At 37.9% G+C, this 52,103-nt stretch overlaps 1 protein-coding gene across 1 annotated transcript; it reads right to left on the minus strand.

Annotated features, from left to right (window-relative positions):
- Window positions 1–7,559: 7,559 nt before the first annotated feature.
- Window positions 7,560–51,059, minus strand: sh3gl2a (SH3 domain containing GRB2 like 2a, endophilin A1). Its single transcript, XM_056265151.1, has 9 exons — window positions 50,870–51,059; window positions 13,819–13,887; window positions 13,375–13,447; window positions 13,135–13,278; window positions 11,237–11,370; window positions 9,917–10,075; window positions 9,017–9,120; window positions 7,976–8,103; window positions 7,560–7,878 (listed from the first exon to the last, which is right to left on the minus strand). Exons 1-9 carry the CDS (start codon window positions 50,912–50,914, stop codon window positions 7,682–7,684), a joined length of 1,053 nt encoding a protein of 350 aa, XP_056121126.1. The 5' UTR covers window positions 50,915–51,059; the 3' UTR covers window positions 7,560–7,681.
- Window positions 51,060–52,103: the final 1,044 nt, after the last annotated feature.

Here is a 52,103-nt window from a genome sequence, read left to right on the forward strand (position 1 = left end):
GTGCAACAATGTGCATCACTTTCATGGCTTTGAGTTGGCTCCATGTGTCTGAGAGCATACAGTGAGATGTTGGCCACCAAAGTACTTTTCCAACATTTCTGCAGACACATCTAGACTTCTGTTGGCTCAAATACTCATTCTCTTTCCCCCTGCCTGCTTCTGAATGGGTTGCTCAATCCAGTTGTATTGTGAGCGTGAAGGTTCAATGTTCTCCATGGAATGTTCTCTCTCATTAGCGAAACTGGTTGTCTAGGAGGACAGATGCGACCACACCTCGCTGGGCCTCGAAGATGAAATGAAGTTCCACAGTCGTGGACCTTGAGATTTATTTCTTTTGTTTATTTGCCATTCATGGATATTGTTTCAAATGACAGAGTGGTGATTGAAATTGACTCCGTTCAACCGTTGGAAACCGACTGATTTTTTTAAGAATGTAATCCAGATATGTGTATGTGTGTATATCCCTTGCTTTATGAGTTCATGCATGATGTCAAAGTGTTCTGAACACCCAAAGCTCTACGTCTCTCATGAATGTCATTCAATGTCTAATCTTTCAACTCCAGCAGATTTAGTTAAGTGTTGGCAGGATTTTGGCTGTTTAACATGTTGAACCTTTTAATATAGCAAACATGGTTTTGAAATCTTAATAAAACATCTTGAGCTTAACAAAAAAAAAAATTAAGGAAGAGAACATGTCAGCAGAAGAATCCCGATCTTACTGCTGAAGAGGAATAGATCTATCTATCTATCTATCTATCTATCTATCTATCTATCTATCTATCTATCTATCTATCTATCTATCTATATATCTATCTATCTATCTATCTATCTATCTATCTATCTATCTATCTATCTATCTATCTATCTATCTATCTATCTATCTATCTATCTATCTATCTATCTATCTATCTGTCTATCTGTCTGTCTGTCTATCATCTATCTATCTATCTATCTATCTATCTATCTATCTATCTATCTATCTATCTATCTATCTATCTATCTATCTATCTATCTATCTATCTATCTATCTATCTATCTATCTATCTATCTATCTATCTATCTATCTATCTATCTATCATCAAATGAAAGAGAGAGAGGGAGATGGTTGGCATTCGGGGATGCCTGACAAAGACAAAGGGAGAATAAAATTGCATGGTATGCAGTTCTTTTCCAATGCCACCTGCATGTCTGTTACTGCAGGATTTGTATCTCCTCAATCACTGACACTAGTGGATTACCTGTTCTTAAAGCAAAGAGCCAACGCAAGCCACATCTTGTGCACAAGTATTCAAGCTCTCACACACTTGATTTTCTTTGCTTTGTGGGATGGATTTTCCCTATTATTACTGGCAGTAGTCTGATTATGATTTCATGATACAATTTCCTGCTCTTTAAACGCTGATCAACCACTCTCGAATGCTTGCCGTTCATTTTTCTGTTATTTAAAACTAAAACCTTGTTCTCCAGAAACCAGTTCTAGAAAATACGCACAGCAGCAAACAATAAAAGAACAAAAATGCCTTTTCTCCGTGGATCAGACCCAACTACGATTCACAACATTGGTCGACTTTTGGTTCAATGGTTGGGTGAAAAGGTGTGTTATTGTCCTAGAGAGACAGGCTCACCCTGGATAGGGAAGCACTTTGACAATCAGACTAATCTCTATCAATAAACAACTCCCATCGCCTTGGGTTACACTACAGCAGGTGCATTCTGGGGTTAGAATCGCATGCATGATCTGTCTACGGGACTTTCTTTGAACACAATTTTATATTGCAAACACTTATGAGTTACTTGCCAATTTTTACCAGACTACTCTTTATTTTCTATTTCCTTTAAAAAATGGTTGTTTTTTGATTATTTTGGTTTAAAATCATAATATAAAGGCAATATATCCATTAGCATTACCAAGCCATGACATGTCATTCCCATTCCCTCTTCGGTTTACAGAAATAATAGGAAAGTAAACACATATCACTTTGCAGTGTGATCGAAACATGTTATGTTTGATTGTAAAAAAAAAAAAAAAAAAAAAAAAAACATTGTGCATGCTTTTACCTGTAAATAAAGCAGTAAATTGGTCAATCTTTTTATTTTATTTGTTCTTATGCTTATTTGTGGCTGGCCCATGGCATGTCAAAGTATATGTGCATGTGGCTTCATTTGCATATACTAGTATATTTGCACAACAAATGGTGCCTTCACTGAGCTGTTTTGCATGGTGTGTGCCTGCATCTTTAGCTGACACTGAGGGTGAACGGCTGCTTTGTTTTTCTGAAGCTGCACCCAAATATGTGTCCACCTGTCACTCATCTCCCCACTGTATTTCTGTCAATCACATTCTGTGTGTTGTGTATGTATTAAATGTGAAATTAAGTTAAAGTGGTTTAGTGCCTGGAATATTTGGAGAATATTTTCAAGAGCATTGAAGCAATAAAGAGCAATAAAGGATAAATTATTTTGGTATATAGGCTATTCCATTTAAAAGTTGCCATGGGTAAGTAAGATTAATCAGTAAGAATTAATACTTTTATTCAGCATGCATTAAATTGACAAATATTTTGTAACAATGTAAAAGTTTTTACTATTTCAAATAACTGCTGTTTTTGATCTTTCTATTTATCAAAGAATCCTGAAAAAAGTATCATGATTCTTATGTTGTTTGTTACTTGAGCACCAAATCAGCATAATAAAATGATTTCTGAAGGATCATACCAAACCGAAGACTGCAATGATACTGAAACAGGAATTAATTACATTAGAACATTTAAAAAAGAAATGGAAAACAGTCCATAAAAATTTAATAATAATAATTTAAAAAATAAAATAAATATATATATATATATTGTTTGTTTAACACAACTTTGTTTTAAGAGTTCAAATAATTAAAAATTATTCTGTGGCATTTTTCTATATAATGCGTTGCATTATTTTTTATTAGGCCTATGTTTTAAGTAAAAAATACATATTAAAATATTTATGAATATTTGTTCATTTATGCCTTCAAAAAATAAATACAATTATATTTCTACATTATTGTAGTGGAATATTGGGGACGAATTCTGTCCACTGTTTGCGATCAGACCCTTATCTAAATTCCTGCAAAAATTGAGACACAACACAGGATTGGACATTAGTTCATAAAATAGGCTCCAGGCCCACTTTGAGAGCATTGGAGCAGACAGGTACGCTTTACCAGACACAATATTCAGCGAGGTTTCTCCGTCTTACACCCACACACATTCCTACTGCCACTTCTGGCCTTCACCCTTATCTCATGCTTTGTGTCTTCCAATTTAACTCTTACCTGGCACTCTGTGGGTTTTAAGATGAACATCTTTAGATTATTTATTCTTTGAGTAACTAGAGGACATTTTCATTCTGTCTTTTTGTTTTCAGGCATAGTTTAGGCCAGTTTTACTACAACAGAAATACTTCTGTTTAAAAAACAAACAAACAAAAAAACATCAGGCAATAAAATAAAATGTATAAAATAATAAAAACAGTGATTAAGTCATGGTTATTAAAATATTTATTTAGTAAGATTGTTTCCAACAAACTTTCGTCTAAACTACTATTGAATAGGCGCATTGGTGCACTGCCACTCTAACAGTCATGTTAGCACACCTGAGCTTGTTGCAGTCTGACCTGTCTTACCGCCTCATTTGTCATCTCCAATCACAAGCTCTTTTGAGGAGAGCTGAAAGACAAGGAATTAACAGCCCTTGCTTGGTGATGACAGCTCAGCCTGCTGTTCAAAAAGGAAAGTATGTGAGAACACCAGCAAGTTGAACATGTAAGAACACACTCTCCTCTGCCAGTCCCCTGCATCGTCCAAAGAGTGACTCACATTGTTTGCATCAAATATTTCTGACATTTAGGCAATGATTAGCGATGCAATGTGATGACATATTTTGAAGTCACAACACTGATTGGATGTCTTTGGCCATGTTCAGGAGAAATTTTAGATCATGATTACTAGACATTGTCATTATTACTAGATAATATATACACTTTGAGATCAGGTGAAATCTTTTGTGATTACAATTTTAGTGATTACAGCCTTTTGCGATTTGATAAGCACAAGTCATATCGCAATTTCAATTTTAGTTCAATTGACAGATGCTTTGTCAAAGCAATGGTGCAAAACGTTACATTAGAGACAAGTGTAAAATATTGGAAACACTTAACAATAAGGTTCCATTTGTTAACATTAAACTAACTTAACATGAAATAACTATAACAAATAATTCTTAATACTTCATATTTTAATACATTAATAAAATCAAAATTTGTTTCTGTTACTATATTTAACGGACCTGAGTTACAATGAATGAACAATAAACAGTTGTATTAATCTTTGTTTACATTTAATCATTTAGCAGACGTTTTTATCCAAAGCGGCTTACAAATGAGGAGAGCAATAGATGCAATTAAACTAACAATAGGGCAACAATATGCAAGTGTTGTGAGTGACCCTTCCCAGTTTACACGCAATTTTTGTTTTAATAGATATAGAATAGAAAAGAAAGTGTTAGTATTAATGGATCAAGTGTTGTCAAAAAATATGTGAAAGATTAACAAAGATGAATCAATACTGTAACAAATGGAACACATTATCTAATGAGATATTAGAAACACTTTACATTAAGGTTCATTAGTCAACTAATGTATTAGCCTAACATGAACTAACCATGAGCAATACATTTATTACCGTATTTGTTTATCTTTGTTAATGTTAGTTAATGAAAAATAAAGCTGTTCATTGATTGTTAATGTTAGTTCACAGTGTTAACACTATTTTAATAAAGTATTATTAAAAGGTTGCAATTAACATTAAAAAGATTAATAAAACCTGTATAAGTGCAGTTCATCATTAGTTAATGCTCACTAATGTAGTTAACTAATGTTAACTAATGAACCTTATTGTAAAGCGTTACCTAAATAACTTTTGGTTCATTATGAAACTGTGGCAGGACAGATTAGTCTGCTAACTAATGGGAAACACTGCTTCATACTAAAATGGATATCTTATAACTTAAATAATGTGATATATTGTATATATAAATATAAATAAATAAAATAGACAAATACATGGCATATTTATGTATTTAGCATTCAGACTAATGACCATTGAACAAAAGACCTTTTGTCTTAGAAAATCTATATTTCCTATTCAGGGTGATCCTTTGTTTCATGTTGGGGTCCTGATCATCCTGATTTTGTGAAAAAAAACAACCTTATAAACAATTTCAGACATAAATTTATAAATATGTACTTTCAGCCACAGTATGCACAACAAACTCTGTTAGCCTTTGGTGTGTTTGCCGACACGCAGTGAGTCTGGGAACAGGATAAATGTTTACATTGTGGCTGTGCAAGAGTGAAGCTTGCTGGATGGTTTGTGTTCATGGAGGGGTGGGGTGGAGCATAGGGTGGATGTGATATGCCTCACTGACTGTAAGTACAGTTGTAAGATGAAGTGACACATCCCTGGCATGCCAGTGTCTGGGCGGGACACATGGAGGTGGAAAATATTGGCGGGAGAGAAGCAGTTGAAAGTTTTTTTGTCAGAGCTATTAATATCTTAAGATCCCAGTAAATGGGTGCCAAAAATGGAAACTCATCAAAAATAACAATATGAAAATCACCACAATTTGTGACTTTTCTTTTTAGCAAAATACTAAAGTGTTATTAGTACTCCTTTTCTAAATCATTCTCAGTAAGAAATTACTAGTTCATTTTAACACAATTTCCACATGGTACATTTTACCAAAAAGATACAATTAGATGTAGATGGTGTCAAATAATAAACTGAAATATGTCATTTTAACCTCTGACCTCTATAGTTGGCACAGAAAGAAAAGTGTATTGTGAAAAATCACATTAGCGAAACTAGCAGAATATGGTGTCGTTAATTTGGACAGATGTTTGGCAAAAAATACTGTTGTGTAAAGTCTGTTGTGGCAGCATCATCTACTGGTTTTCAAACAAAATACACACACTCCAAGTGCACCCTTAATCTGTTGTATTTATTGTAGTTGCACAGTTGGGTTTTTTTTGTGCTCAATACAAGCCTATTCATTCAGATGAGTCATGAAAATTCATGCTAAAAAAGGAGTTGATATGTAGTGCTTTACGACTAAACACTCCACCAGCACTTCAATATATATCCAGTGTCTATTTTTTTATCTAATGGTAAATGCTTCAACACTGATCCAAAAGTAACACATGGTACTATAGTTACATGACTAGACACAAAAAGGAAATAAAACACAATAATGACTGTACATACCTCATTGAGGATAACAACACAATTGAAAAATATTGGTATTTCCCGACAATACAAACTACACTTGTTTTTTTTATATATATATATATATAAAGGGGATCTTAGATTTAATAATAATAATAAATAATACATTAACTAAACACCTAATATTTTTAGAACATACTTCTTCTGTTTGTGGAAACTTTTGACCAAATTATACATCATTTACAATCAGAAATTGCTTTATATCAGTCAAAATCAGCCTTTTTTGCGATGTTAAAATACTTTCTCTTATTCCAGTTTAATATGACGAGGTGCAACAACCATTTGTTGATCAATTCCCCCAAAGAGTGCAACCACTGTTGCTCTGTGGTACTTTTAAATTCAGATCAGTGGCATATGGGGGAGTACCTGTCATTTCTTCACAATTTCTTTACAATTCATTGCCATTACTAGCACAGAAAAAGAAAACGCACTTCGCCATCAAAAACATTAAAAGAAAAATATATATGAAAGAAAAGTTTAAATACAGTTTCATGGGTTCTGATAACATACACTCAGGCATATTTATAGTCATATATATGTACACAAGCACACATTACTTCATAAAACTATTTTTCGGTTGCCTTTTAGTGACCAGTTTAACATCTATGGAATGTGATATGGAAAGTTTGAAAAGGCCCACATGATTCATGGACCATACAGATTGTTAAATGACTGATGAATGACACTCTAACACAACAAATAAATTATTCTTTGTCTGTTTTTTTCTTTGTTGCTAAATATGAATCTATTTAAATAGTCAAATCTACCACCAGTTAAAGGCTAAAATTAGCTTTAGGACATTAAACAAACAGTGGAACATTTCACACTATGAATAGGAAAGATGTTACAGTATATTTGTTTTACAATTATTGCCATTTTAAAAAAAAGAAAAAAGAACGTAAATGTTTAATACTTCAATTCAACCATTATCCTTCAAATAATGTTTTATTAATACTTTATGCCAAGAACTTAATACCCAAATAATTTGTGTTGTCTTATTTTATTGGAAATATTTTATTTTTTAAAAGGGTGTGGATAAATGTTTTGTTGCAAATGGAAACAGGCAAAAAAGAAAAAGAAAAGAAAAGAAAAAAAAACGTCCAAACATACAGGAGGCATATAGCAGCAGGCAACGCAGAGGTCTGATCAACCTCAAGAAAGATAAAATAAATCAATATTACAATAAAGTGGTGGCATTCCAAGTCAGGGAATAATATTTACGAAAGGGCACTCGAAGTTTTCATTGCTTATTTCCTATGCGCAAATATCATAACCAAGCTTTTTGTGCTGTTTGTTTTGGTTATTTTCTCCTCTTGCAGAAGTGGTTTGATTGGTCAGATCATGATTAGGGTACATGCATAAGACTTAGTGGGGCAAAGCTACCAGGATATCTACGTAGTTGACAGGGAAGAAGCCAGAGTGATCATTGATCTTTCCTTCATACCAGTTGTCGTCAATCTTGCTGGTCAAGGTGATGATGTCACCTTCCTTGAAGCCTAGCTCACCCTCATTTTCAGCATCAAAATCATACAGTGCCCGACAGCAAGGATGGTCCATTGGAGCTGAAACAGGTAAAAAAAAAAAAGAAAAAAAAAAAATCTTTACAGCACAGACAATGAAATCCTGCATTTCATAGATTGAATTATTTTAGTGCCTTACCTGGTGACCTAGAAGGGCCACTGTGCCCAATATTCCCAATATTCCCATTGTGGTTCTCACTTAAATCCAGGGAGGTGCGAGGTTTGGGGACATACTCTCTTCTTGGCTTACAAGAAGCCTCTCTTATTCTGCCAAAATAAATGAATAAATCTGTAAATAAGTCTGTATAAGAAACTAGGCCTGATAATTTAGTATAATTTTATATAAAAGACAATGTGATAAAATGAAAAATAAACGGATTACCACAAAAGGAACATTTATTAACCAAAACGCATACTTAATTTTTTACACAATACATTTTCCTCCGAGCAAGCCTAAATGCAAAGCATGTTTTTGCGTATTTTGCAGACTTACCATCCCCAGTTGTTATTGATATTGATATTGAAATAAACTAAATATTCATTTATAAAGTTACTTTTTTCAGCTGCCATAATAATGTGACATTTTTAATTATCTTTATTTGCAGGCTTTTCTGAGCAAATACTGAAATGCCTATGTGCGATCAGTCATTATAGAAAATACAATTTAACATGACATGGTCATGGTTATGTTGTGTCTTTACATTTATTTATTTTTTTAAATCGCTTGCACTTTAAAAGTAATTCCTGTGTTAATGGTTCCACTGACGATTCACCATGTGAATAAAAGCCTAAATTAAACCTGTTCATCATATAAAGCGATCGGAAAACTTGGACTAAACCACTCGAATCATATGGATTTGTTTTACGATCTCTTTATTAACTTTTTGAAGCGTCAAAGTGGTAGTTGAGTGGACTGTCAATGGAGGGAGAGAAATCTCTCAGATATCATTAAAATATCTTCATTTGGGTTTCGAAGATGAATGAAAGTCTTATGGGTTTGGAACGACATGAGTGTGAGTAAATTATGACAGAATTTTCATTTTTGGGTGAACTATCCCTTTAAGAATAGATGCCTGTAATTGCATCGTTTTTTTTTTTGTGGGAAGAAGGGTTCCATTTAAATGTTTAGACTAGATTTACGAGGAGTCTTGTACTGTGTGGTTTGTTCTACAACACAAACCTGTCCTCTATCTTGGTGGAAAGCTGCTGAAGGATCTCTGCGGCCTGTCTGTGGTAGTTCACCTGAGCTTGGACCAAAGCAGAAAGCTGACTCACTTGTTCAATCTGCAGAAACATCAACAACTATTACATGTGAAATTCCTCAAAGATTGTATATGGCAGGTCAAGACTAGCAAACAATGGCTATATTTACATGCACCCTTATTAATGCAGTACTGTGAAGTACTGCGAGCTCATGTAAACAATACCGTGATTATGATTACTTTCATATTTAGAGTAACCATAAATCGCAGTAAAATATGTGGAGTGCTGCGGCTTTAATCTGACTATACGCTCATGCATGGGTTCGAAAACATGCTGGAACAGAAGAAGCCACACTTCTTGGCATCATGCACATTGATGCTTGGAAATGTGACAATTCTGACCATCAAAATCAATAAAACACATGATGTCCATGTTGTGTAAAGCTATAAGCATAAACTCCCCAGAAGTGTGGCTTCTGCAAAATGAGGGAGACCATGTACCCTAGAACTGGTGAACAGGTCCGTGAACGTTGGGAGGGCTTGAAGGCTGCCTATTTTAAAGCAAAAACATCACAACTCTTAGCAAATAATCTAAACATGTATCATGTAAACAGGATTGAAACTTTTTTGCGCATGTGATGTTAACATCTTAATTCTTACTTTGATTATTGGTAATAATCAGACTATAAACCATGTAAACATAGCCATTGTGTAAGATGCACTGATAAATGAAAACAAGTGAATCCAGTGACGTATTGCTTCAAAATAAAAGGAAAGATGTAGTGGGAAAGACTCATTGGATATAGTATATGGCACAATAAGGACAGATAATGGAGGCATGAAATGGATGGTGAACAAGGGCAGGCCACAGATCTTACATCACTCTCCAGAAGGTTAAACATGCTTTGTTCGGCAATATCCTTTGAGTCATCAAACTTCTCCAGGGCTTGTTTGATCTCATCTTCTGTGACTTTTCCTTGCCTTTTCTTCTTATAGTCAAAGTCCAACCGTCGCCCTTCCAGCTTCTTCAGGTGATGCTGTCATAACACAGAGAAAAAGTGTTGAAAATTGCACTGATCAGTTACTGACCTCTAGTGGGATTCCAAAGCATTGCCTCCATCAAAGGTTGGGACTTCAAAGCTATTAAAAATATTACTACAAAATATTCTCACTGTGATGTATTATTCACAAGTACATTTAAATCACACCAGCTGATTCTGAAAGTTGAATTCTCAACAGATGCGTATTCAAAATCGTTAAAATCAGTGACTGATAAGAGTTAATAAGTGATATTTAAAGAGGTCATACTCATGGGAGAATATTAACAATACAATTCTGAGTTACACTTACAATATTGTTAGTACAGTTAGTAAAATCCAAATACAGTCATTATTAATTTTTATGTCCATTTTTGTTCCTCTTCTCTGACCTTAGAAGTAAATGGCTCATTGCTTGCTGATGTGTGCGAAATGAGATTCAGCACTTTCCAGAATAGTCTTAAACAGCCCCATCCCTCTTTCAACAACCTCTTTGGCCCTGCTTACACCTGGTATTAAGATGCGTTTCGGTCGATGTAAACGGGTCTAAAACGTTTTGATCTTCTCAACTTTCAACTACTTCGAGGACCACAAATGCGGAGATATCACTAGATAGCCAATTCATTGTCTGATTTAATTGTTAACATCCTTACTGTGATTGGATGTAAAACTTCCTGCAATCAATAATGCATTTCTAATTTGATTTCTTTTGTTACTCTTGTGCTGGGTCAATAATTTACAGGGGAGTGTGTAAAAATTTCACCAAAATTAATACAAATGTGTCAAGTTCACAAAACAACCTACATTTAAGTGTTCTGCTGAAACTGTTAAAGTTGAACTGAAATGATCCATGATGCTGTAACTAAGTTGCAAAAGTGGTAATTGCGACTTGTTCGCTAAACTACCACAATTAACGCATTGCAATGATTTAAATACAGTTCAGCACTATTTCAGAGCATTTATGTGTCAGGTTACACTGGATTGTAGGAGGTTACTGAATAAGATGCAGGTTTTTACACTGAAATATCACATGCAAAAGGAACAACTGTGAATTTGCCAAAATGTAAGTAAATGAGTCTCACAGGATGACTGCATGACTTCCTGTCATCTCAAAGGTACTGGTTTTGGAGGGTTTCAATGCAATCATTTCTTTAATCTCACCTGGATCTCTTTTAAGTCTTTATCATGGATATTCTGCAAGGGATCAATGAAGTTTTGCTTGACTTCCATGTCTAGAGCATCTTTAACTTCACCCAGCTCTCGCATGGCATCTCCAACATCGATCAGAGCCACACCTGTAAAACACAAGAGTATGCTTTATGTATATTTTAAGGGGAAAAAACTTAAGGACTCAACATAGACATCAATGTACTGAATTAAGTAGTTTTTTTCCCCCTTACACCAATACAAAACCCTGCTACTCTATTTAGCCGGGATACTCAAATTATGCAGCCCAGGGGAAAAATATTATCTGGTTATAGTAATTACTTTATTTTCATTTGGTTTTCAAATTTGCAGTAACAAATAATTATGGCTATTTCTTAAACTAGCCTCATATTTTGAATCACCTCATTAATCAAAGCACTTGATAAAAGTGCTGGTCAGTTTATAAAAACACTCTTTTCATTTTCCAGAGCATATGGTCAAATGGTATTTAAACACCTGCACTTATAAATGTTATGGTAACATGTCATTGCTCTTATCACCAATCTTTCCTGCTAATTGGAACTCAATTTATATTTGAATATGCCGCAAACAGTCACTATGCAACAATAAGTGATTACACTTTGCATCATGATTATTAAAAACAAAATATGACTTCATGAACTGCAAAACATTTTGTGATTTATTCCGATTACAATTAAATGTAATTTAACTGTGTGCAAGCAAGCAGTGTGCACTAAACTAAATCGCTCCCATTATAAGTGCTTGGAATGTAGGCAGATTATTTTATTATAATGGGAGTGCGTATCTAGTTGTTGCTTTGCTTCAAGCTGCTCTCTCTCAATGCATGCTACAGAAGCTGTCTCTTTTACATCACAGACAGCTTCATTTATTATAATGGGAGTGTCCTGATTTGTCGTGCTGCATTGTTCATTTGCAGTGCAGCCAGCTACAAAAGCAGAACTACATTGTCAAAACATTTTGGATTATGGTTGCGGGTCATTGGTAACCTCGTCATGGGCTCGATTTGGTTTGCTGGCAAGTATACAGTGATTTCAGACAACCATATTAAACACATTTGAAAACTAGAGAGCATGAACAATAAAAATGTTTGTGCTGATGCTAGTGAGTCTTGTCAGTTTTTGTGGGTTGCATTTAAACAATATGAATTCGGAATAGCATACTAGTCACTACTACTTCTGCCATATGATTTGGGGCATACTTCTAGGGTGTAATGATGGCTACTTTCATATAAGTGTGTGTGTGTGTGGTCAGCTACAGATAAAGCCACAATAAGTCCACAGAGCTAACTTGTCAATCCATCTTTATGGGTGATGCTACAGTGTGAGCAACAAACAGATGTACTCTGACCAATGAGAGGACAGTTTTATTCGCATGTGACTTGCATAAGCACATTATGGTATGCTTTGAAAGGTTGCCATGTGAAAGCAAACTGAAATAAGAATAAAATGTAACATTTTAACAATTTAAAACACTTTTTCAGAACAAAGCAAACGGGTCTGAAAATGCCCTTATGCATCGTGTTGAACTGTGTTTGCAGTTTGAAATTCAGATTTTCTGTTATCAATCTGTGGTGCAATGGTTTAAACATCTAAATACTACCACGTATTTTTTCTTTATGATCGATAAATCCATTCAGTCATGGATTTTGCTTTTTACACACCAACAGAAGAATGACGCATATTTTATAGTTTAATCTAGTTTGCAAACTAAGTAACCATGTAGTCAAAAGAGCTTGTTGATGAACGCAAATAGAACTCATTATTTTGGAATAATGCCGTTTGCATTGTGTATGTTTATACCGCGCTATGTGTGTCTACCCACAAAGCTAACGGCTCTTACATTGCATATGTTTATAACAAAGCAAGCATTACCAAAGTAGGAATCCTCCCCGAGTTCCCTGCCAAACTTTTGCATGGACTCTCCCAGGATGACTTCAGTCTGTATGTAGCCGGGACCTTTATCTCCTCCACGGATTTTAGACATGGAGCTCATCATACTCATCTTGGCACGAGTTGCTACAGAAACAAACACAAAACAGATGTACATTAATGACTTTTTTATTTTCTAAACTAGGGATTTACAATGAAAAACAAAAAAAGATCAACATTTACCTGGATTGGGTTGCAGGTACTCCGTTGTCTTGGTCATAATGTCCATCACTGCCCTTGTGGTGGTGTCAACTTTCTATAGTACAGTTAAGATGAGAACAAACAAGAATAGAACAGAAAGAAAAAAATGTTTAGACATTAAAGAATTAAACATTCCACATATTTCAAAAGCAGTGTTTGGCATCACATATCAGCTAGATGCCCTAAAGCCCCCAGTAGCCAGCCATCCATCCATCCAATCATTCATTCCATCCCATTTTAACCATCTTTGTAAGAGATGCTCTAAAATACACATTTATAAACTCACTCAAAATATTCACACTTAGGTCATCTGTTGTCTCAAAATTATAGTCTAATTAAAACCTTCCAAAATTAGATTTCTAATAAACAACCACATGCTCACTGCTTCTTGAAAGAGAATCATAACTCTTGCTGAAGGAAACTTACCTTTTCCATTTCTGTAAAGTCATAATCTAATTTAGTTCCTTCTGCCCCTCCGACCCTCTCACTAACTCTCTGCAAAATAAAACACATTTTTTCAATTAATTCTCAATTCGGTCATAAAAACTTACATTTCATGTCTTTTTCCTTTTCCTTTAAATTTTCCATAGACCTCATAGCTTGAAAACTCCTGCTCTGTACGAAATATAGGCTACTGTACTTGTAACCCTGTTTGGACCAGCCTAATAGCATATTTAACTTGTACTCTGATGCAACATGATGCACTTAGAAATTAGAAAGAAATCAGAAACTTTCATTCATAGAGGTAATTGTAGCATATCCAGTAAAATGTATTTATAAATCAGACCAGACTCCAATAAATAAAAGGCATTTCTTGTGTCAGTTGATTAATGCAGTGGTTCCCAACCCTGCCTCTGGAGAACCTTTTTTGATACATCCATTTCAGGGTCTTGTTATCTCCAATAATGAGTTGATCCAGGAACATGGTTGGTGTAATAGGGAAACCACAATTCAATGACACTTGTATTCTGCCCTACAAAGCAAAAAGGCAGTAACTACGCAGAGTGCAGAACAGAGAAAAATGACTTTAAAGTTATCCTGTCATCCAGCCTAAGTAGTTGTAGGTAGATTATTGGACATGTGGCTGTTTTGTTACTTTATATTAGCTTATTCTTTGTACATATCAATCCTCATATTTAATTTGATATTTTACCCCTATTTTGCAGTTACTGTATTCTTGCTTTGTATTACTTACCAAAAACGTGGCACCATACCAAGGGAAAAGGCAGTAACAGATTCTCCAAAAACTATTTTGCCACAACTTGGGCTCTGAGTCTGATACACTGTGTTTGAAATAATTGGAACCATTTGGACAACATTTTCAAAAATTTTGTGTTGCGAAACTAGTGTTGCGGAGCGGGCGTGTTACGGATATGTGGTGTAAATTTTTAGTAATCAAAAATCATGTCTAATTAATTGAAATCATGAAACTTTTATTATAAACTATTATTAAACTTATACAATATTTTAAAAACAAACATTTTTGGTCAAACAACATGCTGCACAATGAGCTTTACTGTTAAAATTAAAACATTGAAGAAAAATTGTGATTATTCCTTTAAAAATTAAGTTTTAATCTTAATTTATTTGTAGTGTTAGTATTATTATTAAATTGAGACGTTTCTAAATTCTACTGTACAGCAGTAATATATTTCTTGTCAAGTTAAACCGAACTTTTATTTTGACGGGTTGCCGTGAAGACCGTGTCCTCATTATAGGCAAAAAAACAGCTCGAGCGTCACACACGTGCTTCAGCGCGCGCGTGCGTGTGTGTGTGTGTGTGTTAGTTTGTTTGGTAGGGGAACAATTAGGGGAAACACTGCATCTCAAACAAAATTTGTGTGAAGTTAGAAGCGTGAAATCGCAAATTTTAAAAACCGTCCCGTGAGAATGCCGCGAAATCAGCTGTGTGTTCACCATGGCAACAGTAACTACACTGCGCAGCAACACAGTTATTTTTTGTTAGGTAAAACATAGCAAGAATACAGTAATGGATGTTACTGTACTCTTGCTTTGTTTCACTAGGGCTTTTTGCAGTTACTGTACAAACGACTACCATTTTTCTCCAAAACGACACACATTTGAGATAAGATGTTTTGTCACATAACAAAGGAAGCCTTGAATGTCATGAAAATGATAATAACTCATTTTTGACCAAAAATGCAGTTACTGCCTCTGGACAGGGCAGAATTGGTAGAATGGTAGGGCAGTATTGCTTCTTGACCACACAGTTGAAACATTAGTTTGAGGGGAGAGAATGTTCACCAGAATAATAATTTTTTTAAAAACCTGCACCAAAAACACAGTTCTGTAGCGATCCTGTAATTCAAACTGCAGAGCATGCAAGTAACGTCGAGGTCATGGGTTTGATTTTCAGGGAATGCATGTAATGATTAAAACACATTGAATGTAATGCAAATCGAAGATGTTTAAGTCAAGCCTTTTGTCATGAGTCCAAGTCTCAAATCCTTTTTAGTAAAAGGACAATTCATTTTATGTATGTTTTTAAAAAATATATTTAAATCAAAAACTGCTAAGAGCAAATATATCAAGATTGATCCTTTTCATATTTAGTACCATGTAAAAGAAAATGTATTTACTATCCTCCAAGTTGGCACAGAAGGAACTGTGCAAGTTATAGGCTAGTCTTTATTTTTTAAGTGCTTTTTTGAGTACATTGAGGCCATGTCCACACGGACACGGGTATTTTTATAACCGGAGTTTTTCCTACAGCGTTTTTACAAAAAATCCCGTCCACACATGCTCGGTCTCCGTCTACATGAAAACGTAAAAACACGCAATCAAGCGCGGTCAAGAGCATGCCACGCCAGCAGGCGGTGATATAAACCTTAACCCTAAAGCCACGTTGGCCAATCAGAAGCGCAAATCTGATGTCAAACACAGCTGATAACGGCGCACACTCTGACGTCGCAAGGCAAAAACCCCGGTTGCACTGTCTACACGACAACACTTTTTCAAAACATCCATTGCGTCATTATGCGAGTTGGCTCACGTGATTTATGTTTTGCGCATTAGAACTTCTGTTATAGGAAGTGAGCATCGATGCCTTAGATTTAAGTCTAAGACATATTTCAAGGTAGAAAAGAAATTGAGTTCTAACGGCATCTTAGACTAATAAGGTGTTGGTTCGAACCAAAATGACATAAATATGGTGTGAAACATTATTAGTGTGTGGTGTATTACATGTGATAGTAATATAACAAAAGCTCTTCACCAGAAAGGCAATTCTTACTACTAACCCAATTCAATACCAAAAATAAACAATATTTACTTAATATATTTAGATCTAAATAATTTTATTATATCAATTATAGTTGTACCTTGTCATGTGGAAATGAAACCATTACAAATGTAGTACTTCAATTTAAATGCATTTAAGCATCTTCAAGACTTCTACAAATACACTAAGTCAAATTAAAGACTTGGCTTGTCTGCCAAAGGTTTGTCTTTGCCTAAGGCTTTACTCAGAGCTGCATAATAAAAACCCTTTCTCCCTCAAGATTGAGCGGTCACTGAGTTAAGAAGATTTGAAGGCAAAGATACTAATACATCCCATGGGATCGGAACAAAATGTCTGCCAAGGATCGTGGTGATTGAACATGTTTTAATTTTTAAGGCCTGGGACACACTAGACGATTCTCAAATCTTAACCAATTTTTAAACCGTGGGAGACCACAGACATAAGGTCCCTTAAAATACATGTTAAAGGAAAACAATACTATATAACTCATTTTAGTAAAATAATCATTTTGGAATCACCCATGATTAATTGACAGGTGAAATAATGCATGCAGTAGTGCAGATACTAGGCCTACATTCAGCAGCATCAACATTACAAACTGATATGACCTGCTGAGGAGGAGGATGATGATGATGATGATACATGCATTGCATACACAGAAATTTTCTTAACACACCAGCTCGACATTCAGTATGAACTAATATAGTCAGCCTAATGGTGCACAGCTTATTAAGCAATCATGATTTATTTATTTAGGCCTATTTAACATATGTGTGAATTAAAAGTACCATTTCGCCAATGAGAACGTTTCTGAGCCAAATGAAGATAAAGATGTGTTCTGGCGGCTGGCGTGTTTATTGAACCAATCAGAACCAAGCTCATTTGATTGGCTACATGATTAAGGTGGACCCGCCCTCCTCTTCGCGCTTGCAAAACTCAATGAGTGAGAGAATCGTGGCAAAACTGTAAGTGCAGCTAAAAGAAAGACGCAACTGTACAAATCGGGTTATTTCGGGAACATTTTTGCCCCATGCACACAAGTCGTCATTCAGACATTTGCAACAGTTTATTTTTTTACACAAATATTTGGTTTTACGCGATCAATCTGTTTTGCAGTTCCTGACTCTGTTTTCGCTAGCAAATTGCTGTTTACAGGCCTGCAATGCCTTTTCCCGCATTTGTGCGCAAAAAAACGTGCCAAAAGTGTGAGCGCAGAAAAATGGAAGTCAGAGGAATACAAATCCTATTTATTTTGCATTAGCATGAAGCTGCAGCTTCACAATACATGAATTACACTTACGAATAAGAGTAAAATGCTGCAAATATTTTTTTCTTACACTTGAAAGGCGATTTACACCTTTACAAATCATCTCTTGCGCATGCATATTTAATTTCCACTTGTAAACTTATGCACACTTTCACAAATCTTACCCTGTCATACGATTCTTTATGGCATCATATTACCTTCATATTGCTCGCTTTCATTGGCTATCGTGGGAAACACGTCAGAGGCAGCCCGATCATCAGGTGTTGTAAATTACCAAACATGTTTGATATTTACTTGGTTCAAACTTGGGATCGTGCAGGCTCTGACTTGATCGGGAGCAGTAAAACAATCGTAATGACAGCACACAATTGAGGATTTTTTGGATAAGAAGTCGTTTGCGACAAGCCTTGAATCGGGCCCTGCCCCCCGATCGCTAGGGGGTGCAAATCAGGCACAAAATCTTCAAGTGTGTGGCCAGCCCTACTAAGCATTCTAGAAATTTCCAGGCAGGTGTGTGGAAGCAAGTTGGAGCTAAACTCTGCAGGACAGTGGCCCTCCACGACTGAGTTTGGACACCCCTGCTCTAAAGTAAACTACAAAATGAGAGAAAGGAGAGTGAGAAAAATGCTTAAAATGAATCTGAAGACAAAATGCAGAGTTAAATCGTAGAGCAACTTGGAATACGAGTTATATTATTATGACAAGTAGTCAGAGGAAACATGAATGTGAAGGCCAGTGGAAACCGTGGAACAAAATCAGCAAAATAAAGTAATAAGTACGGAACAAACTATGGGTGAACAACTTTTAACTTGACATGAGCCTCTTTCACACAGAGATTCCTGAAAATACACGGATAATGTGTCCTGGGATCTGTCCCGGGATCGTTTGATTTTGGTTCATTCACACTGCCAGGGATTTTCCGGAATCTGTGAGTGCGTTCACACACATCCCGTAAAGATCCCGTAAAGACGCATGACGTCAGGATGTGACGTGTAACGTACGCGTCGAAAACATGCACACTAACGCATCGCGTACTGTTCCACAAAGCTGGCGAACGATCTCACTTTCAGCGCGGATAATAAGGAGCTCCCTTCATTAAAGTTTGCAGACATTTTTTCGTTCTTTCTTTGTTGATGACGAACACAAACTTTCTTCTAAGAGCAACAGAGTCGCGCGATGGCACGTGCGTCATCACTTCGACACACCCCTTACGGCACAACCCACTTTGGATCCGGAAGTCCTTGCCAACTACAGGCCCATATCCAACCTTCCATTCCTTTCCAAAGTGTTGGGAAAATAAGTTGCCGCTCAGCTCCTGGACCATCTTCAACATTACAACCTGTATGATAAGTTTTTGGCAGACATCAACAACAATCCTGGAAACTCTAAGCAGCTGTTCTCTACAATAAACCATCTCCTTAAACCTCAGACACAAACTTACACAGAAAACACAGAGGAATGCTGCAACAACTTTATCACTTTCTTTAGAACCAAAATAGACTCCATCCGATCAGCTCTCACTGGTCCCCCTGCACTACCTGCCCTTTCTGTCAGTTCACAGTCTGGATTCCCCCACTCTCTCTACCGTTTCTCTGATGTTTCACAACTTGAAATTGAGGGAATCATCAAAAAAATGAAATCATCCTCCTGTGCCCTGGACCCCTTTCCCACAATCCTGATGAAATCAAATCTTTCTGCCATAAGTCCCCTTATCACAAAAACAATAAACAACTCCCTCCGGTCTGGACATGTTCCTTCCACCCTCAAAATTGTTGCTATTACACCACTTCTTAAAAAAAAAACACTTTGGATCCGGAAGTCCTTGCCAACTACAGGCCCATATCCAACCTTCCATTCCTTTCCAAAGTGTTTGAAAAAGCAGTTGCCGCTCAGCTCCAGGACCATCTTCAACATCACAATCTGTACGATAAGTTTCAAACAGACTCCCGGTCCACCCACAGCACAGAAACAGCTCTGGTCAGAGTCACAAATGACCTTCTGATGGCAGCCGATGCTGGCTCTCCCTCACTTCTCATCCTTCTTGACTTAACCGCAGCTTTTGACACTGTCGGCCACAGCATCCTCCTCAACCATCTACACTGTGATATAGGACTATCAAATCCAGCCTTGGAATGGTTCACATCCTACCTTTCTGGAAGGATCGAGTACGTCAGCTTGGGAGGAGCGAGATCTCACCCACATGCTGTCAGATGTGGTGTTCCTCAAGGGTCGGTACTCGATCCAACCCTCTTCATCCTACATGCTCCCCCTTGGCCGCATCATCAGCCAGCATGGAATCTCCTTCCATTGCTATGCTGATGACACACAACTTTACCTCAGAACAAAACCAACCTGCTCTGCCTTCATCTTCAACCACAACATTCTTACTGACCACCTGCCTGGAGGAGATAAAGGCCTGGATGAGTCAGAACTTCCTTCAGTTAAACAGTTCCAAAACTGAGGCAATTCTTGTCGGCACCCCTCATCAGATCTAGTCGTCCCTTAAAACCGCCATGACCTCTTCTGGAAAAGACATCCCACTCTCATCAACACTTACCAACCATGGTGATCATGCCCTTACAGTTTTCACATTGGCTTTGTTGATCTTCACTTTTAAATTATCTACTGAATCAATTTCTTTTGGGTTCTATGAACTCAGTTTTGTTTGATGAGTAATTAGATTCATGCCACATTTCAAAGAAATATCCTGCATTAGAGTAATGTAAGATTTAAAGGTACAATATGCAGGATTTTTCGCCACGAGGGGTCGCTAACCTCTTACAATAACAAAGGCGTATATTAAGTAAGTAAGTAAAACTTTATTTATATAGCACTTTTCACAGACAAGAAGGGTCACAAAGTGCTTCACAGTAAAAACAAAAATAATAAAACATATAATAACCACAACACACATAACAACAAAACCATATGGCTAGTTAAACGCTTGTCTAAAAAGATGTGACTTAAGGTGTTTACTAAAAGTTTCTACAGAGTCCAGGGCTCTCAAGGCTAATGGAAGAGAGTTCCAGAGCCTTGGAGCCACCACACAGAAAGCACGATCACCTCTTTTCTTAAGACGTGTTTTAGGAACGGTAAAACGGTCTTGGCCTGAAGACCTCAAAGAGCGACCAGGAGTGTATGTGCAATAGGTCCTGTATGTAAGAGGGAGCTTGACCATGGAAGGCTCTGTAAGTAATGGTTAAAATTTTAAACTGCACTCTAAAACTAGTTGGGAGCCAATGAAGAGCCTTAAGCACAGGTGTGATATGTGATCTCCTGTTGGTCCTTGACAAAAGTCTTGCAGCAGCATTCTGTACAACTTGCAGTTTGTCCATGGAGGATTTGTTTAAGCAAGTGTACAGTACATTGCAATAATCCAGGCGAGAGGAAATAAAAGCATGAACAAGCATCTCCATCTCTTCTTTAGAAACAACCGATCTAATCCTAGCAATGTTCCTGAGATGAAAAAAACAGGAACGAACCAGATTTAACATGACTGCTAAAACTCATCGATTTATCAAAAATGACACCCAAATTTCGCACCACATTACCGTCCGAGGATGGTAGAGCCCCAACGGCCTGCCTAATGACGTAATTAATGACATATATTCCGCATTAAGCGGAATTATGGATCTTGTCGTCAAGCTGATGGATCTTTTATGGATGAGTGAATACATTGATGTTTTTATCATGACTGTGGTGTGAAGCAGGGCGCGAGTCCCGCGGATATAAAGGAATACGGACATTTCATTCTACCGAACTACACGCAAGTGCTGAATAAATACTCACACAGGTCAGTTTATTAGAGGAATTAAACTTGAGGTAACGCAGCGCTGTTTCACTTGCTCTAACAGTTACACTATCACACTAAACGGCATTTGTGGGTGGAATGTTGTTAGTTAGGTTGTTTGTTGGCTGTATGAGACTAAGCTAGATTAACATTAGAGAATAACATACAGATCATATTCTAACTTTTCATCATGTTGAACTACATAACATTGATTAGTTTTATGTACATTTGCTCACCTGTCTAATAAAGTAACATGCAACACTCGCGTCTCTGTCAAGTAGAAGTTAGTCGCGGACGTGGAGCTCTCGGCATCTCCAAAGATGTTGATCTTCGTTTTAGTCTTCTTTTTGTCTCAAAGTCTGCTTGCCATGGTCCATAATGTTTGAACAAAACAACAACAGCATGAGCGTCCTTCTAGGCATAACCGGCATAACCCAGTTGTCAACGTCTGTCGCCATGGTTACGATTGCAGTACGAGGTCAAACCTGGCGGAAACCGGGGGTAACGCGGATATGACGCCATTGACTGGCGACTCCTCACCCCTGCTCACACCAAGGGGGTAATCCATCGACCGGAAGTTGAAGCCGGCCGGGTGCCGCCATGTTGTAGCAGAACTTCACTTGCGTTAGCATTTCCATTGACTCCCATTCATTTTGGCGTCACTTTGACAGCGAATAACTTTACATTTGAGGCGTTTAAAGACTCCATTTGTCCATTATTTATTTCTAAAGAAACACGACAATGTATAAAGGGCTCCATTACCTTCTATGTTACATTATGGCCCCGTAGAAACAGATTTAGTAAAAATAGGCTAAAGATTGCGTCATAACCACTCGACTCTCTGTCGCGCTGTACAGAAATTTCCGTACAGACAGGAGGAGAAGCTCGCAGGCAATCAGGGGGACGTCCCGTCAAGGGAGAAGCCCATAGATAATGAGTCCATAAAAGCAACGGAATACTTCCTCCTGCTCACTCACGCCAAAGAACTCTTTGCTCAAGTTCCCCATCTCTGCAAGATTAACGTTGGCAATTTTCACGCACAGCTGCTAGAAGATTAACGTCTGTCAGACAGGTTGCTCACGTCATCAAGCTTAGTTTGAGTCGGTTTGAGTCTGCGCGTCAGGAACGGAAGTGCTCAAAAATCGCAAAAAATGGGCTTCAACTGTTTCAACTGAGTTCCAATGAGATGGCTCTGTCCACTTCTTATACTGTCTATGGCTCACACGCCCCGTTTCCTTGGTTAAAATCGGAATTTTCTCACGATTTACAAATAGTTGGAAACATTTGGGATATTGTAAGTAATCAACTAAACAAAATATATAACATTGGCCTAGTGGTTTTTGGATATTTTACTGCAAAAATCCTGCATATTGTACCTTTAAACCATGATTATTATTCAGCAAACAACAACTAGGGTGGCTTATACAAGATCTCTGTTACAACCGATACAACTAAAAAGCTTTTTGTACAAAGCTACGAGAACAATTTTATTTACTCAAATACAGAAAGGACATACGACACTTTGAGGTCATAAAAATCTATATAAACCTTGTTTATCAGAGTAGTCACAGCAAATATTTACACTCTGATTTAGATATTAAGAATTTTACAATACTATTGAATTATGACTTCCTTTGAAATAGATTTGCAAAGAAAGGCTTAGACTCTGAGATTACTCGCACATAACTTTAACAAAGCGGTGAAGATGAATTAAGAATTAAATATGTGAATTAAAAGAATACATTTCAATGATAGAACTATACTACTTATCTCAGGTGGTTCTTTGACATTACAGGATAAGGGGGAAGATGCTCTGGAATAGCCTTCCTGATAATATGTGGGGTTTATACACATTCTCCCAGTTTGAATCTAGATTAAAGACATCTCTTTAGCAAAGCATCCACAAGAAAAAAGCATCTCATAACCGTGTACTCCAGATCAGATCAAAACTGTATCTATTGCTTGAAATGTTATGAACAGCAGCTACACCAAGTATTTTCAATTTGCTTTTCTATTTCTACCTCGAGATGCCCATCCTGAGGAAACTAGAGATCACGGCAGCTCCAGATTGGATCCAGCCTCTTACGAAGATTTCAGATGACCCAACACCTGTGAAGAGATGACGCCAACCCCTGCCAGGACTTCAGATGACGCCAACTTTGAATCAACATACACAACTGCCAAATTTTCTATACATTATCATTATGAGAACATTGTTTCTGCCTAAAATGAATACATGTTAGCTAACTGCATGAATTGTATTATCTTACAACTATACATTTTTGATATATGGACATGATCGACACAGTCAACTCTAAATTGTAATGTAGAAACATGCATTTTCTGTAAAGCGGTCATATAATCTATGACTTTATTATAAGAAATACTCAAATGTACTACATTTCAAACAGGCCTTAATGAATATTTTATGTTAATCTCATAAATTTAAAATTCTCCAAACTTTTATTTGTAATTTAGCTATACTTATGGCCTATACTGACTCCTATTCAATTCGATCTGTTCTGCTGCTACAGTACCACAAATGTGCAACTATTGGCATGCCAATTGTTGCAATGTATTGCCAAAGCATGTCTAATAGTTACAGTGAAACAGATGAGGAGAAAAAAATAAAAATAATTTAGAATTCAGTGTGCTGGGTGTTTGTGAGCACAGCACTGATTGGTCGACTCCTCCCTTTTTTTCTGACAGACGCTAGTAAAATACAATATCTTTTTTCACCTAATAAATATTGAAGTTGTGTATTATTGTTTAACTTTCTTAAGTCAGGGCAAATTATTTCAAATTTTGGATAGAATTTCCTCCTTTCATCTGAATTCATGCTCTCTACAGTAAATACAGTTTGGAAGAGAGTTAATTTGAATGGAGAAAGAAAGAAAGAAAGAAAGAAAGAAAGAAAGAAAGAAAGAAAGAAAGAAAGAAAGAAAGAAAGAAAGAAAGAAAGAAAGAAAGAAAGAAAGAAAGAAAGAAAGAAAGAAAGAAAGAAAGAAAGAAAGATTATATACACACCGTAAAAATATTTTTTAAAGGCAGAGATTTTTCCTTTTTACAATTTTTACAGTGTAAAACAGTTTTACAAATTTTTCTTAGATTATTACCATCCAACACTTTCAATAAACACTAAAAGTTTTGCAGAGAATCAGAGAAAAACTGTTAATTTACAGATTATTTAATTACAATTAAAAACCTTCAATAAAGTGTTAAAGCATGCTCAAGATGGTTTTGGAAGAAAAAATAAGAAGTCTGCACAGATATGCTGTATAAAACAGAACATTTAATAATTCAGTTTTTGAAGAAATACAGTACAAAGTTCAATGAAATGTATTTAACATTTAAAATACTGTACTGATTATCAGTAGAACATGTTTCAATACATTTTAATACAAAGTTGAATGAAATATTCTCAACTTAAACCTGAAGGAATACAAACCTGATACATCTACAAAATGTTCACTTCCACACCACTATTGATTCTAAAACCGTTTCATTATTCAGATGTAAATTTACATTATCAACAATTTCCTGACAAACAGTTCTTCAGAACCCCCAGGAGGAACTGAAAAACTGAAAAAAATGGCATTTCTCTATGTGCCTATCTTATCATTTAGGGTCATGATTTCACCTTTTACAATGGTGGACAAAGGAACAAATTGTGTGGTTTGCTGTTAGCTTTGTATTTTATCTTGTATTTTCCAAAACAGTTTTATATGGTTTTCCACAATATTCTACTGATCCCTGTGGACTCCATATATGGAAGTAAAATAAATGACAAATGTTTTTGAAACAAAAAAGCTTGTTGAATTGCACATTGCATTTTTAGGGGCTGAAATTCAACACATTGTTGTATATTTAAGCTGTGAATATTTCAATTAAAAACATTTCACACACGTTTTCATTATGAAAAATTCAATAATCCATATTCACCTTTCAGATTTCACTTCCAAAATATTAATTCTGTTTAAAAATACAACCTATAATATTCGACAGGCAATTAACGGTCCATTTTATTTCGCTTTACAAATTCAGTGGTTCAAATTCGACAGAAGACTCAACATTTGACATCCGGGAACAGCAGGAATATCAGTGGATTGCCGATTGATAATCTCCATAGCTGTTAGTCAACCTCACCAGCAGGTGGTGCAAGCGGCTATTGATGAAGAAAACTATAGAGCAACGGGTGAGACTCATTCATTCATAAAAATGGATTTACAGAAATGGAGCAAGCGGTAATTTGTGATGATGATCAGGGCCAGTAGATATATATAGATATATGGAAAAGCTGATAAAGACACAAAAGCCGTTCACATTTAAGTTGTTAAACTATACAAGTGTATACAAGTAAAATCAAAACAAAAAGGTCCATGAATCTGCACCAGAAGTGACAGACAGCAGATAAAGAGCAATCCTCCTCCAAATGGCCAGTAATTAGCCAGATCCTTGATGCATGAAATCTTACGCACATGGCATCCTTTAGTGTCAATATGAGACGCAGAACCCAAGGCGTCATACAGGTGACACTCGTCTAAATCCGCCGCACATGGCATCCTTTAGCGTCAATATAAGACGCAGAACCCAAGGCGTCATACAGGTGACGCTAGGGCTGGGCGATAAAACGATAACGATAATTATCGCGATATAATTTTTCTCGATAAAACGATATCAAGAGTTCGATAAATGTTCGATAATGTTTATGCGCCAAAAGCGGAACGAAACTCATTTGAACCGCGCGCGCCTCAAGGACTGTTTATCCGCTCGGCTCAAAGTCCAAACGGCAGCGCGCGCGAGCTCACTAGAGCCATGACTAGAGCAGACACGTTTACTCTGATCGTCTCGCTCACGAGATCCAGTGAGAAGCGCTTGAGTTCAGCGAAGAGAACACACATGACTCAGGGATTTAAACCAGTTTAAAGGCAGATGAAACAGCGCTGACAAACAGGAGAAACACTGTGACACAGTCAGAATATGAATTGATACTGAATCCATTTACCATGGATTTACTGTAAGGTTAGCCTAGAAATATTAACTGCACCATGAAATGTGGGATATACATACGGAATTGTATTATATTATTAATGTAGACAATGTTTTAAATGACTAATGGAATATAAATTACAGTATTTAATTATGTATTTAGGCTACTTTTTTTTTCATACAAATACCATAGAAACCATAAAGTTACATTTTGCCATGATAGTGAGGTGCTGTAGGCTATGCCTGGCTTTATCTGTGGTTATCATGATCTAAATGCATGATACTGGATGACCAATGGTTCATTTTAATAAAACTCAGATTACATTTTACCAAATAAAAATGTGGTAGTTAAATTTTTAACAGGTGTTACTGTTTTTGTTAATGAACATAAATTTAACATAGTAGTATTAGCTTGAGTTAGGATGCAGATTTACTGTCTACTCACTGTCAAATATGCGTTTCGAGACAAAACATGTAATATTAATATTGCAGCCTGCACTGCAAACTGTGCTGAAGATATGTGCCATCAAAGTCAGGCGGCAACACAAACCTGTTTCAAGACTTAATATCCCCCATTAGCACATGCAGAAACTTAAGAAATATATTTTTCTATTCAGATATTTATTTTGTTAAGGAAAAATGACAAATGATGTTTTACCTCAGATTTGTGAAATGTTCACCTGTTTGGCAAGTGTTGGTCATGATATGTTCTGACAATAAAGAGTAGTTTAAAACCACAATTAACGCTCTGGTTTCTACAACTTTCACTTAGGAGCAAAAATCTGCCTTTAAACTTAAAGAAATAAAGATTTAACATTTATCGTGATAATTATCGATATCGACTGATATAAAAAAATTATCGGGATAATTTCTTTTGCCCATATCGCCCAGCCTTAGGTGACGCTCGTCTAAATCCGACGCACATGGCATCCTTTAGCGTCAATATGAGACGCAGATCCCAAGGCGTCATAACCGTAACCCTACCCCAGACCTAAACCTACCCATAACAGTGCGTGTTATATTGACGCTAAAGGATGCCATGTGCGTAAGATTTCGACGAAATGTCATATGGCGTCACCTATATGACGCCAAAGGATGAGAATGTGTTGGATATTCTGGCTATATGAACACAGAGTACTGTCAAATTTGAGATGGTAGTTATTAAATGTGGTTAGATCCTTCTGGCATTACAGGAAAGCCAAAAATGTTGGATCCAGTCTCTTTACCAGATTATGTCAAAAGACACTCGTTTTGTCTGATATCCAAAACAAACTGTGATTACGTTTATTAAAATATGTTTCATATTTCACAACATGTTTATGAATTTAAATATTCACCTAATAGATGTCAGTCCAATTAGAAAATTGTGAATTACCAAATCAAGGAATATGAGGATTCAAAACAATGGACACCTTTTTCCAAGTGTATCATAGCAAGGTAAACACAGCTGTACCAATTTTTGTACCAAGAAAAATGCCAATTTGTACAACAAAATAAATCCAACCAAATAATATTTTTTTATTAGGGCTCAAAATTAATGCATTCATTTAGCAATTTAGTTTTTTCTTTTCATTTAAAAAAAATACTTAATGCAATTAATGCAGCATCTGTTTTTTCTCCTGGCAACCTTTGCCTGTGTTACATTAAATGATCATGCCATCATTCACTCAAGTGATTTTAAATGATTCAAAAGAGAACTCAATTTGGTACCGGCGCACTGTGAAGCAGCCCTCTCCGGCACAATCCAGACACAAGCAAAGCCGCGTCGACACGACAGTGTGCCAGCCAGTGCCGCATTGAGTTCTCTTTTGCGCTTGAATGGACACACAAAATTACCAAAAAAGCCTGTTGTTTTTTTGGGGGTTTTTGGTGAGTATTCTCATAAGCAGTCTCAAATGAGTTGAGTCTTAAATGAACGTAAAGAGTTGTGATAGAATTGGATGCATGCATGTTAAATCAGCTTCATGTGCATGATCAGGTCTTAAAAATTACAGCTGTCAGCTGCAGTCTGTCATAAAGGATAGTTTATACAGAAAAATTTACAGAAAAATCTGCAATTAGTTATTTTTATCGACTGACAGCACTATTTATTTTTTTATTAATTGCAGCAGTTAACAATTTTTTTGTGTAAAGTGGGTGAAATGTCTTTAAAATGTACTTTGATGAGATCATTAGAGTACTCAAGATACTTAAAGGATGGAAATTCTGTCATAATTTCCTCACCCCCCATGTCTTTTCAAACCTGTATAACTGACTTTCTTCTGTGGAACACAAAATAAGATTTTTGAGAGATATCTTAAGTGATTTGTTCAATTTGGTCCAATGTTGTTTGGCTACCAAAATTCTTCAAAATATTTTGTGTTTCACAAAAGAAAGTAAGTCATATATGTTTGAAAAGGCTTAAGGGTGAGAAAATGATGAGAGTTCTTCATTATGGGTGAGCTATGCCTTTGAACTGAAGAAGAAAAGTTTGAACCAGAATGGTGTCTTTGTTCAAAGTTTGCATCCTTTGCCTCTGTGTTCACACGCATTTCCTCACACATACCATTTACAGTCTTAATGTTAATATGGAATGAATACTCGCTTCCTCTGATGATTATGGGTCAGAAGACTTTCATTACCAAAACTTCTCGATCATGAGGGGGAAAACCACGGGGAAAACACACACACACAAATTAATGTAAATCTGTTTAATAAAACTAGGGATGCTCCGATCGGTCAACCACAGATCGGTATTGGGCGATAATCACATTCAATGACTGGATCGGTAGTCACTATGCAGCGCCCCCTACTGTCCTAGGTGTACCTACCCTTTTGGAATGTTGGACGCTTGAACCCAGATTCGTTTATTTGTCTCTCGACGTGATCCTATAATCAATCTGTGACCCTTGGTTCTACACTACTTCTTGCAAAGTGCAACTCAGATCTCTGCAATATCACTTTTAACCAATTACAGCTACCGATCTGTTCTATTAAAGGGACCACACTATAAAACTGAAATATACAATGGATTTATTTAAAAGAAAAGAAAAGAAAGAATTGACAAAACCGAATCAAATTAGATATGAATAAAATCTGTTCAACCAACTCCTGAATAAACTGGTATTTTCAAAACAGTGTTTGATTGACTCTTCTATGCACAACAACAGGCACTTAAAGGGTTAGCCTTTTAAACTTCCATCAAAATAGGGCTATCTAATGAATCACTCTTTAAATTAACATTTCCTTATTTTACACGAAGTACAAATTTGTCTTCACCTAATGTAAACCAATATACCAGTGTAATTCTGGTGTCTATGAAAACTCAGTGCAAAAATAAAGCATGTTAAACAAACCTCAGTTTCAATCAGAAATACAAACTGTAACCCTGTAATAATATACTCAATGAATCACAGGGTATTAAAGCATTATATCATTCACCAATGAAAAAACACAACTTATTGTGGGCCCACACACACGCACACACACACACACACACACACACACCCGTTGCAGGCCTGAAACGTTGCTTGTGTGCGTTGAGGCCGAGTGAAACGTAAAATGGCCGCTTCGCTCTATAAGAGCACAAAATAAAATAAACAAAGTGTACCTGAGTGTAAGTGGCAAGAGTTAATGATTTCCGTCACCCATCAGATCCATCCACGTGAAGCTGTCATCAGTTAGCAAACTCCCGCGACGCCAGAGGAACTCCTAACCACTCGGGGATTAGGAGCGCTATCTGGATTCCTCCTCAGCGGCTCTGTCACTCTCGATCGATGCACTCACAGTTCTTGGCAATCGCTTAGATCACCTTTGATACTCTCACATTCGCCGATGTAGGGGATAAACTTGAGTTAAGTTTTTTTCACCAGTAACATGAATAGTCCGATTCACTGCGAATCACGATCATCAAGCATTAAACTAACAGTTCTTCTGAACCCCGTCGTGTTGACTTCACTGTGTGATCGGGTTGACCTCACAACAGAATACTATACAGCTTAACACTTAAACAATGCAGTTCTTCTGACTATATCTAACACAAAAACCCAGCGCGCTCTGTTATCATGCCGACAACATTCACCTTCTCTTTCCTTCTTCCCCTACCTCTGACCCTCCCTCGAGTGACATTAACACTGGCCAATCACAGTTGCCATAACGGATATGAGGCGGGATCAAGCTGTTTTTAGCCAATAACGTTAAACCAAACACAACTTACTGACATGAACATTTTCTGAACAGGTACACTTTGATTCAATAATAAACTCTCGTCACCAAGCACTCATTTCTGCATACCATTTAAAATAAACAAATAAATAAAATAGAAATAATAATAAAGAATAATCATGTCGAAAAGTAACCCAAAATTAACCCAGGGTTACATCCTCCTCCTTCTGAAATTCTCATGTCCCCATGAGTATACAGACTTTAAATATGAATAATGAGTCTGTTCTCAGAGTTAGGACATATCCTAGTACACCTGGCACATTTAGGTAAAGGTCGATATTTTTTTGAAGGGCAAAGTTCAATCTTTGAGGAATCTGTCAGATGAATAACTATTCCTCTGTGCACAACTGTTACGGGTCTCTCACTAGGTTGGCCTAGTTCATCGTAGCTTAACTTAGAGACAGGTTTCACCTTCCTTTTGGGACAATGCTCCATGGGTTCGGCCTCCAAGTCTGATGCATTATCAGAGCTATTTACTTCTCCTTCTGAAGATTCTTCCTCCACCACTGAGTCTACAATCGGGTGCATATTCTCTCTGGAATCCTCGTTTTCACAGGTTTCCTCCACCACTTCCTCTTCTCCAGAATATTGAGATTCACTGTCTGTGTGGGCAGTTACTTCATCCTCTTTAACTTCAAACTTGTGCTGGAGATCAGGAATTAACTGTGTCCATTGTCTAGACCTATCTGGACTATAGTACCCATAGCTTTCATCTTCACCTCCTGAGGAATTATCAGTGGTTACAGGAGTTTCCAATACTCTTTCTTCTCTCAATGTTTCTTTGTGCTCTTTTGTAGCTCTAGACCTAGTTACTGGCCTTTGAGGAACTTCTTGTCTCCTAACAGATTTTGGCATTCTCACCGATTCTCCAATAGGTAAGAGATGATCTCTGTGCATTGTCCTGACTCCTCCAGTTCCTTTCTCTGATTTGAGTCTGTACACAGGCAAATTGTCAAGCTTTTCAAGAACAATGTACGGGGCCGTATTCCACTTATCCTCCAGTTTGTGCTTTCCTGTGAAACTGAGATTTCGAATAAGCACACGGTCTCCAGGCCTTATGCTTTGATATTTCACCTTTTGATCATAGAGACGTTTATTTCTCTGATGATTCTTTAATGCAGATTCAGAAGCTAGTCTGTAGGCTTTCTGAAGATCTGTCTTTAGGTCTTCAACATACCTCTGGTATGTCTGTCCTTCTCCTCCTTCTGAAGAAGTACCAAAGCACACATCAATTGGCAAGCGGGCTTCTCTTCCAAACAAAAGAAAGTAAGGTGAGTACCCGGTAGCCTCATTTTTAGTACAATTGTATGCATGTACTAATTTGCTGATATGCTGGCTCCATTTTTGCTTTTCTGCAGCATCCAAAGTTCCCAGCATGGAGAGTAGTGTCCTATTAAATCGTTCAGGTTGTGGATCTCCCTGAGGGTGGTAAGGTGTCGTCCTTGATTTCTTAATACCCAGCATTCCCAGAAGTTCTTTTATAAGTCGACTCTCAAAGTCTCTCCCTTGATCTGAATGTATACGGGCTGGAAGTCCGTAATACACAAAGAACTTCTCCCAGAGAATCTTTGCAACAGTCACTGCTTTCTGGTCCTTAGACGGGTAGGCTTGGGCATAGCGTGTAAAATGGTCAGTGACAACCAGGACATTAGCAACACCTTTGGAATCTGGTTCTATTGACAGGAAATCAATACATATAAGTTCCATTGGCCCACTACTAGTGATGTTACTCAGAGGAGCGCGTTTCTGAGGCAATGTCTTTCTGGCTATGCATCTTCCACAGTTTTTGACATACTTCTCAATCTCAGAAGTCATTTGTGGCCAGTAGAATCTGTCCTTCAGCAGCTCTGTAGTCCGCTCGATTCCTAGATGTCCCGCATCATCATGTAATGAATGCATTACCTGTTGATGGAACTGTTCAGGTAAAACAAGCTGTTTTTTCTCTTTACCACAGGGACTGATGAACACTCTGTACAGCAGCTTATCCTGGCTGACCAGCTTAGGACCTTGTCTCTGCAATAGAGTCATTCGCGGGTTAGCACTTGCACCAGTTGTAAGTACCTTTCCTTGCTCCACAGCTATCTTCACCGGTCCAATGACTGGATCTTTGTCTTGAGCCAACTCAAGGTCAGCATGTGTCAACTGTTTCAGATGTCCTAGCTCCAGCTGTGTAAAACGTGCATAAACAGGTGGAACAATGCTAGAATCGGCTCCCAACTGATCTACCAGTCTGGTGGAAGATTCCTCATTTTTGTCACTTGTCACCATCTGACAGATTGCTTTCACTCCTGACTGGGATATTTCTGTCCATCCATCAGGTGACCCACCTTCCAAAGGATAACGAGACAATGCATCAGCATCGATGTTATAACGTCCTGGCTTATATTGCAGACTGAAATCATATGTGGCCAATGCCGCCAGCCAGCGATGTCCTGTTGCGTTCAACTTAGCTGTAGTGAGGACATAGGTGAGCGGATTATTGTCAGTTCTAACTACAAATTTCACCCCATAAAGGTAATCGTGAAATTTATCCACTACGGCCCACTTCAGTGCCAAGAATTCCAGTTGGTGAGTTGGATATCTTTGCTCTGTTGTACTCAGTTTCCTACTAGCATATGCAACTGGTCTGAGTCCTTCCGGATACTCTTGGTTCAGTACTGCACCTAGGCCATTCCCACTTGCATCCACATGTAGGACATAGGCTTTGGAAGGGTCAGCGAATGCCAGGACAGGGGCATGAGTAAGACAGTAGATAATGGTTTTAAAAGCCTCAGTGCAATCTTTGTCCCACCGCTCACCAAATGGTTCTGACTCTTTGAAGTACTTTCTCTCTGTGGTGACCTTTCCACCCCCTTTGGCTGGAGGATACCCTTTGGTGAGTTCTGTCAAGGGTCGCACAATTGCAGAATAGTTTTTGACAAACCGTCGGTAAAACCCACAAAATCCTAGGAATGACCTTAAGGTTTTTACATCTGTGGGCATCTTCCACTTAGTGACTGCTTCTATTTTCTCCGGGTCAGGAGCAACCCCATCAGCAGAGACAATATGGCCCACATATTTGACCTGTGACATACAGAGCTGGCACTTATCCATTGAAATTTTCAATCCATACTCCTCCAAACGGTCTAAGACTTTCAGAAGCCTCTGTTCGTGTTCTTCTAGAGTGGACCCAAAGACAATAATATCGTCAAGGTACACTATCACTTCTAGCAGATGCATGTCCCCAACTGCACGCTCCATGAGTCTTTGGAATGTCGCAGGCGCTCCACTAACTCCTTGTGGCATCCTTTCAAACTCGTAGAACCCTAAAGGACATATAAAGGCAGTCTTCTCCTTGTCCTCGTCGGCCATGGCTATCTGGTAGTAGCCGCTCCGCAGGTCTAAGACTGAAAACCACTTGCTTCCTGCAAGACAGTCCAACGCATCATCTATGCGTGGGGTCGTGTACTGATCAGGAAGAGTTCTGCTGTTCAAAGTCCGATAATCGATACACATGCGTATTGCACCACTTTTTTTACGAACAATTACAATTGGGGAAGCATAAGGACTTCGGGATTCTTTAATAATCCCTGTAGCTAACAGGTCTTTGAGGTGTCGACGGACATCATCAATGTCAGCTGGAGCAATTCGTCGAGATCTCTCTCTAAATGGCCTAGAGTCACTCAAACGGATGCAATGTTTAACGTCCTTTGCCAGTCCTACATCCCATTCTTCCTGAGAAAATACATTACCTCTCTCAGACAGTTCCTGGCGAAGTCGATCTTCCCACTCTTTTGGAATGGTGGACTTTGTGAAATCAAACACCTTTGGATCAATGGTCTTGGATTTCGTCGGGGTAACAGATGCCACAGTCACTGTATCTGTAGGAAACACATGCGCTACGACTGTTCCAGATGGTATTGTTACCTCTTTGCACGTCTCATTCCTAATCAGCACCTTGAATTTGTTCTCCTCTACAGCAGAAGAGGGCAGTACAACTGGAAGAATGAACAGTCCTGCAGGCAGCATATCATCTGAAGGGGTTTCTACCATGAAAATTTCCTTCTCCAGCGGTTTTTGTGACTCAACTGTACAAACAGCACACATTTCTCCTCTTGATGGTATGATGCAAGCACCTGGACCTGTCCATTTAACTTCTCCAGCAGGTATGTCAAGTCTTGTCTGTGATTCTAGTTCTGAGTTGTGAAGCTGAATTCTTAATGTGTGTGCCTCATCCGTCTCATGACCAGCGGTGCCAAGTCCAATCAAACGTTGGAAAAAACTTGCATTTGTCCCAATGATCGCAGGCACTTGTTTAGGACCTTCAGGTTCTGGACAAACCAAAGCAAGGATGGAAACAGTCTCTTCCACACCCATGACAGAAGCAGGAAAAGAAACATCTACCAAGACATATCCCTTGTAGGGATAACTGGCTGTGCTAAGGCCCCAAATGGACAGACCAGAGAGAGGCTGAATGGGCACTGATGACAGGTTTTCAGAGTACCATGGCTCAAAGATGATAGTGACCTGAGATCCACTATCTAGTAAGGCTTCACAGGGCTGACCATTTATCTTCATAGTGATTGTCAGAGCTGGACCCACCAACCCTACAGGAAGACTACTCTTCTCAACCACAACTGTCTGGCTTTTGCGAGAAAAGCTGGCTTTATCACTAGTGTGTTTACTACTACTCTGATCCATTCTTTCGTTTCTAGCCTTCCGTAATGATCGCACAAGTTTCTGTATCACCAGAGAGTAATTCTCAGGAGCTTTGCACTTCGGAGCAATGTGGCCATCTTCCCCACATTTGTAACAGAAGTAATCTTCTTGAGCCTTTTCAAATCGGGGTTTCACAGAAGTATCAGCCTGCTCCAGTGAACGTGGATCTCTTGTCATCTGTGGCAACTGCCTAATACTCAGTGAAGCTAACTGCTCTTCTAGTCTTTGCACCTGCTTCTTTAGTGAGTGTACTTCTGAATCCCCTGATGTGTCACCTCCTCTCCCTCTTGGTATGGGCTTTGACTCCATCATCACCTCTGGCGTAGTTACTTTAGAAGATCCTTCTGCCACTTTTGTCCGCAGCTCTTCAATTTCAGCTTTCAATTCTCTCACAACAGCCAAACTACTCTGTCTCTCCCGTGGCCGGGGAACCGGCTTTACAGTGAAACCCAGACTATGTCTGGCAGCTTCGCTTTCTTCCGCCTCCCTTATCTCATTCAGGAGAGTTAGGAAAGTAGGTGGATTTCCTCGTCTCTCTCTCAATCTCAGCTGGAGCAACATCAAGTCAGATTCAACAGCTCCCCGAATTAGCTGCTCGACTCTTGTTTGGTCCAAATTCTTCCGGGGTAACCCACCTTTTTGTGCTACCTTGGTCAGAGATTTCTCCATTCTCTTCAAGAAATCAGAAAGAGCTTCACCAGGATTCTGCCTCAGTAATCTGAAAGCAAAATATAAGTCTTCTCCTGATTCAGGAGTTCCAAAAGCTCCCTCCAAAGCCTCAAGATACTGAAGAGAAGTTGCATCTGGGCTAGAAAATCTGACAGCCTTCACAACATCCAGGGCTGAACCCTTTAAGCTCTCAATTATACGTCGACGCTTCTCCTTCTCTGAGCATTCACACTCCATGATCATCATTCTAGCTTGATCCATCCAGCTCTCCAAAGCCTCTTCCCCTGTTGGAGTAGGAACAATACCTGAAAAGGTCCTTAAACGTCGGTATGCACCTCCATCGCTGACAGGTTTTGAGGTTTTTTCCAGCAGTTCACCCACCGCACGGATTATTGATTCTGGAGAACCTGCATTGGAGCTGGGTGTAGAAAACATAGCTTGAAGATCAGTGAAAGACTTTCCTTCTTGTTTTAACAGCTTTGATAGTTTCTCAGCAAACCCAGCAGGCGGTGACTCGGCACTTTTCGCTACAATCATCTTCCAAGGCGTCCCACCCCCTTCAGGTATCACTTCCACAGGCACGCGAGAAGGATCAACCTCTTCTTTGCACTCACATAGCACAAGTAAAGACCCTGGAGTTGGCCCTTCTTTATAATCCCTGACTCTCACTCTTCCCAAAACTTTGACTGTTTGCATAGTTTCCTCAATGCGTGCCACCCCCACATCCGCGGGCACTCCCAACAGTAACACGGCATGTTTCTGATCAATTATTGCTTTCTGACTCCAATCGTCAAGTTCAGCTTGTAAGAAAGAATAGTCAACATCCATAATTGCCTGATCCACTTAAACCTTAGTTTTTTCTACAAGCAGTATTCTCTTAGCACTTTACTGATTTTCAAGCAGTGTACTGAGCAAGGATCATCCCGGACGAGCCCCCACTTTATGCAGCGCCCCCTACTGTCCTAGGTGTACCTACCCTTTTGGAATGTTGGACGCTTGAACCCAGATTCGTTTATTTGTCTCTCGACGTGATCCTATAATCAATCTGTGACCCTTGGTTCTACACTACTTCTTGCAAAGTGCAACTCAGATCTCTGCAATATCACTTTTAACCAATTACAGCTACCGATCTGTTCTATTAAAGGGACCACACTATAAAACTGAAATATACAATGGATTTATTTAAAAGAAAAGAAAAGAAAGAATTGACAAAACCGAATCAAATTAGATATGAATAAAATCTGTTCAACCAACTCCTGAATAAACTGGTATTTTCAAAACAGTGTTTGATTGACTCTTCTATGCACAACAACAGGCACTTAAAGGGTTAGCCTTTTAAACTTCCATCAAAATAGGGCTATCTAATGAATCACTCTTTAAATTAACATTTCCTTATTTTACACGAAGTACAAATTTGTCTTCACCTAATGTAAACCAATATACCAGTGTAATTCTGGTGTCTATGAAAACTCAGTGCAAAAATAAAGCATGTTAAACAAACCTCAGTTTCAATCAGAAATACAAACTGTAACCCTGTAATAATATACTCAATGAATCACAGGGTATTAAAGCATTATATCATTCACCAATGAAAAAACACAACTTATTGTGGGCCCACACACACGCACACACACACACACACACACACACACCCGTTGCAGGCCTGAAACGTTGCTTGTGTGCGTTGAGGCCGAGTGAAACGTAAAATGGCCGCTTCGCTCTATAAGAGCACAAAATAAAATAAACAAAGTGTACCTGAGTGTAAGTGGCAAGAGTTAATGATTTCCGTCACCCATCAGATCCATCCACGTGAAGCTGTCATCAGTTAGCAAACTCCCGCGACGCCAGAGGAACTCCTAACCACTCGGGGATTAGGAGCGCTATCTGGATTCCTCCTCAGCGGCTCTGTCACTCTCGATCGATGCACTCACAGTTCTTGGCAATCGCTTAGATCACCTTTGATACTCTCACATTCGCCGATGTAGGGGATAAACTTGAGTTAAGTTTTTTTCACCAGTAACATGAATAGTCCGATTCACTGCGAATCACGATCATCAAGCATTAAACTAACAGTTCTTCTGAACCCCGTCGTGTTGACTTCACTGTGTGATCGGGTTGACCTCACAACAGAATACTATACAGCTTAACACTTAAACAATGCAGTTCTTCTGACTATATCTAACACAAAAACCCAGCGCGCTCTGTTATCATGCCGACAACATTCACCTTCTCTTTCCTTCTTCCCCTACCTCTGACCCTCCCTCGAGTGACATTAACACTGGCCAATCACAGTTGCCATAACGGATATGAGGCGGGATCAAGCTGTTTTTAGCCAATAACGTTAAACCAAACACAACTTACTGACATGAACATTTTCTGAACAGGTACACTTTGATTCAATAATAAACTCTCGTCACCAAGCACTCATTTCTGCATACCATTTAAAATAAACAAATAAATAAAATAGAAATAATAATAAAGAATAATCATGTCGAAAAGTAACCCAAAATTAACCCAGGGTTACAACTACATTTGGCTACCCAAAAAATCTCGCAAATTGATGACTTAAAACCGTAAAAATTGCCGCAGACGCACATGTAAACAGTAGCCTACAGATGAGGCTTTCATGCAACGTTCTGCTTAGTTAACTTTGCAAAACATTAGTAAACCAAAAAAATGCACATCTTTATTTAGAGCAGGTTGTCTTGATTCAAACGGGCCCACACATAACATAACTTGATGCATAGATCTTGAGAAAATCCTCATGGAGTGACATGCTGTTTGTCTAAAGCTATAGGACTTGTGGGATCTGATCACGTTGCAACCGTGATGCAAACTTTCCAACGTCAGGTTTTTTCCTGCATAGAGAATTGCGACGCGGACGCCTCAATTAAATTTCGTCCCACCTCCAACTGTCGACAAAATACAGCTGGGGCTCAAGTCATTCTGAGAGTGCACGATACAGATCCGCGAATCGCGGTTATATCCGAACACTGCGATAATCCACGGGTCGGGCGATAAAGTAATCAAAACAACATTCCAATTTTAATAATTGCGGCTGGGTCATAGGTGGATGAGTGATAAAACGTTAATGTGTTGATTTTAATAGAGACACGGAACTCACATTTCTCAGTAGAACGTGCATCACTTTTAATTTCGACAACAAATCTCTTCAGGGGAAACATATGCCTCAAGCAACTCCAAGTGGTCATTATATAAAACACAAAGGAAAAAAACCATATTAGAGATCATGAAAACACATGAGAATGTGGCGATCGGGTGCAGATATCTAAATCAAAAAAGGGTGGGTGGATGATTTATTTTCAACAGCGGATTCAGGTGATGTAAGAGAGCTGATCCGCGCATCTCTAGCACATAACTTTTTCTTTGTTCAATTTGCACACTGAACATGGGTTGGACCTCTTAATTTTTAACTCTCAAAAGTGCACCAGATTAATGAATTTATCTTTAAAATGTACAACATTTTCTTCCTGTGGGAGGGGGTCCACCCCAGCCTGGATGGACTGAGGTCCACCCAGCACAGTCTCACATTCTATGGGAAACACTGTATATGATAGTGCTCTCAAAATAAAAATCTAACTATTTTATTAATAAAATAACTTGTAAAACTACTACTCCTGAAGTGTTTTCTTCAGCCAATTCAAGACGCAGTACACTTGCATACATGATCAGGATTTTACCACCGCCACTTAATTTTGAGCTAGGAAAAATACTGAACGGCATTTGAAGTTTCAACCAATGGAAATGGATCTCGGGTATGGTGGGTAGTGGGGCTGGGCGGCAGGGGTTCCGGTAAGGGGAGGAAAGTAAGGACGATTCTAAGGGCCCACGCACGTTTGGGGCCCCCAGAGATCAATTATTTTAATGGAATGGATGCGGTAGGGGGCCCAACCTCAAATTCTTTCATAGGGCCCAAAATTGCTAGCGGTGCCGCTGCTGGGCAGTATTGCAAGTTTGTATGATATATCGGTGTATTTTTTATAACCGATATAGAATGAGGCGATAATACCATTTATTTTCGAAATACAGTTTGATACAAACGCATCTGAAAAATAGCGGAGCACGCAGAGTGAGCTGCTATGCGGAAAGTGCATAATCCAATTTGACCTAAACAGAAGACATGCTTTACACTCACCTAAAGGATTATTAGGAACACCATACTAATACTGTGTTTGACCCCCTTTCACCTTCAGAACTGCCTTAATTCTGCGTGGCATTGATTCAACAAGGTGCTGAAATCATTCTTTAGAAATGTTGGCCCATATTGATAGGATAGCATCTTGCAGTTGATGGAGATTTGTGGGATGCACATCCAGGGCACGAAGCTCCCGTTCCACCACATCCCAAAGATGCTCTATTGGGTTGAGATCTGGTGACTGTGGGGGCCATTTTAGTACAGTGAACTCATTGTCATGTTCAAGAAACCAATTTGAAATGATTCGAGCTTTGTGACATGGTGCTCATTCTGTTTACGCCAAATTCTGACTCTACCATCAACCGAAATCGAGACTCATCAGACCAGGCAACATTTTTCCAGTCTTCAACTGTCCAATTTTGGTGAGCTCTTGCAAATTGTACCTTCTTTTTCCTATTTGTAGTGGAGATGAGTGGTACTCATAAAAGTATATTCTAAAAATGGCATAGCAACCTGTGCTTTAAAATAAATAAATGTAAAAATCGAGAATCGAATCGAACCGTGACCTTAGAATCGAAAATTCAATCGAATCAAAGATTTGGAGAATCGTGACCCCCCTAGTTGTAACGAGTGGTTATTTCAGTCAAAGTTGCTCTTCTATCAGCTTGAATCAGTCGGCCCATTCTCCTCTGACCTCTAGCATCAACAAGGCATTTTCGCCCACAGGACTGCCGCATACTGGATGTTTTTCCCTTTTCACACCATTCTTTGTAAACCCTAGAAATGGTTGTGCGTGAAAATCCCAGTAACTGAGCAGATTGTGAAATACTCAGACCGGCCCGTCTGGCACCAACAACCATGCCACGCTCAAAATTGCTTAAATCCCCTTTCTTTCCCATTCTGACATTCAGTTTGGAGTTCAGGAGATTGTCTTGACCAGGACCACACCCCTAAATGCATTGAAGCAACTGCCATGTGATTGGTTGATTAGATAATTGCATTAATGAGAAATTGAACAGATGTTCCTAATAATCCTTTAGGTGAGTGTATATTAAGGGCTTCAAAATAACTTGTAAGATATAGTTAACATAAATAGTTTAATGCGGCTTGCCCCGAGAGTAGCCTATATAACTTACATTTCACAGGTATATTCTCAATCTAACAAACATCATACATGTTAGAAAGTCATGCAAATATTTCCATTTTGCTGTCAGGAGTGGATGAGCCTTCTGAGCCTTCAGTGAACGAGCGCACCAAACAAACAGAGCACAATAGAATAGGAGCACAATAATTCGGAGTAAAATAGCCTACAATGTAAATAATTGTAAACATGCAATGTTAGAATGTAATGTGATGTGATTGTTTTGCACATAATATATAGCATAGCCAAAATAAACAAAATATATTTGTTTATAGCCTCAATATGAACATTGCTTGTAGGACAACATTGGGCAGGATGTGAAATAACATCAAATGTTATAACGTGATATTTTTTAAAATATATAGTTTTTTATCCAAATAGAAAAACTTAAGTGTGAGAATATGATTAGGAGTATATCCACATACAGATATGATTTTTTTGGCCATATCACCCAGCCTTGATGGGTAGGGACAATGGGTCTCATTCATGAAACACGAGCAGAACGAATTTTTGTGTAAATCGTGTGTAAAGTGGTTCTGGCGTAAATTTTCGGATTCATTAAAATGTTCGTATTTTCCAAATGTTAGTTGGTACGAAAGAAATCTACACCTGCTCCCAGCCATGCGTAAATAGTGAGTTTAACATCCGAACGTTTTGCTCAATAATAACTAAGGCTGCATTTTAATTTACCTTAATCGGGTACATATTTACACAGCATTTTGAAAAAATATTATATATATAGTAATTACATATGGTTTTTCTTTTTACTTCTGGGACTGTTTGATTAACAGATGAAACTCCATTAACTGCATCTGTAATATGCTGGCAAGCTTCCTTTTTTTAGGACCTGATACGCCACTATGTAGCCTACGCTTGAAAATAAAATGTGGTGTTTTGAATGAACTTCTGATAATAAAACTTCGATTTCTGCATTTGAGAAATTTTTCTTTTTCATTCGCTTTTGAGAAGACATTGAAATCCTTCGTTTCGTGTCATAATATGATGTCCATATATAGTTGTCAGTCGGATTTAATGGGCGGGATTTATGGTAATTGAGAATGAGCGTGCACGCGCGTCCCATTTACGACTGATTGGAATTCATTAACACACACACACATTTCACTATCACGTCTGACGTTTACAAAGTATTTGTGAATCAGGAGAAGAGTTTTCGGGAAGGTCTCTTTACGCGCAAATCACTCTCATATTTACTCGTATATTTACGAATGTTTCATGAATGAGACCCAATGTGTAGAGACCAATCAGACAACGTTTAACTAATTTTAACATCATGAGCTCTTTATTCCTCATTCATGCACACTTCTTTCAATAACCAAGTAGCACTGTGCTACACAGATATATTTACATTTCTCAATATACAAATAATTGAACAAAAATCTCTAACGATAGTCATCATCGCCACGACATCGTCATATTGCCCAGGCCTGGCTGACAGTATTAACACATAGCCTACTAACAAAACACAGTAAAAGAAACTGGTAGAACATAGAAATATGTGCAAATATCGCAATTAGCATCTCACTTTAATGCACTACATCTTGATGTAACTAGAAAAATTATATATAATAGAAGGTATTTCCCTTCTGCAGTTTGCAATATGTCCATTAGCCATTGTAAGTCTTTGTCATGCTCAATCGACATCCCACAAACCAAATTTGCCAGTCAGACGTAATAATCCATGTAAATGCCATTACTAGCGGGCTGATCGAAGTAGGACTGTAGAAGCGCGAGCAGCATTACACACGTAAAGTAAAACTTGACCGCACAGTTGTCATTGGCCAGATTCCTGGATGATGGTCAGATTAATCAGCCTCAAAGCAACATGGAGAGACAAAAAAAATAAATTGTTCTGTAGTTGCAATGCTATTTGCTAAATGAAAGACTTAATATTCACTATTCACCTATCCTTTCCCTCTGATTTTAGGGTTAAGTTAGGTTTAGAGATAGAGTTAGGACTATGTTTTCAGACAGGAATGTTGATCCAGCATTAACAAAATGTGTTGATTCAGGAACATGTCTTGCCTAGCAAAATCAAAGCAACCTTTTCTGTATCTGGCCCTTTACTGTATTGCAGTGTTACACAAACTGTTGGTTAATCCTCTGTCCACAGTAACACTTATTTTCAAACACTGCCATAATTGCATACAAGGTACAACATTTGTCTACAGACTTTTATTTAACAGCATAGAAACTTCAAGCTGTTGACTGGAGTGGTTATGTCGTTATAGCATTCGTGATATGGTACTAAGAAAACTGTCCAAAAAACGAAAATGGAACTTCTCATGGTAGAAAGTGACAGTCTGTGATGTATTTTAGTTATCCAGAAGTGAAGACAATGTCTGTATGGATTGGCCCTATGTTCCGTTATGAAAGTGTTGGCCTTGCTGTCTGACTAATTCAAAAATAATTGAGCAGTTTGATTGTGCATGTATTCATTTCAAAACTGAAGTGCTTGCAGCAGCATGATGGCTCAGTGGTTAGTAATGTCTCCTCACAGCAAGGTCTTCCCATAATACAAACAGATGGACATTTTTGACAAACTGAGTACTCTACTAAATTGTCCATATCTAGGGCGTAATTTTTCACATTCCATGCAGGGAAACATTCCATTATTGTTCCAGTATACCTTTTCCTCAGGGTTTCTCACACACACTCTTTTTAATGCATTGAAATGACGATATGATGTGCATAACAAATGCATATTCTGATCAGATAACATAACAAATATTTTAAAGATGGTTGTATGCCATGAGTGTGTTTGTGAACGTTAATGGGTGGTTTTGGGAGAGTTCGAACTAGTAAAGATGTGTGCATTTCTCATATTTATTAACAATTTCCTTAGTAAAGCAATTTGGATCAACTGTTGTGTGGCTGGGCAGAGGCCTAAACGTTTCAACCTGGAGAGCAGTGCACCTTTGTTACCTTTAAAAACAGAGGCCCTGTCCAAAATGGCACCCTAAACACTCGCGGTCTTCCTTCGAGTCTGCACAATAGTGACATCCCGCTTTGACTGTCGGGAAGAAGTCTGCTGCGGAGCTTGCATTAGTGCGCATCGAGGGCAAATATCGACCGCAAAGGGGGCGTTTGCGAATTGCGAGCAGCCTTTTGAGACCTAAAATGACAAATGGGATACCCTACTACGGTCTCATAGACTTAAACACGCGCACGTGGCAGCCATTGTAAGTCCACAAGACCGAAAGTGCGCCATTTGGCACAGGGCCAGAGTAGGCTTTTTTTTTTTTTGTAAAGAAAAAAAAAAGCAATAAATAAAACACTTAAATATAAAAATAATACAATTACTCAAATAAAACAAAACAAATAATGATAATTGCTAGTATGGACATAAACCTTTAAAATAATGAGCTACACATTTAAAGATTTGTATTTTATATAAATGTATACTTAATTTACAATTAAAAAAAAAAAAAATACAGTACAAAAAATACAAAATACAGTTTTTCTGTATATAATTTCTTTTTGAATTACTGTAATTTCATTAATAGTAAGTCAAGTTGTTACAAATTGTTTGTAAGTTTACAGAGTTTTGAATATAATTTAAAATAACAAACAAATTTAAGTTATTTTCTGTAAAAATAGTTTTTATTTATTTATACTTGTATAAACCCAAACGCTTCAGATCAACCTTGTTACCTGGAAAGCTACTGACTAGGAAAATGGCATTCACATGACACCCAATGTGACACAGCACAGAAGAGAAATTTCCACCCCCACTCTCCAGTTAGGCGGTCTTAAAATATTCCCCTGAGTCTGTGCCTCCTGGATTACAACCACCAAAGATTAACGCTTTATAAATAGAACAGATAGATGGACAAATGAAGGAGGTTATAGGAGGATGTCCTCCCTTGATTTGTGATTGTCTGCATGGCAGAGAGGGACGCACATCCCTTTGGCAGGACAGACAGTTCCAGGGAGGCTGCATCTCTCTTCTATTATTATTATTATTATGCGTGTGTGTAATTAAGGGCAGCTGAGAAAGCTCATGCATAAAGATGGCTAAAGGAGGCATGCGTCTGTTTCCTCTGAGATAACAACAGATATTCTTGTGTGCTCTAAATGCTAGATAGCAATAACGTTTTAATTCATAAAATCATTCTTAACCAATAGTATCTCAAAAAAACCTTTGCAAAGGTAAAACATGTCATGAAACATGTTGGAACAAATGGCAACAAAAAAAACAACAGTAAAATTATGTTTAATTTCTGGTGAAAGAAGAAAAAAACTGAGCATTAATGAGAATTTAAACACATGTAAAGAGAAATGTAGTACTCAAGAGTCTAAAAAGGCCCGCTACCGCGGACATGGGAGCCCTTGCTGGAGTGGATGTATGACAATGCTGAAGGTGACAGAAGCACTGAATACAGGATGACACAGCAGTGATCATACAACCCGATCACACTAAATGTGTCTCTATAGCACGCAGTGTGTTTATCGTGTAATTTATACGCGAAAATGAGTTTTTACGTGCATAGGATACGCATGGGTTGGTTAGGGTAGGTTTAGTAGTGGTGTGGGGTGCGTGTGTATTATACGTTTGGGTAGAATTAGTGGTGTGCGTGTGTACACGCAAATGAACTGCGTATCATATGCACGTAAAAACTCATTTTCGCATATAAATTGCACGATAATACACAATGCATGCTGTAGAGACGCATTTACGTGAGAACAGGCTGGATCATATGGTGAGATTGGTGACATTCATATACATTCAAAAAGAAAGACGAGATCATGATCGCTTCAATAAAATACCAAGGACAAGTGCCGGTGTCAATCCTGAGTCATTTTGATTCTATGGGAAAACACTAAACAGTAATGTTATTGTGATAGTGATGTAATTTTTAAGCCTCACACAGCCATTACGTAATAGCAGGATGAGCCCTTGCCCTGGCATGTAGTATCTACAAATAAGTGATGATTCGGAGATGAATATAGAATATAATAGAATAGAATAGGCTATAGAAAGTTATAGTTTGTATAGTATATTCTATTTGGGATCAGACAAAATTATCTCCCCCAAGGTGGACGTTTAAAAATCAAATAAGGAAGTGTTGACTTATTAAAATCTTGAACTGAGTAAATACAATCTCTGATGATGAGATGGTGCATGTTAATGTGCTATTTTTTTGGAGCAACATGTAGCCTATAGGTTCATCTTAAACAAGTAAATTATGTATATTTTGTTGACCATTAATGGAGAGTTTAAGATGATGGGAATCTACCAAGATATCAAAGATAAAACCAGAGGCAGAAGAGATTAGTGATGTTCTCATTTGGAACACAAGTGTGTTTCATATGTCCTATCCATTTACTGCATTAGCCCACAAGGCCTTAAACAATCTTCTTCTAGACAAAACAGTTTGTACCCTAACAACAGAGCATTTGCTTAAAGAATCCAATTTAGATATTTGCCACACAAGCAAGTTATTGTTAAACAAATACTGTAAGCATATTAGGGGGCTTGAAGCGTTATACATAAATAGAAAATGGTCTAAAAATGTACACACAGTGCTATTTACAGTGCACTATGAATCTATTAATTCTAAATAACAAATATTGTGTTTTGCAATCCTGGTGTGACTATCTGGGATAGGTTCTTCTTGGTTACCTCTTAAATAAAAAAATCTAATGATTTAGTCTAAAAAAGGTAGCTCTTTTGCTTTAGATTTAAATCCAACACAGTTCCTAAAAGTTACCAAACATCCTTAAAATCAAACACTGCAATAAGCCCAACAATATTCAGAATTATACAGGACATGACTTTTCGTAAATGGTTTCTAAATATCTCTAGAATTTTGATGGTGTCATGCTCTTTGCACAAATACACAGCACAAAGCACATGGTGGTCAGCACAAACAATGTTTTGTTGGTCCTCATTTCAAGTGAACAATGTGGTTTTATCTTCCTTTTAGCTTTCATGGTTTTGTTCAAGGTTTTTGAGGACACACAACCTGTATATGATTAAAACTGACAGTATCAAGATTACTGAAGATGCAGAGGACAAACAGCGCAAAATGAAGTAGATATTCACCAACAAACAAATGAAACAAGACTATTTTTTGGGAGGAAAAATTGAGAAAATTCGGCTGCTGCTCTGACACACGTAAATAGGCGGCCATTCAAACCAAAAAAGTTTTTGTGTTAAAACACAAAAACACTTTTTCTTTGTTGTTGTTGTTTTCCTATGTGAACATGCGCTAGATAAATGTCTTTGACCATTTTGTGGCTTTTTGCAATTTTTGTGTTTTAAAATGTTTAAAATGTCAAGAGACACCTTTGTTCTGTTCAGGTGTACCGTTGCTCTCACTGATTGTTTAGCCGGAAGAGTCTCAAGTATTATAGAAGTGCGTAATAGTTTAAATTTCTCCCAGAGTTGAATTTTTAACATGAGCATAGATTAAATTTGTGAACTTTTTAGTGGTGTTAGAAAAAAAAAAAACAGTGTGCTACATGGGACACTGTCACACTGACAGACCAAAACACCACTTTTTAAGATAATGTTTATAGAATTACCATATAATTAACCCTAAGTTGGCTTATAAAATCTTATTAAGATAGTAAGCCTATTAGGATAGTAGAGAGTAAACTGATCAAAGGCATAGTGGTGAAGGTGATAGGGTTTTTAAATAGAGGGAACTGACACTATAAGTGGCTAGAAGCACTTTCAAATTAACAAATGACTAATTCTCTATAAAAAAAAATAAAAAAAGGTAATGCTTTTTCCCCTAATGACAAATGTACTCATTTAGTCCCAACTACAAGATCACCTGTATGACACTATAAAGACATTCTATCCTGAAGGTACTATTTTAGGATATAAGGAAGGATATTTTAGTATAATCTGCTATCTACAATTTGAGACAGCATTTATGTCAGACACTTCACATGGGATGCTTAGAAATCCTGTATTGGTAGACAGTAGACACTAGACAGCTCACCTGTTTGATAATAGTTTTGAAATAAGAGAAACTGGTAGATATATTAGAGCGAATCAATGATGCTGAACATAATTTCATACCTGTCCAAATACAAGATATACAATTCACTAAGATAACATACATCAAAAGAATGAACCATAAGAGACTAAAGAGACAAAGAAAAGAAGATATTTCTCATCCTTTGGGTGTTAAAATATCCTTGTTTGCACTACTCATTAATAAAGATATACTAGTTAACAAAAATGTTAAAAACACTGGCTTGCCAAGTATGTGGTATAGCTGGCAATTTAAATAGGAAAAACACTGCAGTAAGCAATGTCTAGAATTTGTAATAGAAAAAGAATAAAACATCAGCCATGTTTGAGACAGACGCTGTGGTGCATAAGCAACTCCTTACATCAAAGAAAGCAAGAGAGAGAAGCTAAAGAAAGGGGTCACACTTCTACACTTTTAAGTACAGTACTATATGAGACCAGAATAACACAGAGAATGGCTGATTGTGACGTTCATCCATCCCCAAATACCCAACAGTGAACAGGAGGCAGATCATCTCTGATCTTTCACTTCAGTCTTTTGCATTACACAACAAGTGATGAAAATAAAATGAAAAGCGTATAGATGAATGGCAATTTAACTTTATAAGCAGGCTCATTGTATTACAAGCTAGAATTGTCAGGTTAAACACAACTCAATTTTATAAAAATTGAAGTACATTTCCAAAACAAAACTTCTGTATAACTACAAACATCCATGTTTAGACAATTTACATGAAATCTCACTTCTCTTTTATGTAAATATCATTCTGGACAAGGAAAAGCCAGAAGGCATGTAGTGAAACAAGTGTTGTGCTTATATAGCACATATTCACTATAGAAGCAAATTTCCAAGAATAAATAATGCAGGTGAAACAGGATAAACCTGCCTCTACATAACTGAAAGGAGATAAATAAGGGAAAAAAAAAAAAAAAACTTTCACCAAACAGGCACAATACTTTGTCACGACTGCAAGACTGCATGAAGATTGTGTATAAAGTACACAGCAAGCTGTGAGAGGAGCAGTGTGTTTGAGGAACCATCTGTTCTACAGAGCAGCTCTGAGTCATGCCACCCTCTCCACTGCGCAGCATGCACTGATGATGTCAGAGCCTGACGATTGGTCAGAACGAGGCAGATTATGTTGTTTAATATCAGGCAGCGAGATGCAAGTCCAGCTCCACAACTCACAGAATTTCATATTCCCTTTAAAACAGATGGCCTTAAAAAAGATGCAGATAGCCAGCTGTCATATTAGTTAAACCTTGTCCCTGGGCCACTCCCCAACAGTGCATATTTTGAATATCTCTCTCTCTCTCTCTCTTTCTCTCGCTCTCTTTTTATTTTATGTTACTTTTTATTTTAAATCAAACAGACCTGATTCATATTATCAGGACCGGGTTTGAGAAGCACTATGTTAAGGGATGCTGGGATGAAACCTTTAGCATGTGAGAGCAGTGGTTCCAATAGATGCTGCTGTTCCACAGCTATCCTTAAAATGACAGATACTTCCTCCAAAACCTTTGTTGCACAAACTGTTAGCCAATGAGATTTTGATTAATGCAAGGGAAAGCTTCAGGCAAGGACACTAGATGGACAAAACAGACAAACCCAGGAGTGAATCGGGCTCAACCTAGTCTGATGGCACCCACACATTGTTAACCAGCTATTAATTATGATTTTATGCTCCCACGACTATCTAAAAAAATATATATATATAAAAATGTCCAATAGGTTCAATAGACTTAAAATATAAAATAAAAATGTACAAAATATTAATTACTTTAAGATATTAAAATGGAAATAGGAAATATTAAAAAATTCTGAATTAAAATGCCATACAGTATTGGACCCTAAAGGCTATGTGGTGGCTTTAGATCATCATGGATTTTAAGTGTCACAGCATCAGGACTGCTTTAGAGGGCATCGAGGTCAATTTAAGGATATAAGCTATTATGTAACAACTCATCTACGCATCTTAAATATTCATGTTCACACGGTGTCATTTAATCGGTGCAAATAACACCTCATAAAAACAGCACGAAAAGACATTGAACATACATTCATCTGAATTCATTGATTTTAGTGACTAGCCTGCTAGTAACAATGTTAGTGGATTTATTTGTGTATACATCATATAACGGTGCGTTCAAAGAAGCACACACTGTTCCGCGTAAAGATCCGCATTACGATTCAGGACACAAGCTGCTCTGTCTGCTGTAGCACTGCAGCAAACCCATTTTCACGAATGCAATGGTCAAGAGAATGATGAATTTCATTGCCGTTGCTTCTTACCTGAGTGGCTTTGTGGAATTGTTTCTTCAGTCCCGCTACAGACATGATACCGATTGGACTAGTGCTAACGCCGTTTGTGATGTGCAAAGATGTAAATATGCTCACAGATACGTGGATGTGAGACGTTCAAAGATAAACCCTTGTACACTGGGAATCACCACAAGCGTAGGCTGATTATAGCAGCTGATGATGACGTAGCCGTGACATCACGCGTCAGATACCGCCTCTCTACAGATTAGAGCAGAGCTCCTCCTCCAGGGGGAACCTTCAAGGTTAGTTCAACAAGGCGTAATGCCAACAGGTAGAAAGAGGCAGGTCTGTTTTACTGGAGGTCAAGGGAGGAGATGCCTGAAAAAACTGCAAACTGAAAAAATAATCTTCAAGGTGTTTGCTTTAAATGTTTATATTGGAGTGATCTGTCACTGTTCATTAATTCGCTACATTGTGGTGGAACAAATATAAAAACACACATTAGATAGGTGATCTACTCCTCAAAGTGGACGGTTGCTCTCCATCCAACGAAGTCTGCAACATTGGTGTCATTTTGGACTCCACCCTTTCCTTCCAATCACATGTCAAACTCATTGCCAAATCTGCCTTCTACCATGCAACTCAAAAACATTTCCAGACTTCGACCATCGCTCTCAGACTCTGTGGCAGAGTCACTCATTCACGCCTTCATCACCTCTCGCTTGGACTACTGCAATGGTGTCCTGTATGGGGTACCCAGCAAGGTCCTGGACAGGCTACAATATGTCCAGAACTCGGCTGCCAGGGTTCATACACTAGGTTGTGGCAGCACATCACCCCAATCCTCACTCAGCTTCACTGGCTTCCGGTCAAATTTCGCATCACCTACAAAATCCTCCTCCTCACCTATAAATCTCTCCATGCCACTGCCCCCCAGTATCTGGACCTCCTCCATCCCTACATCCCCTCAGGCAACCTCCGGTCCATTGACAAGGGCCCCCATTTCCACAGACATCTGAAATGCTCCCTCTCTGGACACTTTCAAAAATCTTCTAAAAAAACACCTCTTTACAAAGGCATTTAACCCGGAATGACTTTTTCTTCTGTCTCTGCAGTTATGTGTAAAGCGTCCTTGGGTATCGTGAAAGGCGCTATATAAATATAAGTTATTATTATTATTATTATTATTATTATATAGGCTACCATAAAATTAACCTAGCAACCTACAAATGTCTGTATCCTACACTATTTTCTCATGAATTTG

Source organism: Rhinichthys klamathensis, unplaced genomic scaffold, assembly GCF_029890125.1.
Source record: "Rhinichthys klamathensis goyatoka isolate OS25496 unplaced genomic scaffold, OSU_Roscu_1.1 h1tg000229l_1, whole genome shotgun sequence".
NCBI lineage: Eukaryota > Metazoa > Chordata > Actinopteri > Cypriniformes > Leuciscidae > Rhinichthys > Rhinichthys klamathensis.

What these genes read in the sequence shown, in the direction of transcription:
- sh3gl2a (XM_056265151.1), bottom strand. Translation starts at nt 50,914, where the DNA reads ATGTCTGTAGCGGGACTGAAGAAACAATTCCACAAAGCCACTCAG. An exon ending in CGGGGAGGATTCCTACTTTG is followed by an intron (nt 11,371 to 13,134) that starts GTAATGCTTGCT and finishes TGTGTTTTACAG; the next exon opens with GTGTGGCTCTGATCGATGTT. An exon ending in TGGCCCTTCTAGGTCACCAG is followed by an intron (nt 7,879 to 7,975) that starts GTAAGGCACTAA and finishes TACCTGTTTCAG; the next exon opens with CTCCAATGGACCATCCTTGC.